Raw genomic sequence first — 59605 nt, 5'->3', positions numbered from 1 at the left:
GACAAAAACCAACTTGACTTCCAATTATGTTGATAATCACATCTACCTACTATATTCAATCTATAAACCAAAGATTTTACTAGTCTTTGTTCTTGGCATTAGGATAGAAATGAGCAAGAACATAACATCCAACTACTTTAGCATAGAGTGTACGTACGACTGAACATTAAGACAAATTAATTAATTAAGGACTAGGAGATTGACTACAATATCAATCATATATTATAATAAATTTCCATTCTGAAAGAAATCATGAGAGATACATGGCGTCAAAACATAAACGGCATTAAGGCTCTCGGTCCATTGGATCAGTGTGGTAAAAAATTTATATTAATTTATCCCTGCGGAATCATAATATCACTCACATTTAGCCTTAAAATTAATGTTTCTAATGTGTAGGATTAACATGATTAACATTTATAATTTATCGGATACGTACCGGCATAAATTTTTACTTTATAAAAATATACACTACCCGATTAGGCACTATAATGAATTCCCTTGGCCACGCTCAGTAGCAAAGATCCTCGTAGTTTAGGAAGGGATGGTTTTTGTCACTCTCATGTGTCTGTAGATTAAGAATTTTTTATTCTGTAGATTAAGGATTTTTTTTATTTAAATATCCTTTTATTACTAATTTGATTAATATAAAGAAAAAATATTCAAAAAAAAAATTCTTTAATAGGAGTGAGAATATCCGAGAAGAAAATATGGTTGCAGACTTTTTGCTTGTCATGCTCACATATATGGTGTATGCATTTCTAAATCTCCCTCCCCAGTGGAGACCTCTTATTGAGAAATAATGGAAGCATGTCTAACAAAATATCTATGTGGAAAAATCAGGGTTATATTTCTTTATTTTGAACAATTCTAAATTTTCTTAAACACCAGAGTTTTTTTTTTTCATCCCTCTTTAAGTATTTTTTTTTTTACACCACTTTGATGTAAATAATTTTAACAATCAATTAATGCTATTTTAGGGACGATGTTCAAAGCAATTGACTTGTCATAAAAATTAATAATTTTCTATAATAAAAAAGTTCATGATTGATTTACAAATTAAAAATCTTTTACGCTATGATTTTATTTCAATTAAACTTGTTTTCTTATTGATCCTACTAATATCTTACTATCAAATATATATTTTTTATATATTTTTAAGAGGTTAAATATATTTAACTATCCATTTAATGCTTTCTTCATAAAGGATTAAGATAATATTATTGAACGATATAATAGTATTCTTTTTATTTATAAAAACCCTTTAAACAGAGATAGTGTTTTAATTTCATCACGACCCAATATCTATCTAGCAAGCGTTTGTTTCATGCAAAAACTGTGGTGGAAATCTGCTTTAAACAAAAGACAAACTTTTGCTGAAGAAAGAATGGCACTGAAATGATAAATTGTTCTGATTAGTGACAAAACTTTTTCAAAGTTAAACAGAACCTTCAATGACTTTTTCGTGTTTAACTAAGTAAACACTGTATAAATTATAATACACGACTGCCTCAAAAAGGTATGAGATGAGGTTTTTGTATAAGAACTTTTCTTATATTCCTTCTGTTTTTTTTTAATAGTCATTTTGATATTATTTTTTAATATTTTTTTTTATCATTTTTTAAAAATCAATCACTAATTAATTTTTTTAATCTTTAATAATTAATATATATTTACTGAATAATATGTTTATTTATTTTTAATGTACCTATTTCTTTTCTAGTAACTTAAAAAGTATAATAGAAAAATAAGTAATAAATACTTTAAAAACTAAAATATCAATCACATTCTTAATTTTTGTAAATAAACTTTAAATGTTAAAAAAAAAATTAAGGGAGTACAAAAATCTAATATAAATGGTATGAGACGAGTTTTTCACACTTCCTATATTTACACACATTATACATTCACGTAAATGAAATATATTTGATTGTTATCGTGTGACATGATTATTTGAAAATGGATGTGAATTGAGTGGAAGAAAAAAAATAATGAAATACAAGTTCCGACTAACATTTATATCTATTTATCTTACATTGCTTCTTAGTTATTGTGGCACATACATTGCTTCTCTTTGTAATTTAAATGTTTAATTAGAAAAAATGTTATTATTTTTACAAATACTTATAAAACTAAAAAGCTGTTTTTATCTGGCCTATTTTAAAATATTTAAACATAAAAATATAAAAATAACAATTTTTAAAGGAAAAGTACAAAAGAAATCAACATTTTTACAATTATTTATAAAAACTAAATTTTCTCGTATCAAACATGAGTAAATGAAATCCACTTAAAAAACCACAACTTCAAGGCTTCGCGTAATTGATATCGAAGCCGAAAACAAATACATTGACATAAAGTAGCATTCCTGTTACAACATTTCCAAAAGCAAGTTTGTTTCCTCCATTTTGAGATTGAGAGATGTCCAAAATATATACACAAAATGAGATTAATTATTATACTACAGTAGAATTTATTCATCCTTCGTATCCTCAGGCGAAGCAGATACTTTGCAGATAGGACATAATTTCTTCATAGACAACCACTTTTTGATGCAGCTCACATGGTAGTCATGTCCACAAGTGTTAAGTTTTCCAACATCGTCCATGTTCTTGTACTCTTCCTGCAATTTTCAATAAAAACTCGTAATCACCGGGTTCATGTTATTATCCAAAGATATCTAAAATATTTACTATGAATGGAAGAATAAAAACATACCAGACATATTACACAGTTTCCTTCGTCTTGATTTTGTTCAGATGAACAATGTATTGTTTCCATCAAACATTTGGAAAGCACGTCCTCAGAGAGTCCTGTGTTCACATAGCCAATCCTCTCACCAAGTGCAAGTAGTTCCTGGTCAAACCAATCATCAAAATAATTAAAAAAAATAGTATAATATTAATTGTAACGCAAGAAACAGTTATAAACTAATAATCACCTCATAACTCATGTTATCTATGTCCATCCTCATTTCTCGGTGCTGATCAAGCATATTCCTGGAACCATACAGTGATGCACGCTCAACAACCATGAAACCCTGAAAGCCAAAATAAAAAAATACAAAATTTAAATGAGTCAGCCAGAGGTAGTAATGGTAGAAAGAATAATTTAGCTGCTCTTAATGAATACTGCAACTATTTCAAAGGAATATGTTGGGAGTAATTTGCTTAGATTTTGCAAATAAACCACGTATCCTTACGTAAGGTTTACTATGTCTATGGTGCACAAGCAAAAGCAGGTGTTCCAAATTCCCAACATTTCATAGTTATATCCTTCCATTAATACCGACACAAAAATAGAGTTCCTTGAGATACTGAAAGATACCTCAGAAGAAAATCGATCATGGAGACCACTTTCCTCAGTCAATGATCGATATCTTTCACTAGAAATTCTTGACCTCCCATTTCTATCACCATTCCGCCAGCCAATGGTGCTCAATGGCCTTGGATGTCTAGAAGGGTAACTTTCAGCTACCATAGGCAATCCATCATCAGATGTCCCATGTCCCAAGTGCAAGCTTGAAGAAGCCCTAAAAGTTGGAGTGGATCTCTGGGAATAGTTGCTTCGAATTCCCCTAGCAGTCTGAGATGGATTATTATGAAAACTTTGAGGAGCAGTAGGATTTCTGCTGGTACCAAATTCATGATGGAAACCCCCAATATCAACCGAAGGATTGCTAGTAGTAGCACCACTTCCAACAAGGAAATGACCAGTCTCAAGACCAAAAGCACTTGCATCTGCATTTTAAGTAAGATGTTTTTAGATATAAAGGCAAAGAGAAGGGAATGTGTATGTATTGATACTAATATTTATTATCATTACTAACCTGGTAACAACACCCTTCCATTAGCTGGAGGTATGTTCATTTGGCTCCAATCTCTTGTCAATGTAGTAGAAGTCTGACTAGAAAGATCCACCATGCCAGAATGGCCCACTGGTGGAACAGTAGGGTAGTTGTGCGAATGATTACCTGATAAATGGGTCCTAGCCAGGTCAGAATCCAAATCAAGTGCAGAACGACTCCTCACATTCCGCAGAGAACCCTCACCCTTTATTGAAAGGCCAGTACCCCTGAATGCGGGGGTCATATTAAAATGATCCCAGGGCATATATTGAGAATCAATATTTGGCTTCTCCTGCCATAACTCTGAAGATATAGGAAGATCAGATGAACTCCCAGCATTAAAGTATCTACTTGTACCACCTCTCTCATAGACTGAAGGAATTCCAGGACTCTTACGCTTGTGAGGCCCTTGTCCATTTCCAATTGTAAGATCAATAAAACCACCATCAACATGAAATGTTTGTCTGTCATAATTGGAAGAAGGCTGGTGTACATAATTTTCAGGCATGGCAAAGAATGCTCCAGCACTAGACGAATGCACAAAATGATCATTAGAAGAGCCTGATGCATCTGACTGGTGAGGAGGTAAATCAATGTTGAGACTTGAGGATGCATATCCATTTGATCTTGTGGAAGAGTTCCAATGAGAGGGGAAAGAAATGCCATCTACAGACATATTTTCTGCAGGATAAATAAAAGAACCATTCTCTGAAGTGCTAGTCCTACCTGCATTAGAGATCCGTCTAATATAAGTAATATGGTGCTGATGCAATCATCTAAGTTAAAATTGGGAAGAAAAAAACTAATGAACCAAAATATAAGCAGAAGTGAGTAATATATATTATTTAACATTACCAAGGTGCACATAATGTTGATCAGTATGCATATGATTCCAATTCTGGTCAGGCTCACCCTCAAACAACGAAGATGGGTTATATAAGTGCCTATGCCCCATAACTATCAATTGCAATCTCCGGGTGTCAAAATAGACAGTGTATATAAGTCAGATCTGCAAATAATTCACAACCTGCAAGGCAAAAGAGCATCTGAACTGAAGAAATTTAATATAAAAAGTGAAAATTAACAATCAAGCAAATCTGATTCCAATCAACAAGAACATTTTCAAGAGACAAATGGTTGATCATGATTGCAGTGTATGCAATAACATTAAAACAAAAAATATAACTGTTATTAAATACTCAATGGCATCTAAACTATCTTGGTTAAAACAAGTTCAATTGAGCATGCCAAGTCTTGCATTATCATATTAATATGTACCATACATATCACTCATACAAATCTATTCAAAATAATTATGTAAAGGAAAATCACAATGCATCACCTAAAGACATGCCCAGATGCTAAATTCAATGCAAACACTTCCACTGACAATCCAAATATTGCATGTAGAACCATATGCAAGTAACAGTTTCGTTGAGTCAAGCACAATTGAAAATGAACCTAATTTATCGGTGCATGTTTGGATTAGAGTTTGCAAATTTGATTTTGGTCAGAATTGTGTTTGGTGTAACATATTTATGTTTAGATACTTTTATCTAAAATGTGAATTTGTCAAAATGAATGTTGCTAGGATGATATAAATCAAAACAACTTTGGAATTTGTAATTAAAAAAAAAAGGAGTATTATAATAAAATATGAATGGGATGGTATACTTCTAGATGGTTAAGTTATTTTGTCAAAACATATACAAACATTTTTTCCCTAACGCAAAAGTAACAAAAATGTTGCTTCTGTATTTAAGGAGTCAAAACACGTTTGAGAACAAACTTAATTTTGCCTAAAATTGTGGCAAACATGATTGCACCATGTTTGAGGTCTTTTTTTTTTTTTTACACAAGCAAGGTTTTGGGTGGAATGTGAAACCAAACATGTTCTTAATCATTTGGAGATATTTGCACAGGGGAAGGGGTCAGGGAGAGAAGACATTAGAGATGCATAAGCATACAAATTTGTGGAAGAGAGTGAGGTCCGAAGTCAACTCTCACAATTTTTTCTTTAATATAAAAATTAATAGCTCTTGTTATTGTGAACTGTAAGCAGCATGTCAAGGGCAACATGGCTAGGAAGAGTAACTACTGACAAGCACAACAGGGGAACAATATCTAGAGATGCAGATGTGTTTGATCAGAATAAGTCTTCTACTACAATTACGTCCAACCAAACTTTTCTTTTCCACTTCCAGAATATACAATAATACAACCACCATTGCCACTTCACATCATTTAAAAATAAATCCATCAATTTCTCACATATTATTCATCAGGTTTCACCATTTCCATTCAATACTTTCTAGACCTACAAAATGACCCCCAGCTGGACTGTTTAATTTTTCTAGAGTAAACAAATAACTAATCTATATGCTTATTTGATATCAAGATTCAAGATGATGTGTTTAATCAACGAAGGGGACAATCCATTGACACTGCAAAAAATTGCATGAAATATGGTTATATACCTGGTGAGTGAAATTTGACCAAAGAGAATAAACACCACGAGCAATCATTTAAAGTGGGAAGGAATTCATAATCAATCTACAAAACTAGCCTGTAAACACTAAATACTTGACACTCATGGTCTCCTAAACCGTAATAAATTACCAACTTCCCCAAATAAGTCCACTCACTTGAAGCCATTTACCCATGCCTCAATCCACTGATACAGAAAGAGCACCTTCTAGTCTGAGGCAAGAAAACAGAGGATGGAAAAATATAAACACAAGGAAGATAAAAATGACATCACTGAGATTTAAATTAGATGATGGATCCTCACTCTAGCTTCTCATGAATGGCAGCAAGAGTTAGGATTGACTTAATAAATAGAGGAAGGATTGGAAAATAGGATGACTAACGTTTCAGATATTACCTGAGCAAGGTTTAGCAAGTGTTAGAAGGTGTTAGCATTTTCTAATCTTTTCCTGCACTCGAAAATAATGATCAACTATGCACAGACATTTCACACGTAGAGGGAAATACTCCTAACCCTCTAATCATTAATCACGACAAGGCCAAAGAAACATTAAACAATAAGTAAATCCAAGTAACAGCAAAAGAAACACAATATTTCACTCCACAACTTCTTTTGTTGGGAAAAATACAAAGCAATTTATAGTGAAATTTGCTTGAAGAACAGAGTTTAAATATTGTGTCTATGAGAGATGAAGAAGAGAGAGAAAGATGGAGAGGTATATCTAATAAATTAGCTGAAAAGGTAGAAAATTAGCAAAGGTATCGATATCATGGTTCTAAAAAAATAGCAGTAAAGGTAGAGGAAAGCATTGATAAAAGCACATAAAACAGACTGTAGAAAACTGTTTACTACTAGACAGTATTTTTAATACTAGAATTATCATAGTAGAGAATATTATATTGGCACAACTGTAAAGTCTAGCATTAATTTATATTATATTACATAGAAAACATAAAATCATTATTCTATAAGCAGGAATTTAAAAGAATCATAATCTAGCTTCCTTGGGGGAAGCAGAGAAGGCTTCACAAAATGTCACCTTTAACAAACCATGAAAAATCAAATAAACTTGTTTAAAAAATGCTGGCAGCTAACATCAGCACGTGTATTTGTAATTTTGATTATATTCCAGTGATCTGATATGTTCTGTTATACTTAATTTTTACACAAAAACAGTTCAGTGAGCATTTTTTATTTTAAGTTTTTGTTAACACAAAGTAAGATAATCCAAACACACTAACAAGATGATAAAAACTCAATGGTGAAGTATTATTAAACTATTACTTATTGAAGACATCAAACATCAGAAAATTATATTAAGCATGGCTTTCACTTAATATTAAACTTCAGTTTCAGATTTCTCTAAAATCCAAATACTAGATGATATCCAAATTCCAAACATCAAAACAGTCAATCAGTCATTATGCTTTCAAAGTGCAAAGATTTCACTGTTAAATAATTTTTCATGTGATATTTTATTTCTCCCAATCGCATTATTATTTATGTTCATCTATCAAGCTATAATCATGGGTATATTGGTTTTACATAAAAGTAGGGAAATTTCCAAATAAGTACAAAAGCATCAAAGACAGTTGTAGTAGTATGGCCATCTCCACATAGAAAGTTTCCTTTTACCAGAATACCAACAATTGAAACATGTTGCCATATCCAATTTGAATAAATTTTCTTCACAACCAAAGACAATTGTATGTCCTGTTAAGACTGTCCACTGCCCCCCAATAAGGCATGACAATTAAAAATTAGGATGTACAAGCTCGAACATGGAAGTAATATATTTTCCATCCCCCATAAACAGGTAAAGCAAAATGAATTGTGCCTGCAATCTGGCTAGGTTAACAACACCTTGACATTAGTTTCATTTCTTTCCTCAACATTTAGACCCATGAGTGAAGATGATATAACCAACTCATGCCTATCAATCAGCTTCCATGTCAACGAACTCATAAGCTCACATCAAAATAAAGAATCATCCTGCATTATACCAATCCCAACCATGAATTGTTGCATTATTGGACAAACCAACTTGCAGAATCAGAAGCTAAACTGACATAAAAGGAAGTCTATGTCATTTAAGCAAGGAAGCATAGCACTATAGCAGCCTCCTCCATCTATGATATGCCCTAATGGTTCAAAATTGCAGTCTGCATAGTGCATGTTAATGTGTTGTGAAAGCTCTATGAAACTTGTACTTCTAAACTCATCATACCAGCCCCTACTAAACAGTACCACTTCCACAGCAGATTCCATATTAAGAGAACAAGCACTCAACAAGAACATTTAAATGTTACATGTAGATTGTATCATAGTACTGAGGTTTACCAACATCCATATTTTAGCACTTCAGAGCACCACTTATAACTACAAGAATGGTATATGAAAAGTTCCATGACCATCCCTAAGTTTTCTGTAAACAGCCCAGAACGACATCTTGCATAACTAAACATTGGATGTGACCGGTCTATTGCCACAATATCCTCAGAACAATAGCTAGGCCATTTCAATTTCATGCTAAACAACCATCCAACCTCAGAAGAAGGATGACCATGATCTAAAGTATACACAATGCAGCTGAACAAGGCCTATACAATTCTTCCACTTAACAGATATTCTTTGGCACAAGATATCTTTCTTCCTATATGAAAGTTGGCTTACAACACTCCATAACTGCGGCATATCATGCTAATACGTCCTGAGAAAACAGAACATGCCAAAGCCGTCACTCATGAGCCCTATAGTCAGTCACCCCTTTAATCAAAGATTGGAAAGGATCTACAACACCATCTGCAATTCAGACAATGTAATGGAATAGAGAAGAAATCACACACTTCTGAAACCTGCACAATGCAAATGCAAAGGCAAAACCAATTTTTGCCAATAATAATAATAAATTTAAAGTTTAAACCCACAGCCACAGGTACAAGTGTGTATATAAATAAACCTTTTTTGTAAAGAACTATGAAGAGTAAATCATTATTAAGAAAAGGTAGGAAACAGGGAATGAAGGAGAATTTCCAATGAAAGCGCATCTCACCAGCACATGTAGAAATAATAATGTACAATACACCAACAGCACCAAGAAACCTGCATAATAAAAAAACATCTAAACCTAATTGATTCTAAGGAAATCTTATAAAAACCATACCAACAATATCTTCCAAAGCATCCAATATACAAAACTATAATTCTTGACAGACAATCAGTATTCAGCAAGTTAGTTAAGCTGCAAAGACACATCAAAGTATAAAGATGAACCAGTATACTGGAAAACAGGAACTGCAGCAACCCCGGTGATGCACATATATAGACAACAAAACATGAGCAAACACATTGCGCTAAGATTTTCCCTTACTTTCACAAGGCAAGGGAGGAAATTCTAACTTAAAAACAGGACATGAAAAACATGCAAAAGAAAATTATGTACATCATGTGGTAAAAAGAAACATATATTCACTTTTTTCCCCTCCGCTGCAAAGAGATGTTCAGTGAGAAATCTTTCTGCTCTGTCTATCCATCAAGCAGCACGAGCAGACAAAAAGGGGTGGTTAAGGCACTTCAAATCAGACCTACATAACTAAATGCAGCAGTGCCCGAAAACTTCAACAACTAAAGAATCTACTAAATCACAGTAAGATTCCTTTAGGAGAGAAAGCAGAAAACATACCAAAAAAGGTTGTCAGTGAGAAACAGAACTAAAAGCTTATGACTAAAGACTCACATGACGTCCTTAAACAAGGGAGTATGGATGGATTCACTTGCAAAATAATAGTAATCTTATGCCACCACATTCAACGATTTACAATATTTTTCCTTATTCTCACTTTTATACAACATAAGAAGTGGATACATCAATGTTAAGATGAAAACATATGTGGACTTACAATGTTTTCTACCATCCTAACCAGACACTTGATAAGTCTCTCTCTAGCAAACCAAGGAACGCGAAACGCAAACAAAACTAATTAAAAAAAAATCCGATTAATCATAGAAATTTGCCAAAGGAAATCGAAAAGTCTCAACGAAGCAAACAATATGAGGATCAGCGACATCGTAAAAGAGACATGTGACAACTTGTAAACTGGAAAATCGGGCTGAAGATGCATCGGAAACAAATCAACAACAAGCGAGAAAGATCAGAGAGAAAGGCGAAACTGATCGAGCGAGTGCATACCGAGAATCAAGGAAAGAGAAAGGGAAAGCGTATGATCGTGGACATAAAATTATCGCAGAAGCAGGGAAACTAATAAGCGTGAGAAAACGGAATTGAAAGAAGAGAATCAACCTGAATAACGTGGCTGAGGAATCGGAGCGGAGACGGCGTCGTTTGAGTGAGGATCTTAAACACGGAAGATGAGAGAGAGAGAGAGAAGAGAAGAGAAGAAGAAGAAGAAAGGTGTGAGGGGTTTGTTGTGAGAAGAAGACAACGAAATAAAGCGGCTGGTGGAGGAGGAGAAATTCCCTTTCTCTCGAGTCTCGACTGCCACGTTCTTACCGGTTACCGATGCAATCCGTATGCTACTATTAACTTCTTTCATTCATTGATGATAAAAAATCGTTTAGGATTTTCAATTTCTATTTATTGTAATTCATAATCCCACTTAATGCTTCCATGTTTCAATTGCTTTTCGGATTTTATTTTATTTTATTTCAACCACGATGGTCATGCTTTTTTAGTGGTGCCTTGCTCGCGTGGCGCAAAAATGCATCGTCATATGCTTCGCGCCCGCCCACCACACGCGTCTTTACTACAACCCAATGACTAAAAACCGCCGAAACAAAAACAAATACTTGTCATATTTCTAGTTTTATTTTAATTACCAACAGAACCATTTTTATTTATTTATATATTCTCGTTAATTTTAAAATATTTGTTAATTCAATATTTTGTATTTTATAAAAGTTTTATTCAGGTCATAGATATTCGCAATCTTTATTTTAAAATTAACACAAAAATAATAAAATATATTTCACAGAATTATCATCGTTATAGAAAGAATTTTATTATTTTATGTTTAAAATTGAAAAATATATATATAAATACATGTAAAAAGGTGTATTGTTTAAATCTTTTCACAATCATAGACAACTTAAAAAATTACTCTGCCAAATTTGTTCTTTTTTTTTTTTTTTTAAATTCTTCCATAAAATACTGAACTCGAATTTTCAACGAAGATCTTGTATAAAAGTGTCAAACCTATTGTTGTGACCTTGTATTTATACTTTCCTTCAATTCAAGGGTCCTTTACCTAATCTTTAAGAATAGGAAGTGGTGAAACTTCACCTATTTCTAAGGAGGACCTCAGAGTCATAAAGTATGCAAATTTTTTATATTTGATTTGTTAATTTAAATTGACAAATAATTATAAAAATATTTTATATATTAATTTAAGTTAAGAAAATAAAATATTAAATAATTTTAAAATATTTTAAATTATTAAAGACTTTATTTATTTATTAAAAAAAATTAATTTAATAATTAGATTGTTAGACTTTGATGTAAAACATGAATTATTGAGTGAAATAAATATAGGTAGATTCACTTCATTAGATAACTCATATTTTACATTTATGTTAAATTTAAAGTTCTTAATATATAGATTAAGCCTGAAATATTTTTTCTAAATTTTAAAATATTTAATACTTCATTTCATTGATTTATGTTGATTTGAATTAATGAAAAAAAATTAAATAATTTTCAATTTTTTAAAGATTTGTAAATTAAATTTATACATTAAAATTTTTTAATTCATAATTAGATCATTAATATTTAATGTATAATATGAGTTATTAAAAAAAATATATTTAATCATCATTACCATAATCGTCGTCATCATCACTATTTTCATTGTCACAATTAAATGGTGATGGTAGAAGTGATGATAATTATAATAATGATAGTAATAATGATGATAACAGTAATAATATTTTATAACCAATATTCTCACTTGAGTCATATATATATATATATATATATATATATATATATATATATATATAATTACGTCTATTTTTGGAATGTTATTTGCTTATATTTTATAGTAATGAATGTTAGACTTCAAAGAAACACGATAAAAAAAAATATATAAAAAAAAGGTGAAAGAAGCAAAAATAAAATTGTTAAAATGGGCGTGGGACATAAAAAAAGAATACAACATACAAATAATCTAACTTCCACCAAAATGAATATTAGAAGTTACAAGTTGTCTTGATCATGTAATAAATAAATTATTTGAAACTGACATCATCCAATTCATGTAGTTAACCTCACGTAGGAGATAAAAACTTTGTTGTTGTGTGTGTGTTTCTCTATACATCCACCCGTTATATGTTCTAACTCGTGTGGATACTTGAGAGAGTATTAAACAATTACACCAATATATTGTTTGATACTACGTATATTATGTGATCCAACTAATAACATACTGATATACTATCTTAACTAAATTGATTATTAATCCAATTTTACAACACTAATATCAAGTATAACATTATAATATTTTGTTTATATTTATTATAATATACACACACACACATATATATATATATATATATATATATATATATATATATTAACAATCATTATATATAAAGTCTGTGATTTTAAAAAAAATAATGCATGTTTTGTCAATTTAAGTTATTTAATCACAAATTCTTATGTATAGTATTTTGATAACTTTTATAATAACTATATTAAAAGTAATTTTTTAACTAATTGAATTTATTTAAAAAAAATTACTACCAATACATGCTCACTAAATTCATAAATAAAAAAATATTCATAGTAATTATTAAATAAAAATAGACTATACATTAATAGTGTAATTTTACTATGTATAATACTTTATTAAAATTTATATTAATTATCTTAAAACTTATATCAATAATAATTTTTAATTCATCAATAGTGTAAAATTTGTTATAATAACAATGTATAATCATTAAACTTCTTACTTAAACCACACATTTTCTTTAAAAACGTGACATTGTATAGTTGAATAATAATATAAAATTGTTTACACAATACTTAATTGTTTGCATCAAATATTTATTTTAATTTATAACCGATAGTTAGAGACTATTTTTATTTAAATGTAGAGATTATTGAAATAAATTTTTGTCTCCAACAAATATTCTCGGCACGTACAACCAAAAAACCAAACCATCTGTAAACATAATTAAGAAACTCAATTACTTAACTTTGTTGTTTCAATATGATATATGAGCACTTGTGTTGCGAACGAAAATAATATTTTGTTACAAAAGTATTTATATTATGAGAATGATGATAAAAGGGAAAAAAGATGAAACGCAAATTTTGACTTGAACGGCGATAGGAAAACAAAAATCAACTGTGGGGGCAAAAAGGTAACATGTGGTAGATGAATAATGTATAGTGCAATGGAAGGAAAAGAGAGATAAAGAAGGGGCCATATTGATATGTGTTGACAGTGGACCTAATTCACAAAGAACGAGAGCATATGCATTGGCTAATGCCTGGATCGACAATATTTATAAGCAGCATTAATTCACACTAGGTCCCCACTTACTTTTTTCATTTGCAACGTGCTTAGTGGTACACGAATTTAGCTGGAATGTATTTGAAAATGTAATTTCAACGAAGCATCTTAAAATCAAGAAAAGATGCATTGAAAAGCAAATGCATTCTAGTTGTGTCAGTCTTGTGATCATTATTTACCTCTATCAGTGGCTAGCGGATTTCGTTGACCCAATCTCCCCAAGTTATTTTAGCATTAACTCGAGTTTCGGAACGGTGCTTTATATAGAGTAATTGGCGCAGGATGAAAGGGTTATGGGACCCTGGTAGTGTTATGTTATACATTATTATGAGTTAGATAAATCTCTTTTTCTTCACTTGTGATTCACCTGTATTCTATGTTTTTCTTCCTTCTTGTGCCTTTTGTTACGGAATCTATTGCAATGCAATGGATGGTCACGCTACCTGTTCCGTCCTCAAATCACTTGGGTCTTCTGATTTGATGTCAGGAATACTAATGGCATATTTTTGTTAGGTTTCATTTTTATATTATTAAATCTCCTTTTTAATAAATGTTAATCAACAATAGAGTATATATATTAGAAAAATTATGTTAAAGAGTTGATTGCTAACCAGAAGGTGCATACTTGAATTGTGGTGCAAATTTGGTTCGACCATAACATTTATTCCTGCAAATTGTTAAGCCTCCTGTTCCTAGTCAAGTCATTTTCTACTATTTTGTTCAATGCACTTGCTTGACGGACAAACATCTCTTTAAAGACTTGTTTTTTAATGTCAGTTGTGTCATTAGATCTCTCGTGACAAATTTCTCTTTTATCACCCAGAAAATAAAATATTGTAAAATTTAAATAAAGGTACGTGTAGCATTTTATTTTTCTTCCATAAATAAATTAATGTTCCAAACTTGTTAAATTTGGAGATGTATATATATATTTTTTCCCTATATATTCTACTGGAGATAGTTCGAGCTGGGTAAGAATTTTAGAAATGTATAGTTTGTTGGGAAGAAAATAAATAAGTATATATATTTTAATTACTAAATTTTATATATACATTTTGATTTTATTTTATTTATCACATGTTTCTACTATATCTTATATTTCTAATTAACTTTTTTAGATAGTTATATCATATATTTAATTGAAATTAATTGATCAAAATGATATCATTATCTTATATTAGAGAAAAAAAGTGCAATAAAGTGAAATAATGAATAAACACAGATACTTGGAATTTGTGAGAAATTTATGCATTACTCACAAAAGACGATGATGGGCGGTGTAGAGGAAGCAAGAAAGAAAGGAGTTGGTAGTGTTGACAGTTGTTACAGGCTGGAGGGTGTAACAGTCTGTGACTGTGTGCGTTCAGTTTAACAAACGGATCAAGCTGTAACAGTGGACTCCACAACAACACAATGAGTGTCATCGACATTCTCACCAGAGTTGATTCCATTTGCCAAAAGTACGACAAATACGACGTCGCAAAGCAGAGGGATTCCAATATCTCCGCCGACGATGCATTCGCCAAACTCTACGCCTCCGTCGACGCCGATATCGAAGCCTTACTTCAGGTCACACTTGTTTCAATCTCATTACTAATTGGGGAATTTGTGCCCTAATTCGTGAAACATTTTGGAGGATTATTTTCCCAAACTTGTGTGATAGTGTGTAGAGTCTATTTTGTGCAGAAAGCGGAAACCGCTCCCAAGGAGAAAACTAAGGCATCTACGGTAGCGATCAATGCCGAGATTCGTCGAACCAAGGCTAGGTTGTTGGAGGAGGTTCCCAAGTTGCAGAGATTGGCTATGAAAAAGGTTGCTTCTCTGTTAGTTAGTAGTTTCGTTTCAAACAGTGCTTTTGTTTTGTTTCCTTTTATTTCTGTCCTTTTATTTTTTATTTTTTTATATTTGCGGGATTTTATTAACTTTCTGAACTTCGTTATTTGCATTTTTTTTTTTTGGATTTGTGTTGGGGCGATGGATTGCATTTAATATATATGATGTCTGACTTATCTTTGATTGATTGAATTTGTGAAGTATTGTAATTGTGAATTGTCAATAATGTTGTAGCTGGCACTTTCAACTGAAGTGAAGAGCAAATTGATGATTTGTGCGGCAATAGACATGTAGATGTTATCTGAAAAGATTATTTGTTTGATCTACTTGAAAAGTTCACAACAAAATTTGGCAATGAGTAGATAAATTAAAGGGGGGGAAAATACAGCTTCTAGTTTTACTAGTGCATCTATCCATCTAGGAATGAGGTGGACTTCTTGTTGATTTTGTATTTAGTTCAGACTTATTTTATTTGGCATGTATGTTCTCTCGATAGTGTGATTGGCCTATTTTAACACGTAGTTACTTTCTGTCACGCAAATGCTCAAAATTAATGGCTTATACAATTGTCTAACGCATGGTACAATGTATTCCCAGGTAAAGGGCCTTTCATCACAAGAATTTGCTGCTCGTAATGATTTGGTTCTTGCATTGCCGGATAGGATTCAAGATATCCCAGATGGGACCCCTGCACCACCCAAACGAACTGGAGGCTGGGCAGCTTCAGCCTCACGTCCTGGAATTAAATTTGATTCAGGTGATAGAGTTATCCATGTCTCATAGTGATACATTACAATCATAGTAGTTCATGAACGGGAGAATTTTTAATTGGTGGTTCTCTACTCATTTTTGTGTATCATGTCAACTTCAGATGGCCGATATGATGATGAATACTTCCAACAAACTGAAGAATCAAGTCGATTCAGGCAGGAGTATGAAATGCGTAAAATGAAACAGGCAAGTAACTTTTAGCAGTTATAATTGGAGAGACTGAGAGTCTTTGCTATTGTCTTTTGCATGATATTATATCTCTGTGCGTGTAGAATGTTGTTCCTGAAACGGTCTCAAATCTAATTATATGAACCATTATTAGGATCAAGGTTTGGATATGATCGCAGAAGGATTGGATACTTTGAAAAACATGGCACACGATATGAATGAGGTCAGATTCTTGTTGTGTTTGTTGTGCCTCCTTTGTGTGAGACTGTGAGTGTGTATGTTTTCGCATTTAAGTGCATTATTTATGTACCAAATACAGGAATTGGATAGACAAGTTCCACTGATGGATGAAATTGATACTAAGGTGAGAATCATTAATTTCTGCCTGTACCCTTAAGTCCAAAAACATGAAAATCGAAATTTTTGAAAATGGAATTAGGAAGTTGAAGTTAATAGGACACTGCTTTTTGTGGTCTTTACAGGTGGATAAGGCATCTTCTGACCTTAAAAATACCAATGTTAGACTTAGAGATACAGTGAACCAGGTTTTTTAACTACAACTCTTAGTCTTAGATTTTCATCAATTTCCAGTTATCCCAGTGATAGATTTTATATTATAACTTATATGATATTTGGTTTTCATCCAGCTTCGATCCAGTCGAAACTTTTGTATTGATATTGTTTTGTTGATTATAATTTTGGGAATTGCTGCCTATTTGTACAAGTAAGGCTCCTATCTCTTTTCTACAGCTCAAAATGTGCTAGTCCCTCCTCTTTTCTTGTGTGAATTTCAAGCTCAGTTCATATTCTAATACTGCGTTATTTGCATCCTTTTGACATGAATACTGGAAATTTGATTGTGTGCAAAATTTGAGGTTCATACCTATTGACTTAAAAACGTCAAATTTCTTTTCATGACCTTAAGCTGCATCATAGGTTAGAAATTGGTGTGTGGGTTCTTGATGAAAGCATTCATCCCATGCTCCTGTTAGGGGGACTTTGTTTCTGGCCTTCAGGCTCTGGGTATGAAAATTCATTCCCGAGAATATAATGATGGGAATGCTATTGTTGGGCATTCTAAATATCACTTGTGTGGTTAACAATTAAAATTCGTAAAATCTTTTTTAAAATTTATCGTAATAAATTGTTAGAAATTCTACATCAACCAATGATATGACTAAAAGTATAAAATATAAGTTATTGTTGCATTCCAGAAGAAAGAGTTACTGTATGAGTTATGAAACAAAATAACCACATTGATAATTATTCTGTAAATCACATCGATAAAATGTTACACATTAAGATCTTGCCATAAACAGTAGGCAAAGCGGTGCTAGCCTAGATGAGTCATAAACAGCATTTGCATATATGCACATGCTTGCCATAAAATATTAAAACATGGGAAACTGGAACGGAAACTGGAGAAATAAAGAGAATTAGAGAAATTTTACGTGGGAAATACGTGGGTATTTTAGGAGTTCTGATTCTGAACAAAAGTTTTATTCCCACTACACAACACATGGGTATGCATCTTTCCAGGCCTACCGTGTGGGAATGAAAATCCATTAGAACTTCGGAACTTTTTTCCCCTCCGTGAGAATGACTTGTTCTAGTGAATATTTTTTTCTAAACTGTGATCAAACAAAGGAATCTTTATTCTCTAACCTTTAGTCATGACAATGCAGCCTTTATTTACTTTATAAATTAATCTCATTATATTCCCTTGCTAGTACAGCTCCTTTGTTTAGTTTCTGAAATTCTATTCTCACTTATCTTTTCTTTTTTTTTTTTTTTTCCCTTTTGTGATCCATATCAAGATATCATTTATCTCTACTATAATAATAAAAAGAAATGTTTACCTAACTACTAGAATTCATTGCTTTAATTGGGGGGAAGTTTTGGTCTGCATTAAGTTCGATTAGGCATGCCTTTGAAATTAGAGGAGTATATGTTTATCCAAGGGTTTATTTTATACATTCGAGATGAGGAGCCCAAAGTTTTATGCAAGTGCATTGAGTATATGCTTTTTGTTGATAAATATTTCCCTAAACTTATTTGATGGTGATCTAATTAATAATAAATAGTGTACCGACTCTACCGAATACTTCTCGTGTTATTGATTCATCTTCCATGCTAGCTTACTGCATAAGAAATCATCTATTAAAGCTATAACTTTAATTTGAAATGGTTATTTGCTAGCTTCCGGCTAAATGAATGTCTGACTTCCGAGAAGTTAGTAATGATACCGACTGATAAATAAAGCTTAACTATATATGTTGGGATCATATTCATGTTATGAGAGGGAGTCTAAATCTTTTGATTTGTTATGTTATTTAGCCTTGGGGTAATGTCTTTGTATTTTCCATCTCTTCACTTATATCCTTTCTTTTAAATATAAAAATAGAAACTACAGTATGAATCAACTTTATTGTGTCTTGCCTAAAAATATATATTATTATCAATTTGAAGCATGAAATCGTCAAATTTCTGAGGTGTTTGCTTCTCGTTTCTTTCCTGATAGCATTGTTGAGATCTTAATATCATTGCATGTGTTTGAGATGGCTTTTACTTCCGTGTTTTCATTTGCTTCTTGAGATACCTTTTCTGAAAGTCTGACTTGTGCTTTTATTGCAGTGTGCTAAAGAAATGACACGGCATATAAGGCTATTGGATCAATTTGTATGGCTTATCTGTATTTCGTACATTTTCTTGGTAATATCGTGTCTAATTGTTTTTAAAAAATTATATTTTTGGACTCGTTCCTGCTTCTTGCGAGATGCACTTGTCCTTAATAAACAGACTGTATATTCCGTTTTGCTATGTGAAATCAGGATTTTGTATTGACACTAGTGTAACATACGAATTCAATGTTTGCCTTGAGGATATCTCAATTTATTTCTGTTTAATCATTTCACGTGTGTGTATATATATATATATATATATATATATATATATATATATATAGATAATGATAAAGATCAACTTACTCTTGAGAATAAATTTATTTATATTTATTTTACTTAATAATTTATATTTTATATTAAATTTAAACAATTTAATTGTTGAATTAAAAAATTTTAATATATAAATTAAACTTGTAATGTTTTAAATTTTTTTTGAAAATTATATAATATTTTATTTTATTATTTCAAATTGATAGATAATCATGAAAGTATTTTATACATTAATTTAAATTAATAAAATGAATTATCAAATAATTTTTAATTTTTTAAAAATTTTGTATAGACTTAATTTATGTACAAGAACTTTTAATTCAATAGTTAGATCATTAAAATTTGATGTAAAACATGAATTATCGAGTAAAGTAAATTTAAATTTATTCTTAAAATAAGTAAATTTTTTCTTTTATATATATATATATATATATATATATATATATATTATTGTTTCGAAACCTCAAAGGTTGATTAAAATGGGAGGAAGTATACAATATTCTATTTTTCAATTTTTTTTATTTCGACCGGAAAATAGAAGCGGATTCCGAGGTGAAACAAAATGTAGAAACTAGCACGCTAAAATAATCTTGAGGGGAAGAAATAATAGACTGCTTGGTATTAATTTTATGAAAAATGTTAGCAAAACACATTCTAATATATTTTCTATTATTTGTTGAAATTTACGGTTGCATGAGTTTTACCTATTTAATGAAGTTTACTTATGGTCGGTAGTTTTTAATAAATTTTAAATTTTAAATTGATATGGGAGAGAATGTCATCGACATTGGAAAGTGTTACTGACTTACTGTTGCTAGCACTCTTCTAATTTTATTGTCATTTTTTTGGCCTGCGGTCGTTGTTTTACGACTGTAAAATCATGCTGTCTGTGAAGAATTCCATTACACATTTTTATGTATTTTGCTTACATGTAACAACTATCATATCTTTTTTTATGAATTTAGTGGTGACGAAGAAACAGTTCAAGCTTTCACCAAAGAAAGAAGTAACAGTTGATAAATCTCCACTCTGGTCCTCCCTTGCACTTCAAAATCTAGAAGTGGCCCATTCCCTTTATGAGCTTAATATATAGCCCAATATCGAATAGGCAACATGCAGTTTAAATCTATTTTAAAATGGTTAAAATGTTTTTTTATTCCTAGTTTTATTTATTTTATTTTTTAATCTTTATAGTTTAAAATATTTTTTTAGGTTCTATATTTATTTTTTTCAATCTTAGTTTCTATAATTTAAGATAAATGTTTTTAATCCTTGTAATAGATGTCTTTAATTTCGTGAGAATAAAAAAATTAATATTATGAAATCTAAAGATTCATCTAAAATTATCACGATTCTCTGGTGGGCTTGGAAGTGGAGGAATAACAACATATTTGCTGCTGAAAAGGATAAATGGAATATCATTACTGTTATCCGTGGCATTTATAATTCACTTGCGGAGCTCCCTTACTTGAATAAAATGCTGCAACATGATTTTAATCACCTTCCCTGGACCCCTCCTAAGAATCAGTTTTTGAAATTGAATGTGGATGGCATTTTTAATGTATCTAATGGTAGGATGAGTATTGGTGGGGGTGTTCGTGACTGTGCTGGAAGATGACTTTATGGATTTTCTAAAATAGTTGGAAAGGGAGACCATATTTTAGCTGAGTTGCTTGCTATCAAGATCGGTCTCTCTAGATGTTGGGAGAAGGGTTGGAAGTATATTATTTGTGAATAAGACTGCTTGGAAGTTACTAAAGTGCTCCCCTTAGGGAAGGATGACCATACCGTCATAAACATTGTGAAATCATTGAAGATATTCGTATTCTCTTGAGGAAAAGCTGGTTCATCATCATAGTCCACATAAACAGAGATGCCAATAAGGTTGCAGATAGACTTGCTAGTTGGAATACAACAAAGGTTGACTGGGATGAGAACTGGGATACACCACCCAATAATGTACTTGATCTTCTGGTGCTAGACAATCTGTCCATCACGTAATCCTGCATGTTTGGGGTTTCGTGGTTTGTTTTTGTTTCTTTTATTTCTTTCCTTTATTTTGTTGTTTTCTTTCTTTAACTTCCTGATGTACCAAAAAAAAAAAAATCATATAAAAGATACAAAATTAGATTAATACGTTACAAAAAAAATTAAAGACAAAAATAAAAAATATTTATTTTAAACTGTTAAGGCTAACAATGATTAAAAAATAAAATAAGAACTAAAAATATCTATTTAAAATTATAAATATTAAAAGATAAAATAAATGAAATTACATATACTTAAAAAAAATATTTTAACTTTTTAAAATTAAGTAAATATTACCAGCTCCTACGAGTACGAGATCAAAAACTATTGCCAGCTCCTTTCCTAGTTTCATGGTTTGTTGATGATATTATATCAAATCATTCATTAAAGCTTCAGTTCAAAGGTGGCATCGCGATTAATCAATAATTTATTTAAGGGTTCGTATGTAAAGAGGAAAGAGTTTTCATTGCAAATAAATATTCTTTAATTTGATAATTTTTATAATAAAAGAAGTAAAATGATAAAAGTCAATATGAATTTAATGCCTTAATTTTTTTATTTCATACAGTAAAATTTAAAATTAAGGTATTTTCCTTCTAAAATTCACTAGTCTCGAACAGGACAATAAGTCGAAGAGGTATTTTAAAATGCCTCTTCTTTTTTCCCACTTAAAAACTAAAAAAATTCAGTTTAACATTAGACATAATTCTACGTACTCTAGAAAGTGTTGCATTGCTTAGTTTCTTTACTCCCAGGTCTTCGTCGGTCAATGATTCCTAACTTGTCCGCTTAAGATACATATTCATCCACAAAGTTTGCATTTAATTTGCAGGGATGCGTTGTTGCACCTTAACTCATCACTCCCCATATGTACGATACAGGCAAGTTCCTAGCTTTTAAACCACACACGGCAGAGACAAAAGTTCCAATTCCAAGGCTTTGATTGTACCATGTTAATTTACAAGTACCGATTATTCCCATTTCCTAGACTCGATCACTACGATGATATTCTCTTAAATTGAAATTTTTTATTTCTGAGGAATAATGCGTTGGCGTAGTTTTGCTTTTGCATACATTCCGCCAAAGACATTATTGTTGGGAAAGAAAGCAGAAACATGTTAATAAAACCAGCCATTTAGGCGGATCCAGCCATATAGGCGGCAACAAATAAATAAAACTAGCTAGATGATGATAGACAAAGAAAGAAAAGAAAGTAGACAACACAAGAATTTTACGTGGTTCACCCTTACACTAGGGCTACATCCACGGGACCAACTCCGAAAATATTTTATTACCACCTTCCACAAATTGTGGGAATACAGAACTCTTCACTCAACAAACACTCACTCTACAAGAGGAAACTTGTGTTTTTGAGTAATTTCTGAGTTGATTTACAAGTGAAATGGGGAGGCCTATTTATAGTTGAAGCTCCAAGGACAATCTCGTAAATATCCTAAAGCTTAGGGGCAAAATCGTAATTTTCCCTTTTGATTTTTTTCTTCTCCACCGAAAGATCTTTTGTCTTGTTTTGGTGGCTGGATTCTTCTACAAATCTCCCCCTCCAGCCATATTTTCCAAACATTCTAAACAGTCATTCCGACAAGCTCGATACATTGTCTGAGCTTTTCTCTGGTCACATTCTTTGTTAGCATATCAGCAGCATTTCTATCTGTATGAATCTTCTTTAACTGGAATAACTGTTTTTCAATGGCCAATCTAATCCAGTGATATCTTACATCAATATGTTTGGTCCGAGAATGATACATAGTGTTCTTGCTCAAGTCTAAAGCACTTTGACTATCGCAATAAACTATGTATTCCTCTTGCTTCAACCCTAATTCTTGAAGAAATTTCTTCATCCACAACATCTCCTTTCCAGCTTCAGTAGCCGCAACATATTCTGCTTCAGTTGTGGATAAGGAAATGCATTTTTGCAACTTAGATTGCCATGATATAGCTCCCCCTGAAAAAGTAAATATATATCCTGAAGTGGATTTTCTATCATCAAGGTCTCCAGCCATATCTGCATCTGTATAGCCTTCAAGAATTGGTTTGGCTCCTCCAAATCTTAAACACAGTTTGGATGTTCCTCTCAAGTATCTCAAGATCCATTTTACTGCTTCCCAATGTGTCTTCCCGGGATTTGATAAATACCTACTCACGACGCCAACAGCATGAGCGATATCTGGTCTTGTACACACCATAGCATACATTAAGCTTCCGACTGCTGAAGAGTATGGAATTGTTGACATTTTCTCCCTTATTATTGGACATGATCTCTTGCTGAGTTTGAAATGCCCAGCAAGTGGTGTAATAACAGGCTTAACATTTTTCATATTGAACCTCTCTAGAACCCGTTCAATATATCTTTCTTGTGATAACCACAATTTTCCTGCTTTCCTATCTCTGATGATGTCCATTCCTAAGATATGCTTTGCTGCGCCCATGTCCTTCATGTCAAATGCCTTTGACAATTCTACTTTCAGATTTTTGATCATTTGAACATCTTGGCCTACAATTAGCATATCATCCACATATAGGAGAAGGATAAGGAATTTACCATTTGGATATCTGTTGATATACACACAAGGATCTGCATCTGTTCTTTTGAAACCTTGACTCTTTATGAATGAGTCAAACTTCTTATACCATTGTCGTGGAGCTTGTTTTAATCCATACAAGCTCTTTTTCAACTTGCAAACCATATCCTCTTTTCCTTTGACCTCAAAGCCTTCAGGTTGCTTGTGACACCCTCTACCCCAACATCATTAATAAACATAAACTATATTTATAAAAGATTTTCATAGATTGATATAAAACAATAAGTATCATAAGGTAGAAGATGCACATTCATAAATCCATTAACATATATATATAACTTAAGAAGTCATAATAAAACAAAGATTATAAATCAATCCCAGTAAAGGTGGCAGTGCCTCCTAGTTAGGAATCAACTTATAATTTATTTAAATTACACAAGAAAAGAAAATGTTTTTAGAATAAGAAAAACATGAGATAAATCCTAGCTAAACCCGATGTCACATCCTATCAGAGCATGCCCCAAGAAACCTTTAGGCCTCATCACCAACATCCTCATGATGATGAACACCTGCAACATAAATTTAAACATATACAGAAAAAAAAACAACAAGGGAGTGAGAAACATCTCACTCAGTTGTAGATGAAGAAATAAAAGTTAAATAGCACACACACACGCAATATAATTCACATATATAATCAATCTCACATATATGCTTATGTATAATGATTTTCTTGACTTGACTCACTAATGTATGCATGTGGCGCCATACGGAAGTTTCAGAATTTATCACTGGTGACCCAAAGGTACACCTATCACTGGTGTTCATACACCTCGTTAGCATGTTACATCACTGGTGTCCCGAAGGCACACCTATCACTGGTGATCATACACCTTGTTAGCATCACTGGTATGCGGCCTCAGCGGCACACCTGGAATAATATATGCATATGATGCATGTCATACATTCATAGACTCAACATTTAGCATATTACACATATAAGATTCATATTTCATAATTATGATTTATTTTATTAATCCAACTTTAATAGTCCAATAGTCTAACAGTCCAATAGTCCAACGGTCCAATAGTCCAACGGTTCAACGGTCCATTCATGGATCGTAGGTCACAAGTCATGAGTACATATTTCATACAGTCATATCCTCATAGGTCCGCATAGGTCTCATATATACTTCATATACTCAAGTCATAATAAGATCTTCATAAGTTCGCATAGGTATTTTTATTCTAAAACTTATTCTTTTTTAACATCAATTACATATTTATTAATAATAATATATTAAGATCTTTTAAGTAAAGTAGGAAGCTTAAAAGGTAATATAAGATAATAAGGAGGCTCAGCCTTCCATTTAAATAACAGATTACAAATTTATAAATACTTAGGAGGCTTAGCCTTCCATTCAAATAATAGATTCTAATATGTAAATAAATAGGATATAAAACAAATCACATCAATAATACATATTCAAAGAAATAAATAGCAAGCAAGAGATCGGGAGCCAATCCAACAAACAAACTATTTAACAATTATTCCCACACCCCCAAGCAAGGTTTCCCACTCCCCCCCTTACCTGGATAAGTAGGAGTTGGAACTAGCGCAATAACTCTCTAAAAACTTGGGCAGAATCTCCTCTTCTCTTTCCTTAAAAAGGAATCGGAATTAGGGCAGAATCTCTTCCTCTTTCTCCTTAAACACGGCACTGGAGCAGAACCTCCTTTTCTTTCTCCTTCTCTCTCTTACTTTCTCTCTCTATTTCTCCAGAATTTCCTTCTCTCTAGAATTCTAAATTTTCAAAACCTTAGGCCCCTATTTATAGAAATTTTGAAGTTACTATGCACTATGCACTATTCATTAAAATAATATTATAAGTTACTATGCACTATTCATTAAAATATTAAAATTAATTAAAAAATTGAAACTTGCTTCCCTCGTGGTTTCCTTAGCAGCCATTTACTATTCACATATACGTATACGTGAATAGTAAAATACGTATATGTAAATAGTAAAAATACGTATACATAAATAGTAAAATACGTATACGTAAATAGTAAAATACGTATAAAAATATGATAATCCTTCTAATAATCCCAATACATAAGAATAAAATTTTTGGGATGTTACATTACTCCCCTCCTTTTAGAAATTTCGTCCTCGAAATTTTTGCAATGATAAACTCTTCGCTTCTTACTTCTAATTCTTATGCAACCTCACTACCTTACTTATACAACTCTATCAATTTCATCAAATGATTTCTAAGGGTAAGACAAATAACCTTGACAAGCCTATCCATATAAACAAAATCAATCTCTTAAGTGTCTCAGACAAATCTATCACTAAAGTCTTATCCATTCACCATTTTACTTCCAACATGGAGCGTCCAAGTGCTACAAAATTCTTAAAGACTTATAGTATGCTAATCACAAGTATACAATTGCTTCACTCCTCTCTTCATCATAGGTCACAATACTTCCGCTGCGCTCCTCTGATACATCGTAGTAGTTCTTAAATAAAAGAGTACTCTTATATTCTTCCTCTAAAATCATTTTTCTTAATTCAAAATTACTAAGCGCCCAAATTTATTCTTGCATCTCAAAACAACATCAATTTCTATTTAGAAAATGTTAATCATATTCCTACTAATATTTTCCACTTGGTTCACTAGGAAAGGCTCTAACCCCTGAGCTTCTATAATCTTATTCACTAATTCACTAGTTATTTTCAATCATACTCAATTCAATATTCCTAGAGGTAATCTCACACATCAATCATAAGTCTCTAAATTCTTCAATCAAATCCAATTCTTAAATAATCAAAAATAATATATTAGTGATCATCGTAATCAAGGGATCTATCACAATATTGATATTACTTCTATAATCATCTATAAAGATCAAACACCTAAGCATGTTAACTAGATACACATATCAAATCACTAATTTTACTATTCCATCTACAACCAAGTCAAACCTCTATCCATCACCTTATTCTATATCCTCATATCTTGTTACCAATATGAATCAACTAATTGTATTTCTCCAATTTCTCTCAATGATCCACTTGTTATTCGAATCATACCTAATTTTTCACCACTAGGAGTAATCTCACAAGTCAGACTTAAATTCTTAAAAAGATCCATCTTTCTAATCATAAGGAAAATATAAAGGTTTTCTAATCAAAACATTAATTACCACAATGGCTTTGGCCAAATAACTAATAAGATCAAAATCTTATTTCTTAAGAAGTTTCTAACTATCTCTTTTGGTCAATAGATATTTAAAACTGAATACCTCAAGCTTAGAATCATATAGGTAATGTCTCCAATTCAAGGTCATGGGTAAGGTAATTCCTCTCATGAATTCTCAATTTTCTAGAAGTATAAGCTATTATTTGATCCATTTTGCATTCACATTCTATCCAAACCTACCTTAGGAACATAAATATATACCACAAAAGACTTACTAAAATCTAGTAGTATTAACATTAGTCAATCTTGCCTTAAGAGTTGGAACTACTCTCATACCTACTATCCCACATAAAGACAATACCCCTCTTAGTGAATATAGTTAAGGGCAATGCTATCTTAAAAATTCCTTTAATAAATCTCCAATAATAATAAACTAATATCATAAAACTCTTATCTTCACTAACTGGATTAGATATCTCCCCACTTAAACACAACTTCTATATGAGTCATATCCATGTTTACCTCAACTGGAATTTATAGGGACAAGAAAACTTATCTCATACAATAAAAATAAATTAATCAATTAAACAAGCAATCACTCAATCAATAAAAATAAGATAAAATAAAATAATAATACTTTGATAACTCAACATACATCCGTCTTGAATATATCTCCACCCTTAACTGCAATATGATCATATCATACCCTAAGATCACTTTTACTAACCACACTACATTCACCAATTGATCCCTAAGGTCATCTATCCACATATCAACCTACCTGCATATTAAATCATATTCGAATTCCTACTTTAAACCTTCATATATACCATCCATATGAACAACCTTTACCACATAGCATCATACAACCTTAAACAACCTCTTAATCCATATGATAACGCACCGAAATATTTTAACAAAGTCAATTCTTATCCTTGCATTGCCTACTAACCCAAAAACATTATTATACAGCCTAACTTCTCTTTTAAACAACTACCAAAGAAAACAACACATCCCACGTGATCTCAACCTATCACCAAAGAAAGCTAAGTGATTAACTACAACTCTTATGAAGACATCAGAATTTAAAAGGATCATCTTCTTAGCTAAAAATTCAAAAATCACCACAGATATATTCAATGCTTACAACTAGACCTTTGCTCATCAAAGTAACTATAACGGGAGTGCAAACATCCCCTACACACTAATGCATCAACATCTAAGCCACAAAATACCTCAATCCTTCCAAACTTACTTCTTACCACCTCAAATTTAAATCAAATTTTCTCACCACAAATTTAAACCAAACGATTCACATATTCGTATAAAAAAGACTTAGAAAATATGCGGCTATCAAATTCTAGAAATCATCAATTCTTCAATTTCTCCTTAAAAAAAAATACCAAAACCCCATTTCTCGACATATGTCATCCTTGAATTCAATCGCTACAACTATAGCTTCCAAAAATTTCACTAATCGTAAACTCTTAGTACACTTAAAATAAATCCATGTCTTATTCAAATCTAAGGCCTCAATAATTCCTATAATATTAGCACAGTATCTCGTCTATTATTCACACATATGCTTTCAACACAAGCGATATCACTAAACCACTACCTCTTACGTAAGCAAGAAATATCAAACAAATAAGCGATTATCAAAGAAGCAATCAAAAATAGCATTCATCAAAATCTATCATACAAATCCTGAGAACACATTGCACACAAATAACAACATAATCAATCATCACATTAGCACATCAATCAACTCATCACATTATTAATCTACCAAATAAGCATAGTAGACTCATAACTCACGGCCGATTGGATCGGCCTGCTCTGATACCACTAAATGTGACACCCTCTACCCCAACATCATTAATAAACATAAACTATATTTATAAAAGATTTTCATAGATTGATATAAAACAATAAGTATCATAAGGTAGAAGATGCACATTCATAAATCCATTAACATATATATATAACTTAAGAAGTCATAATAAAACAAAGATTATAAATCAATCCCAGTAAAGGTGGCAGTGCCTCCTAGTTAGGAATCAACTTATAATTTATTTAAATTACACAAGAAAAGAAAATGTTTTTAGAATAAGAAAAACATGAGATAAATCCTAGCTAAACCCGATGTCACATCCTATCAGAGCATGCCCCAAGAAACCTTTAGGCCTCATCACCAACATCCTCATGATGATGAACACCTGCAACATAAATTTAAACATATACAGAAAAAAAAAACAACAAGGGAGTGAGAAACATCTCACTCAGTTGTAGATGAAGAAATAAAAGTTAAATAGCACACACACACGCAATATAATTCACATATATAATCAATCTCACATATATGCTTATGTATAATGATTTTCTTGACTTGACTCACTAATGTATGCATGTGGCGCCATACGGAAGTTTCAGAATTTATCACTGGTGACCCAAAGGTACACCTATCACTGGTGTTCATACACCTCGTTAGCATGTTACATCACTGGTGTCCCGAAGGCACACCTATCACTGGTGATCATACACCTTGTTAGCATCACTGGTATGCGGCCTCAGCGGCACACCTGGAATAATATATGCATATGATGCATGTCATACATTCATAGACTCAACATTTAGCATATTACACATATAAGATTCATATTTCATAATTATGATTTATTTTATTAATCCAACTTTAATAGTCCAATAGTCTAACAGTCCAATAGTCCAACGGTCCAATAGTCCAACGGTTCAACGGTCCATTCATGGATCGTAGGTCACAAGTCATGAGTACATATTTCATACAGTCATATCCTCATAGGTCCGCATAGGTCTCATATATACTTCATATACTCAAGTCATAATAAGATCTTCATAAGTTCGCATAGGTATTTTTATTCTAAAACTTATTCTTTTTTAACATCAATTACATATTTATTAATAATAATATATTAAGATCTTTTAAGTAAAGTAGGAAGCTTAAAAGGTAATATAAGATAATAAGGAGGCTCAGCCTTCCATTTAAATAACAGATTACAAATTTATAAATACTTAGGAGGCTTAGCCTTCCATTCAAATAATAGATTCTAATATGTAAATAAATAGGATATAAAACAAATCACATCAATAATACATATTCAAAGAAATAAATAGCAAGCAAGAGATCGGGAGCCAATCCAACAAACAAACTATTTAACAATTATTCCCACACCCCCAAGCAAGGTTTCCCACTCCCCCCCTTACCTGGATAAGTAGGAGTTGGAACTAGCGCAATAACTCTCTAAAAACTTGGGCAGAATCTCCTCTTCTCTTTCCTTAAAAAGGAATCGGAATTAGGGCAGAATCTCTTCCTCTTTCTCCTTAAACACGGCACTGGAGCAGAACCTCCTTTTCTTTCTCCTTCTCTCTCTTACTTTCTCTCTCTATTTCTCCAGAATTTCCTTCTCTCTAGAATTCTAAATTTTCAAAACCTTAGGCCCCTATTTATAGAAATTTTGAAGTTACTATGCACTATGCACTATTCATTAAAATAATATTATAAGTTACTATGCACTATTCATTAAAATATTAAAATTAATTAAAAAATTGAAACTTGCTTCCCTCGTGGTTTCCTTAGCAGCCATTTACTATTCACATATACGTATACGTGAATAGTAAAATACGTATATGTAAATAGTAAAAATACGTATACATAAATAGTAAAATACGTATACGTAAATAGTAAAATACGTATAAAAATATGATAATCCTTCTAATAATCCCAATACATAAGAATAAAATTTTTGGGATGTTACATTGCTCCATATAGATCTCTTCATCTAAATCACCATGCAAAAATGCTGTCTTTACATCAAGCTGCTCCAACTCCAGATCCATGCTTGCTACTAGTCCTAGTATGACTCTGATAGAACACATTTTAACAACTGGAGAAAAAATTTCTTCAAAGTCAATACCTTGCTTTTGGCTGAAACCCTTTACCACGAGTCTCGCTTTATGTCTGACTAGCTTATCACCATCTTTCTTTAGTTTGAATACCCATTTATTTTTGAGTACTCTTCTTCCTTTTGGCAGCTGTACTAATTCATATGTATTGTTCCTTTTTAAAGAATCCATCTCCTCTTGCATTGCCTTCACCCAGCAGCCTTTGTCTTTATGAGACTGTACTTCTTGGAAGCTTTCAGACTCTCCCTCATCAGCAATGAGGATGTATTCAGAACTGGGGTACTTTGTAGATGGTTGGCGTTCTCTGGTAGATCTTCTTATTTGTGGTTCTACTTGCCCAGAGGTATAGGATGGCTCCCCCTGCTCATTAGCCTCTGTATCAGGTACAACAACTTCTTCATCTACGCTTTCTTCATCCCCAAAAACTGGCTCTTCTGTCTCATGTTCTGGTTCTTGGGTTTGTCTTCCATCAGTGGCATATTCTGATGGAACATGAGATGTTGGATTAACACCATCTTTCATAGGTTTTGCAGCTTCCCCACCTTTTAGATCTTCTATCGTCTCGTGCTCATGGAATATTACGTCTCTGCTTCTGACAATTCTCTTCCTTTCTGGATCCCATAGCTTGTAACCAAATTCCTCATTTCCGTATCCAACAAAAACACAAGGAATGGCTTTATCATCCAGCTTTGATCTTTGTTCCTTTGGCACGTGCATAAATGCTTTGCAGCCAAAGACTTTCAGATGAGAGTAACTTACTTCTTTTCCTGCCCAAACTCTCTCTGGAATATCAAAACCCAATGGTACTGATGGTAATCTGTTGATGAGATAGACAGCAGTCTGTACAGCTTCTCCCCAAAATGGCTTTGGTAGTTTAGCCATTCTGAGCATACATCGTACCTTCTCCACAATTGTACGATTCATCCGTTCTGCAATGCCATTGTGTTGAGGTGTGCCAGGAACAGTTTTCTCGTGACGAATACCATACTTGGAGCAATAATCTTTAAACTCCTTTGAGATGTATTCTCCACCATTATCTGTTCGGATACACTTCAACTGTTTTCCTGTTTCCCTTTCTACCATGGCATGAAACTGCTGAAAACATTGGAATACCTGACTTTTTGCTTGTAGCAGGTATACCCATGTCTTTCGTGAAGCATCATCAATAAATGTGACAAAGTATTTATTGCCACCAAGTGATTCTACCTCCATGGGACCACATACATCAGAATGTACTAGCTCCAACTTATTCTTTTTCCGATTGGAGCTCTTTTTGAATGATACTCTATGATGCTTACCGAATACGCAATAATCACAAGGGTTCAAAAAATCTCCTTTGGCTTGAGGAATAAGGGACTGCTTGGCCAAAAGTTGTAATCCTTTCTCACTTATGTGCGCCAGTCGTCTGTGCCATAAATTAGGTGAAGCATCATTTTCCACTGCATTTAGTTGTCCTTTACACACCTTTACATATGTCTTGTAAAGCGTGCAACATAACTTCCCTTTTGCTACCACCAAGCTTCCCTTGGTGAGTTTCCATCTGCCACCTTTCATGGAATGTTCATATCCTTCCTTGTCCAGCACATTCACAGAAATCAGGTTCAAACGTATATCTGGAATATGCCGCACATCTTTTAGTATTAATGTGCACCCAACACCAGTTTGTAAGTGGATGTCACCAATTCCCACTATTTGTGAAGTACTTTTGTTCCCCATGTTCACGTGGCCAAAATCTCCTTTTCTGTAGGTGGTAAAGTATTCCCTCTTGGGAACACAATGGTATGAGGCAGCCGAGTCGATAATCCATTCCTCATCTGGTTCTGCAATATGACAACACTCTCCTTGATTACATAAGAGTGTTATTTCATCATCACTGGCTGATGTTGTTGCTGCAGTATTTCTGTCATTTGCCTGATTCTTGTCCTGGATCTCCTTCTTCAAGAATCTACAATTTTTCTTGAGATGGCCTGGCTTGCCACAGTTGTAGCAACTGCGTCTTTCCCTGGACTTGGAATGATCTCTATGGCCTCTTGGTGTTCTGCTTTTACTTCGACTCCTGCGTTCTGTGACAAGAGCATGAGTCTCATTTTTGACAACATCTCTTCTTCGGATCTCCTCATTGAGTATGCTATTTCTTACCATATTCAATGATACTTTGCCTTCTGGTGCAGAATTACTTAAGGATACCACTAAAGTATCCCAACTGTCTGGTAATGACCCCAAGAGTAGCAATGCTTGCATCTCATCTTCAAGCGTTAAGCCTGCTGAAATTAGTTGCATGACTAGGCCTTCGAAGTCATTCAGGTGCTCCGCTACGGCTCGTCCTTCTTGTAGTTTCAAATTCATGAGCTTTCGCATCATGAATATTTTTGATTGAGCATTCTTTGTCTCGTACATACTCTCTAGCTTCTTCCAAAGAACTTGGGGATCTGTTTCTTTGGACACTTGATTATAGAGAGTAATATCTACCCATTGACGAATGGTACTTAAAGTCTTCTTCTTTAATTTCTTCCAATCACCATCAGACATCTTTTCGGGTTTCGATCCATCGCCTTCAATTGGATCGTAAAGATCCAATAAATTAAGACGATCCTCCATCATTGACTTCCACAATGAATAATTTGTTGCCGTCAATTTCACCATGGTGCCTATATTGCTCTCCATGACTTATCTGCTTCTTGTTCTGCCTTCTCGGATCGCTTCTGCACACTTCCGCCAAATTGATGACGCAGACCAATTTGTACTATTCACTATTCACGTAAATAGTATTATTTTTTTTTTTCACACAAAATACTATTTACATGAACAGTACTCTCGCCAGCTGTTTAGCAGAAACAACCGGCTCTGATACCAGTTGTTGGGAAAGAAAGCAGAAACATGTTAATAAAACCAGCCATTTAGGCGGATCCAGCCATATAGGCGGCAACAAATAAATAAAACTAGCTAGATGATGATAGACAAAGAAAGAAAAGAAAGTAGACAACACAAGAATTTTACGTGGTTCACCCTTACACTAGGGCTACATCCACGGGACCAACTCCGAAAATATTTTATTACCACCTTCCACAAATTGTGGGAATACAGAACTCTTCACTCAACAAACACTCACTCTACAAGAGGAAACTTGTGTTTTTGAGTAATTTCTGAGTTGATTTACAAGTGAAATGGGGAGGCCTATTTATAGTTGAAGCTCCAAGGACAATCTCGTAAATATCCTAAAGCTTAGGGGCAAAATCGTAATTTTCCCTTTTGATTTTTTTCTTCTCCACCGAAAGATCTTTTGTCTTGTTTTGGTGGCTGGATTCTTCTACAATTATGTTGTTAGTTTGATTCCGTAACTAAGCGACACAAATCCAAAAAGCCTTCACAATATGATTTTTAAAAACGCTAGTTTTTTAGTGCAGGGGATTTTCACTATTTACAAGTAACATTTTTAGTCATGAAAATAGAAAGGATTTACAGTAAATACTTCAATTTCCATAATTAATTTCAAAGCATCATACAATCATGAATCACCAATTCAATTCCACTATGATGCCACTTTATTCTCTCTCTCATATATATATCCAGTACCTATACCCACAGCTGAAATAATATCCTATAACCCTACCTTTTCAGCTTTGTACATTTCTGCTTACTGAAAAGAATAGTCACACACTTCACTAACAGAATGCTTTCGTTCTTATTTACATATATAGAATTCACTATTCCCCCCATCCCATGCAGAAAGAGCTCCTAGGTTCTATATACGTATGCACACAAACAAGCACGTACATGCACCTAAACTACATATATATTCACGTATATTTCGTAAAGGCTAAGCTATTAAGCTCTTGAGGTTGTATGATGGAACTCCACTGGTCAAAGTTATTGAAATTGAACCCTTTGTTTTCATCTTTCTCAAGTCTTTGTTTCCCAACATCAACTTCTTCCCTTAGTTTTTTATCGAGAGGAGCATACAGGTCCAACTCATTTTCCTCAATGTTTTTTCTCTTCAGTGGATTGAACAAGCCCTCAGCTACAGGTGCCATGAACTGTGCTCCAATTATTATATTCAAATTGTCATCAAGCAATGAAGCATATGTTTTTAATTCATCATTACAACCAAAGCCCGAGCTTGAGGCCATGCCAATAGAATTAGGCGTAGCACTCTTAGAAGCCAGAATATAAGGTAACATTGGATGTTCATTCTGCAGAGTGTTTTTGTCTGGTTCAGGATTTGAGTTCTCACTCAGTTGTTGAAAGTGGCTTGTTGGTTCATAAACAACTTCATTTGAGTCTTCCCAAATGCTTCTTGGGTTGATAGTCTTTTGTCTAACCCGGCACAGCACCCACTCATCAAGCTGAAGCACAAGGAGAAAAACAAAAACAGAAACAAGAAATTGTCAAAACTTTATACTATCACTATGGCCTTAAAAAAAATCCACCAATTTGAAAAATTGAACTCATGCAATTGACCTACTCTCATGGACCCTCTTTGCTTTTTATTGGAGATCATGGAATCATGCAACCGATACTCATGCATGATCCAGTCTGTTTTAGATCCTTTTGGAGGACGACCCTTGTAGAAGACAAGGGCCTTCTTCACTCCAATGCTCTTCATCCCACAAGAAGTGAAAATGGGTTTGTCAGTTCCAGTAGCCTTCCAATAACCTGAAGCAGCTGCTCTATTAGGCCTCACTCCATTGGGATACTTCCTGTCCCTAGGAGTAAAGAAATACCATTCATCCTCCCCAAACAAAGCTTTGCCTGTTAAAAATGAAAAACCATCATTCCTTTAGTAACTAAGAGTCTATATAAACAATTTTTGAAAGTTTCTCCATAAAAAATAAAGAGCTTTTTCAAACAAAGAAACTCTCAAAAATTCTTCTGAATTTGTATTTAAACAAACCCAACTAGTCCTTCAAGATAATCAAAATAATAATAATAACAAAAGCCTTACTAGGCGAGTATTTTAAGAAAATAATGAAACAAACTAAATCAGTGCTATTGATTGCTAACACAGACTTGTGAGCTCCCATGGATTATACTTGTAAAGATCTATTTCTGCTATGAATGAAGCAGGAAGGGGTGATGATGTCACTTTGTTTCTCAGGTAGTGAACAATTAACTCCTCGTCAGAAGGGTGGAATCTAAATCCAGGAGGGAGTTGGATTTCTGAATTAGCATCTTTGCCCATGAACATGAAAGTGTATGATGCCACCGGAGGAACAACCTAGGAAATGTATCAATCAGGTACCGATATTATCGATCACAATAGCTGTAAGCTTGAAACCACTGTGCTTGGTGTCTATATATACATGCTGCTTGGTCATGCAGATAGGGACAAATCCTGTAATATAATAACACATAGGTGTGTGAAAAGAGAGACTTTGAAAGTAACTCGTTTGTCCCATGTTCTATGACCAACATTCTTCAAAGGGTATACCATATAATTTCATCAGCACGGTTACTTTGCAATTTAGACAAAAGATTGAGTTCTGGGGTCGCCACAAAGGTTGAATCACACATAGAATACAGCTTGGTTTGAGACTTCAACGGGAAAGTTTGTCAACTTTCTGCTTTAAATTATCCAATATTTCTCAATCAAAGGCAATGTAGCTACATTTCAAAATCACTAAAATATATGCTAGTGGTTCAGAATTCAGATGATTGCATATTCATAGGAGTGTCCGGGGAAGTCACATCCCTGGGATGGCGCAGAGTTCAACATTTTGGCTAGATTGCGTGGCTAACTAACCCATATCTAGTTATAATTTTTACAACTACTTTTGTTCATGAGTTAGTATTAAAATTAAGGAGCAACATCTACGGATGAAACTATAATAATTAATCGGGCTACTTGATTTTAATAAGAGGAGATAATCTCGATTAGCTGTGAATTTAATCAGAAAGTAGTTACATAATTAGTTGTGAAAGCAACATGTGAGAAATTGTAGCAACAGATCTTTGGTGAGATGGTACGTGTACTTAAATTTGAATTGGCTTATGCCAATTTTCACCCGAGGTCATAACACGTGTTGATCCCATCCAAAATTTCAGCAAAAAAAAAGCATCAACATTTAATAAATATATTAATTATGAGAGAGATTAAGAGAACTAAAGTAAAATATTTGAAAAATAAATGTCTCAATTATTGTAGCATTTTGTTGCAGCGAAGAGAAGGGAACCGGAGCTAACTTCTTCTTATAAGGGTCCGATAGAGCAACATAATTATATTATAGTAGCAGCTTCTTTCCCTTTGAAATATTTATTCATTACAATGGGATTCACATAGTTGATGTACTAGTTAGAGTGCTCTGCAGATTGTGAATACGACTCTTGCTTGAAATATTAAAATTGAGAATGAAATGGAATTTATTCAGAAAGCTAGATAAGTAGGAAAAGGATTATCATATCATATAATTACAAGGTTAGCTCAGGGAGGTGCACTTTAGAGGCGAATCACATTATAAGTATTAATTAAAATTTAATGGTTAATATTTTAACAACAATATAAAGTTATATATACATGTACATAGTACTACTATTTATCACAATCTCAACCTTTAGTTAGTAAATCATCAATCATAACTGCACTTTTATCTTGTTTGGGAAATACATGGAAGGACACTATACCGCACTACTTGTCATAAGCATTCCACCCAGATTTCAGGAATACATATGAAACCCATGTTAGTTCCATATTCAAAGTATTTTCCTTAAACATAATATTGATACAGTGTTTAATTTTTGCAATTTTCCTCTTTCTCCTTTCTATTAATCATTCCAATAGCAGACAAGCAGGTATGTTTATTAATTCGTAACACCACCAACAATAATGGCCTTATCCCACAAAAGTGAAGTTGGTTTATATGAATCATATATAATATCATTGGCTTTCGTTAGTAATTCCCCCTATATTTTTCTTAGCTTTACACTACCCTTTTTCGCAGGATTAAAACCCAGACAGTGTACTTTCCTCGCAATCAGTTTCAAACTTACATATTCTTTAATAGAGAGAAAGAAAATAGACGGAGAAAAAGTATGTAAAAAAGAGAAATAAATAAATAATAAAGTAAAATAGCGGTTAATAAATTAAATTTAGTTAAAGAGAAATAAGATAGAAGCAAACTTTTTGAGAAATTATTGGTTTAGACGAATAATGAATTACTTAAGATTAATTAAATAAAAAATAATCAATTATGTGAGAAAGGGAAGAGAGGCGTTAATCACTGGGTCATAAATAGTCTGAAAAAACACACAACATAACATAATCGATTATGTTGTTTTTAGATAGTGTAAAACCTTAAAAGAAAACATAATTGATTATGTGGCAGCGCAGCCTCTCATTTCTTCACATTTATGTATGGAAGTTTTTTAGTTTAGATGCCATACATTTGGTCACACCACCATTTCTTGCCCACTAAACCAGCTTTTGCGATTTCTTCTCTTCCATAAGCTTACCCCCATCAAAACAGCGTTGGATAAAGAGATAATTTAATACAACAAAATGTATTTTACTAACATTAGAAAAATATTACTAAATTATGAGTAAATATTATTAATATATTTTTGTGACATTTTATTAAATATAAGATAAAATTTATGTTATTAAATATTTTTAACAATATTTTACCTATTAATGATAACATTTTTAAAATGTTACCAAAATAGTATTTTGTAACATTTTAATAATATTTCTAAACTTTTGTCAAATTTATAAAATAATAATTAGATTGTATCATTACTTATATTTTATAATTTTTATCTACAAATTTTTTAGAATTTAAGATATTTTAAATTTTTTTTAACAAGAGAAAATATTTTAAGTTAGTCAATACCAAATTTAAATCATATATCAAATTAAGATTTTACTCTATAATTATATATACTATTTATGTCTCAATTTTTAAATCGATGTTTGACTTCAATTTTGAGAAACAATTAAAGATAAGATAAATATGTTTTTTATATATCATTGTAGGACTTAATTTTGAAAGACATTGATAAAAAAAATATTAGGCTAAAAAAATATTACTCTATTAATAATAACATTTTCTAAAAAAAATATTATAATAACTTATTAACTTAGGGGGTGTATTGGATTAGGATTTTAAAGGACTTTTTTAGTAAAAAAAAATCCTGCGGATTTTAAAAGACTTTGCAGGATTTTCATGACTTTTAAGATTTTGCAGGATTCTACAAGATTTAAAATCAGGATTTTAATGGATTCTATAAGACTTTTAAATCAAGATTTTAATGGATTTTGTGGGATTTTATGGAGTTTTGACATTTGATAAAATTTAAAAAAAAATTCATACATTCAAATTTAAAAAGAGTCAAAGATAAAAATAATTAAAAAAACAATAATCTCTAGATAAATAATAATAATAATTCTCCATAATATTCTATCATCTTTTTATAGCATCCACTATCAATTGTAACAATTCATTGAAATCCTCCTTGGTCCAAGCTTCATAGTTTTCTTTCTCTTTTCCTTTTTCTTTATTATTTCCATGTGAATCTCCCATTTGAATTACTAAAACAATATATGTTGAAAACTAGTTATATAAATAATTATGGATAAGTGACAAAATCAATAAAATTATATTATTATTTTTAGAAGCACACTAATTATACAAGATCGAATATATCTTGACTATCTAAATGGATCAAATATCTCAATCATTATAAAAAAAATATAAAAACGAAAATATAGAAACAAAAGATAATTTTTTATATAAAAAAATCAATATATTCGATACTGAGAAAATATTTAGATATATAATCTTTTTATATAAACGAAAGTATTTAGATATAGAAAATATATATATATATATATATATATATATATTAATTTTAGTTATATATTATATGATAATTTTTAACGATATTTATAAATGTAAATTATTCTAACAAATATTTTAACAATATTTTATTTTTTAAAAAATAAGCTAATGAAGACAAATCCTAAACCCTAAAAAATTAGATACTGCAATGTCTTATGTTAATTTTCTTTTTTAAAAATATAAAAAAAATCTTAATTTCACAATATAAAAATAAAAAGAAAAATTCATAGCAAAAAAAATAAAATAATTGTTGAGTCATAAAAGGAGGGATAAGAGTAACAAATTCAAGGGAATGAGAGAGTTCGCAGTTTTTATGCTGGGAGGGTTCTTCCCCCAACTAAGATCCATTTTCATCTCATTTTACTCACAGAAACCCTAACAAATTCATCTTATATATATATATATATATATATATTTAGAGATTATGATATCAATTTCATCTTTCACCTTTTTCTTTTCTTGACGTGTGTTATAAAAACATTACCACTTAAAACTTGAAATTTCAAGCATTTTTTTGTTATATAAAGAAACAAATTCAACTACATAGAATAAAATAAAGCAAGTCAATTAAAGAGAACGAACAGAAAAATAGAGCAAGTCAATGACACTATCATTTACATATCAGAGTTTCATAAAATAGGAGAATGGGATGAGAACAGTACTACAATATTATGTATGAGCAATGAACAATAGAAAAATCACTTCAAACAATCCTTCAAAATCCGTTGGGTTTGGATGGGATTGTTTTATGAATATGGTATTTATAGATAACACTAGAAAGTCCTTCAAAATCTCTCTCACACAACAATCCTTTAAAATCCTTATATTTTTGAATACCAATGGATTGTTTTTAAGTTGTAAAAAATCTCAAATGAATACCAGTGGATTTTAATGGATTCTTTAAAAAATCTTGAAAATCCTGATTGAATACCAATGGACTTTTTTACTCAAAAAAAGTCTTTTAAAATCCTACGAAATCCTAAACCAATACACTCCCCTTAATCTATAATAATATTTTAATAAATGTAAATATGCGAATGTTACTAAAGATGTCGAATGGAATTGTGATTATGTCGTTGCTCAATAATTAATGTTATTAACCTTATTGAAACCCCGAATGGAATGGTGATTATATCGTTGCTCAATAATTATTGTTATTAACCTTATTGAAACCCCACGCAGTCATAGGTAAAGTTAAATGTTGTCTGTCTGTCCATTAATTTTATGAAAATTGTCTCAGAAGAATTTGCTAATATGCTGACTGCAGATTTCGGCCTCAAAATGAGTTTCATCTATTGTAAACCAGCCTTAATTAGTAGTCAATAAGTTGATAAATTAAATTCTGTATTATCCACCAATTCTTCAAAATAGTTCCCAGCTGTAAAGATCAATTCAGCTAAATAAAAGTAGTAGAAATTAATAACTCAAAAACTTCATATATATATATATATAGCTTAGTAAATACTAAGGGGGTGTATTGGATTATGATTTTAAAGGACTTTTTTAGTGAAAAAGAATCCTGCGGATTTTAAAAGACTTTGCAGGATTTTCATGACTTTTAAGATTTTGCAGGATTCTACAAGATTTAAAATCAGGATTTTAATGGATTCCACAAGACTTTTAAATCAGGATTTTAATGGATTCTGTGGGATTTTGTGGAGTTTTGACATTTGATAAGATTTAAAAAAAAATTACATTCAAATTTAAAAAGAGTCAAAGATAAAAATAATTAAAAAAAACAATAATGTCTAGATAAATAATAATAATAATTCTCCATAATATTCTATCATCTTTTTATAGCATCCACTATCAATTGTAACAATTCATCGGAATCCTCCTTGGTCCAAGCTTCATAGTTTTCTTTCTCTTTTCCTTTTTCTTTATTATTTCCATGTGAATCTCGCATTTGAATTATTAAAATAATATATGTTGAAAACCAGTTATATAAATAATTATGGATAAGAGACAAAATCAATAAAATTATCTTATTATTTTTAGAAGCACACCAATTATACAAGATCGATTATATCTTGGCTATCCAAATGGATCAAATATCTCAATCATTATAATAAAATGTAAAACCGAAAATATAGAAACAAAAGATAATTTTTATATAAAAAAATTAGTATATTCGATACTGAGAAAATATTTAGATATATAATCTTTTTATATAAACGGAAGTATTTAGATATCGAGAATATATATATATATATATATATATATATTTATTTATTTATTTATTTACTTATTTATTTTAATTATATATTATATGATAATTTTTAACGATATTTATAAATGTAAATTATTCTAACAAATATTTTAATAATATTTTATTTTTTAAAAAATAAGCTAATGAAGGCATAAATAGTATAGTATTATTAGTAGAGAAAAAATGGAAAAGACAAAAACATAGAAAAAAAAAAGATGAAAAACTCACTTGAAAATTATTGAAACACTTGAAAAATCACTTCAAACAATCCTTCAAAATCCGTTGGGTTTGGATGAGATTGTTTTATGAATCTGGTATTTATAAATAACACTAGAAAGTCCTTCAAAATCCCTCTCACACAACAATCCTTTAAAATTCTTATATTTTTGAATACTAATAGATTGTTTTTAAGTTGTAAAAAATCTCAAATGAATACTAGTGGATTTTAATGGACTCTTTAAAAAATCTTGAAAATCTAGATTGAATACCACTGGATTGTTTTTAAGTGACATAAAATCATGATTGAATACCAATGAACTTTTTTACTCAAAAAAAAGTCTTTTAAAATCCTACGAAATCCTAAACCAATACATCCCCCTAAGTCTGTGTTTGGAAATGGATCACATATAGATGTGATTTTCACATTAAAATATTATTAGTCCTAACTTTTACATTTTTCACATAAATTAAATAATAATAATAAAAAACTTGATTTGTTGGTTATAGAACATGTTTAAAAAACTTTAAAATGTAGACTAGCCAAGATTTTCTCTTGCTAGGTTTCATCAGAAAATAATAATAAAGCTACTAGATTTCAAATAAAAAAAAAGGGAGGGGGAAGGATGCTTGCATTTGGCATCATTCCTACCGTACCAATTCCCTAACGCACAAAAGTCCAAGAAATAGAACATAAACGAAAAGTGAATAAACGTAATAAGACCAAGTTGATTCTGTAATTTGGTTTCTTGTTCTTATTGGAACTAGCCAATTCAATTCAGTGTCCCAATTCTTGTTCTCCCCTTAATAGACATCCTGTTTTGACTTTGCTCTACTGCCTCACAACTGTAAGTCACTATACTCTCAATCAATGAACCATTAGTCCGTCAACAAGCCCCACTCCTCACAGTTATATAACTTGGATATATTTGTTGAACTTGATCCACTGCAAACTTAATAATCAAATATTAAAATCTAAAATTGAAAAAGAAAAAATTGCAACATAATATTAACAATACAAATATATATAAGAAAATATACTCATGTATGTATCTCTACTCACAGTCTTTGATTTTTTTTCTTCCGAGAAATACTAGTACGTATCAGATATCTAAAATCCAGTGCTATATAGAAAATGTGATCTCGAATATTTAGGGAACAACGTTACAAAGCATGGTACATGTGGGAAATGGGATTATGAAAACATATTCCAACTACAAATAATGCATTTAATGAATGGCTTTTGAATTATTATGAATAGTAGTATTTAATATTTAAGAAAAATTGTAGAAAAATGTAATAAGACGATGTAGAATTATTGTTCCCATTTGTTTACATCAGCGGTATAAATGTTCAAACCGAGGCATCCGATTTGTCTTGTATATTATGAATGGCGTCTAAAACTACGCAAGAGTTTTAATTATAGACGTAACTTGTAGTACATAAAATATGTGTGTAGATGTTGCAATCTGTTTTGTGTTAAGTTGTGTATAACGTTTGCCATGGTCATGATAGATTGACATAACTTTTTTTCTTACCCACTAAAATAGACTTAATAGAGTTTGAATAATATATAAAGAGTTTTAAGTTTAAATTTTGCTGAAGTTATTGTATATACACATAGCTTTCGATGTGATTGTAATATTGTTTGTATAAAAGTTGAGTTTTCAATTTCAAAACGTAGTTGATAATATACGAAAATCATACAATAAAGTAATTAATTAAGGAGATCATTGAAAAATACATCAATATTTTGAACAATGTTAGAGAATTAAGTAACACACAAAAAATATGCGTCAACACTACTAATTCAATATCTTAAAACATTACATCTAATTCGAAATCTCAAAACATTATACATATGAGTATATCTCTGGGTAGGTATGAAGGTTGGCATGTGTATTGTGCTGGAATTATACCGAGTAGGTATAGTTTCACTTATGTATGAGGGTTGGGTACCATTTATATAATATAATTAATTCTTCCTTGGCTGACAAAAAATGGATTTTTGTAATTAAGTTCAAATTAAAGCATTTGGCGTTATTAATTATTTCTATACCATGGTTTCTTTTAAAGAAGAAAATTATTCTTATCAAATAATAGAATTGACTTTCACGATTCTGAAATATACATATACACAAGGAAGTTCACTTGTTAATACGTTCATATGCATGTATATGCATGCATATATGCTGCCTAATGTATACATGTATGTATAGTTTCCTATGCTAACGTTATATATAAAGGATTTCCACCATCAGAAAATATTTATAACAATGCAGAACATTAGGGTCTTTGAAAATGCCACATTAAAACGCGTTTCGGGAAAACAAGATCTTGTATTATTAATATAAAAATCATAATTTGCAAAGAAAGACCAAGCATAGATAGAAGGGAATTATAATATAAAAAGATGGATTCGATCGAATTGTGTAGTTTGCGGAGAAGATGGGGAATCCATAGAATAGATATGGGTGCTCCAAATGTCGTTATCTGGTCGGATATAACATAATTTTATATTGCACCTGTGATTTTCATTCCTTGTCCTGTCCCTACCTGCAAAACAAATAAAATAGAGTTCTTGTGCTTCAAAATATTTATTAATTATGCAATTATTTATTTGCACATGGGATTTTGAATGTGTATTATGTATGTGGGCTTGTGAATGTGTTGGGGAGGGATCAATTATGGAGATTATAGGAAAGATACAATATCCATTGGATTGCTAAGCTCCAAATGCGTAAAGCCAAAAGTTGTTGAATTGGCTAATAACATTATTATATACAGAAATTTTCCTCTGAATTAATTATGTTATCTACTCTTTCTTTTTCATTTTTCCCATTTAACTATGATGTAAGATGTAACTCCATCGCCGGCGCCAGGTCATTCCGTTTCTGTTTCTCAAATAAGTATATAATTATTCTTAATATTTGAATTTGAGACTTAAGTTTATGCAACTTCACGCTAGTTTATCTAAATATTACGTGGTTATTTCTGATTTTTTAAATAATAAATCACTAATTACACCTATAAATTAAAACATGTGCAAATTAAGAAATAATAAATCGTTAGTATGAATGAAATTAAACTTTATTTCTTTAAATAAAGTTTTTAGTTTAAGTATTATAGATGAAAAAAAAAACATAAGACTCATTAAAAATAGCTGATCAAATTCTCATGTTGAAATTAATTAGTTATCATCAATATAAAATTGTACTTTACCTCGGTAATATAGTTGAAAAAAAACATGCAAAGGGATTAAAATTCTAATGCCTTCCTACTTTTATTTCATTTTCTTGTATCCTTATTTTTTAAAATTTTAATTATTATAATGAGTATTTAAATATTAAACAATAATTTAAATACACATATTCATAAGGTCGACACCTCTTGTTCATCCCGGTACCATGTGTTCTCTAATAAGTTGTTTAAGGTTGATTCAACACATTGTTATATTTAAAGTAAATCTTAAAGTGGTATTTTTTAAAAATTAATAATAGTATCTTTTAATAAAAAAATAAAAATGTTTTAGGTATGGGACTTAAAAAAATAATTATATTTGTATATGTTTTAGAGATTGATCTTTTAGAATGAATTTTTAAAAATACAAAAAAAAAACTTTTGAATTATAAACCTTAAAAAAATTATATAAATATTAATGCAAAATAATTTTTTTAAGGGAAATCAAATCAAGAGGGCTTATGCTTGAATCCGTCCAGAAATTGTTATCACATAAGCAATTAACAATTTAGTTAACATCTATGAAAACCAATTGTTTTGTTCAAAATAAAAATAAAAATTAGAAGTGTTTGAAAAAATTATGAATTACGTGCAAATAAAACTCACTCCATGGATGAAAAATATATTTAAATTTTTAAATAACGTATAGAGTTGATAATATAGTATTATTTTACTTTTATAAGAGTTGAACTAGTATAGAAAAATATTCCTTCTGATTAGACAAAAAGGAAAAAAAAAAAAAAAAAAAGTTGACAATATTCTGTTCTATTTTTTGTGCAACACCATAATGCTCCATCATCGAAAACCCTCTTCTCTTCTTCAGTTTTCTCAAATCCTTCATCAAATCATCATTCATATTTGACTTTCAATTCCACCTACATTCTCTTCTCTGTTAAACTCTGAATATATTATGCTTTTAATTATACGAGCTTGATATCGAAAGAGATGGCTGGATAACGTTAACGGAGTTTGAACTGAAGTATTATGTGCTCTACCTATTCAAAACCAGCAATTGTCACATTTACACTAAAAATTATTATCTATAGTTCCTGATAATCTTTAAGTGATATATACATTTATGCTTTTCAACTTATATATAGATTCATTAGTGATTATGTAGTAATAATTTATCCATTTACACGCTTCAAATCAAAATAGATACATTCTTGTTTAGAAATTTAACTAACGTCACAAAATTCATCATCATCTATCTCTCTCTCTATCTCTCTCATAATATATATATATATGATTATGTCAAAAAAATTTGAGGTCTTAAACAAATTTTATGAATAATATTTTATTATATCTATTTAATTATTTTAACTATTTGAATTGAAAAAATTTAGTTAAATTTTAATAATTAATTAATTTTAAAATTTTACATAGTGATAATTTATTTGATTATCATCTCGTAATATATATAGTTTATATCAATTGAATCTAAACAAAATTAATTTTAAGAAAAAAATTTCAATAACAATGATTGCAAATATTTTAAGCTTTTCCAAAACATTACATCGATGTAATTCTTTTTAATATAGTTTGATATTTTTAATCAGACATTAATTTCTTTGGTTAATATTTCTTTTAATATTTTCAATTTAGAAAATTAATCAATACTACTAATATCAAATTAATATTTATTAACTGATATTAGTTAACACAAGTATTACTCATTTGCGTCTTCTAGCCAAAATATCTAAGAGAACATTCTTTGTATAGAATAGATTATATTGAGAAAATAATACACATCTTATGTATGTTTATTACTATTGAAATTGATTAAAAAAATTCAATTTCATTTCATATTTTAAAAATTGATAAAATATGATATGAGTACAAGGAAATAAAATTATTTAATATATGCATAAAATAATTAAAAAAACATTTTTAATGAGAACATAATACACACACGCAAACACACAAGTACTATGTAAATGATTATAAATACACACACATAAGTACCGTATAAATGATTGTATTTTTCAAGTAACATGTGAATTTAAATATTAAGAACCTATTTAAATAATATTTAAATAGGCCTTAGAAATATTCTTTAGGATTTCTCAACTAAAAAAAAATATATTAGGGAAGTTTTAAAATGTTGTTTTAAGTTTGTATCTATACAAGTTCTAGTGCCAATAAGTAAGTGTACCGGAAGGGTCCTATCGGCCACATGGATCGGCGCGTCATGACCTATCAGATATTGACACATCTCAGACATCGATTCGGCTCGGTGAACGGCCGAGACCGTGAAGAACCAAAGGGAAACCAATCCTTTTTACATCGGCTCGGCCAAAGGCCCAGACCGAAGGAGTCATATTTGTCGTATCCTTTCGGTTCCCTGTCGGCTCGGCCAAGAACCAACAAAGCCAGAATGGTTAAGACGATAATCATGATTGATAAGGGACAACACGTGATTAAGGCATAACCAGCCGATTAGCATCGTATTACCTAATTTGGTAAGTGTCAGAGAAGGCCCACCACGCTCAGGCCCATGATAGGTAGTATAAATAAGTCACACGTAACGAGGTATGTCACTGTTCAATTATTACTCTTGAGAATCGTGCTTGTCCTGACTTGAGCGTCGGAGTGCCTTTTGCAGGTACCTCCCCCCTCTGAAGATCCACCTGAAGCTCTCGTTCGACCCTCTACCCACTAGAAGATTACGAGTGTACCCTCAGACAGGTACATTTTGGCGCCCACCGTGGGGCCGAACCGATAGCTTTTCAAAGGCAGACTGAGCACTACGTTGAAGAGAATCATGGCAAAGACAAGGAGAACTAACGTTGAAGACCACCAGTCCGAAGATGAGCACCAGTCTGGGGCAGACAATGCCGAGACGGTAGACGAGACAAACCTGACCGAGATGGTACGCCAAATGAAAGAAGAAATGGCCGCCATGAAGCAACAACGGGAGAAAGATGCCCGCGAGATGGCTGCGTTACGAGAAGAGAATGTCGCCCTCAAAAATCAATACCGTGATCCCACATGGAAGCCCTCCGAGACGACGCACACTCAGGGGTCGTATCACTCTCTCTCCCATCACACCTCCATCCCACACACTTCTGTCGCTGCCCCAGGCAATCACACTTCGGTGCAGGCACCTGGCCGTCCCGTACATGCCGTCCCGGTCGGCACTCACCGACACCCGTTCACCCCAAACATCATGCAGTCCTCGCTCCTTGACCATTGGAAATCCCTGCCATTGGACAAGTATGACGGAATGACCGATCCAGATGAGCACGTGGACGTATTCCTAACCCAAGTCACTTTGAGCACCACAGACGACGCGACACTCTGCCGAATCTTCCCGACATCACTGAAAGGACGTGCGCTGAGTTGGTTTACTCGGCTTCCTACTAACTCGATCGACTCGTTCAACACGTTAGCCTCTCAGTTCATTATCCAATTCGCTACGAGCCGACCCCACCAGTTGACCTCTCTAGCATTAGTCAGTATTCGTCAAGAGAAGAAGGAATCCTTTCGGGCATTCATGAGCCGGTTCAACAAAGCAGCGCTCGAGATTCGGGACCTGAACCCTGCTGTAGCCTTACACCATCTCACCACTGCCTTAAAGCCAAGGTCCTTTGCCAACAACATTTGTAAGAAACCACCCATGGACATGAACGATTTGCGTCGGCGAGCCGACAAGTACATGCAAATGGAGGAACTAGCTGAGTTCCGTAACCAGGCTAGGGCGGAGGTGGCGGCTAAACCTGAAAAGCTAACCGAGAGTAGTTTTCAGAGCCTTCCGAAAGAACTTGTCCCCCGCGAGAAGCCCTCTTGCGGGCCGAGGTACTCGCAATATACGCCCCTCAATACTAGTAGATCGGCCATACTAGAGCAAGCGCTTGCCTCAGAAGTACTAGTCGTCCCGAAAAGAGCCTCGACCCCTCCAGGGCTGATACGACCAAATCTTGCAGGTATCATCGTAACCGAGGACACTCAACAGAGGAATGCTCGGCTTTGAAGGATAAAATTGAAGATTTAATCAAGCAGGGACAGCTGCAAGGTTTTGTGGACCGACAGGGCTCATCCCGGTATGCCGATCAGTTCTGCCGGCATGATCAGCCTGAACAAAGGACAGAAACGCGCTCGTACAGAGAGCGCAGTCGGTCAAGGGATCGAAGGGAAGCGGAACCTTTGACACAACCTCGGCGAGTCATCAACACCATAGCTGGCGGATTCGCTGGCGGTGGCTCCTCTTCGTCAGCACAACGAAGGCACTTGCGTGCCGTTCGGCATGTACACACGGTCGAAAAAGTCCATCGTTGTTTACCAAGCATTACCTTCACCGAGGTCGACTTTAAAGGTATCGACCCGGACCAAGACGATCCGATGGTAATTAGTGTGGAAATTCACAATTGTATAGTACGTAAGACTTTAGTCGATCAGGGGAGTTCCGCCGACATCCTCTATTGGAACACGTTCAAACAGTTGGGCATCCCAGAGATTGAACTGGTTCCTTACAATGAGCCTTTGGTGGGATTCTCGGGCGAGAGAGTCAAGACGAAGGGTTACATCAAGCTGTCAACCCAGTTTGGGTTCGGAGGGGCTGAGTACCGAGACGTTTCAGTTAAGTATGTGGTGGTCCACGCCAACACGTCCTACAACATTTTGCTCGGCCGACCATCCTTGAATCGCCTCGGTGCAATGGTCTCCACTCCACACTTAGCTATGAAGTTCCCCGCCGAGTCAGGGCGAGTAATCACTGTCCATGCTGACCAAAAGACCGCGCGAGAATGCTCTTTTGCTAGCTTGCGGTTACCAAGAATGAACAATCAAGCACCCAAAGAACCGAGAGGTGTGCACTCGGTATCACAGCAATCGGCAATGGACCTTGATCCCCGGATAGATCAGGATGAGAGGGTCGAGCCCATCGAAGACAAGCAACCAATTCAAGTAGGAGTATTGGACTCCCAAGTCACTTACCTAGGAACAAACTTGTCCGAACAAGAACAGCGGGCTATTAAGCAGGTGGTCCTTGACAACAATGACCTATTTGCTTGGCATCCGTCCGATATGCCTGGCATCGACCCCAATTTTATTTGCCATAAGCTTTCAATAAGCAGGGAGGCAAGGCCGATTGCTCAACGGCGCCGGAAAGCCGGAGAAGAAAGGAAGGCAGCAATCGAAGTTGAAGTAAGCAAGTTGTTGGACGCTCGGTTCATCCTAGAAGAGCATTATACAACCTGGCTGGCCAACGTGGTCATGGTTAAAAAACCGAATGGAAAGTGGCGCATGTGTACTGACTACACTAATTTGAACAAAGCCTGTCCGAAGGACGCTTACCCGTTACCCAACATTGACCGGCTCGTTGATGGGGCATCCGACCACAAGTTCTTGTCTTTCCTCGACGCATACTCTGGATACAACCAGATCCGAATGCACCCTCAAGATGAAGAGAAGACTGCATTCATCACCGAAACGGCCAACTACTGCTACCGGGTGATGTCGTTCGTGTTAAAGAACGTCGGAGCCACCTATCAGCATCTAATGAACAAAATCTTCAGTGACCAGATCGGCCAGAGCATGGAGGTGTACGTTGATGATATGGTTGTAAAGTCGAGTGATGTATCGGCACATACGCGCGACTTGAATGATGTGTTCCAGGCGCTTCGGCAACACCAAATGAGGCTCAACCCCGAGAAATGTGTGTTCGGAGTCTCAGGCAGCAAGTTTTTGGGGTTCATGTTATCCAGCCCAGGTATCGAGGCAAACCCAAACAAGTGCCAAGCCATGCTGGATATGAAAAGCCCAACCACCTTGAAGGAGGTTCAGAAACTAGCCGGACGGCTTACCTCGCTATCCTGGTTCCTCCCTCGCTTAGCCAAGATAGCCAAGCCCATCCTACTTCTGCTCAAGAAAACGGAACGGTTCAAGTGGACCCAGGAATGCGAACAATCTTTTCAGCAGTTTAAAGAACGGCTTAGCACGCCTCCGATACTGTCTAAACCGGCCGGTGACCTAGACATGATTGTCTACTTGGCGGTATCAAGCAATTCTATAAGTGTCGTCATGGTACAGGAGGACCAAGGCAATCAACATCCAATATATTTTATTAGTCGGACGCTGCAAGAAGCCGAACGACGTTACCAGCTATTGGAAAATGTGGCCTTAGGGCTCATCTATGCCACCCGATGGTTAAGACAATATTTCCAAAGCCACAAGATAATTGTCCGAACCGACTGCCGATTGCAAAAGTCCTCCGGAAACCAGAGATTGCCGGCCGGATGATGGCGTGGTCGGTCGAGCTCTTAGAGTTCGATGTGTCTTTCGAGCCGAGAGGCCCCATCAAGTCGCAACACTTGGCCGACTTTGCCAACGAACTCACTCCTCCGGGACGTTTTGAAGACGAGCCGTGGACCATGCATGTCGATGGGTCCTCCAATGCCCAAGGCAGTGGGGCAGGGATAATTTTTGTTAGTCCTTCAGGTATCACAGTTGAGCAGTCCCTTCGTTTTGGCTTCCGAGCATCCAACAATCAAGCGGAATACGAAGCCTTACTAGCCGGGATGCGGTTAGCAACCGAAATGGGTGTGAAAAAAGTCATATGTTGGACCGACTCGAAGATCGTGGCCGAACAGGTCAACGATAATTTCCAAGTCAAGGACTCAAACCTGTTGCAATACTATCACTTATTTCAGGGACTCAAGGATGGCTTCAGTGAAGTTCAAGTACGGCACGTCCTGCGAAACAACAATGAGCGAGCCGACCAGCTAGCTCGGCTCGCCAGCAGCCGAAAGCCAAGGCAATTACGGACCACCATTCATCTTGAGATTCCCTCCCCAAGTGTAACCACCGAATGCATGGCAATAAATGAAGCACCCTCATGGATCGCCCCCATTCGGAACTATATAATTAACGGCGAACCGCCGGCCGACCCGTTGGAAGCCAAGAAACTACGAATGCAAGCGGCTCGGTACTCCATCGTACCCGATGAGCTCTACAGGCAAGGATTCTCCACCCCGCTGCTCAAATGCATTGATGACCTACAAGCCGACTATGTGATGCGGGAAATCAACGAAGGTATTTGTGGTTCTCACTCGGGGGGGCGAACCTTGGCAACCAAAGTTTTGCGAGCCGACTATTATTGGCCGACTCTGAAAGGAGATTGCGCTGACTTCGTCAAAAAATACGTGCAATGTCAAAAGCACGGGAACCTCATCCACGCCTCGACCGCCGAGTTACACAGCATCAGCTCCCCATGGCCGTTCGCCTTGTGGGGCATCGACGTACTTGGACCATTCCTTGTGGCAAAGGGGCAAGTCAAGTTTCTCCTCGTCGCAGTGGACTACTTCACGAAGTGGATAGAGGCCGAACTGCTCGCCTGCATCTCCGCCACCAACGTCTAGAAGTTCGTTTGGAAGAACATGGTTACCCATTTCAGCATACCATACGCCATCGTCTCGGACAACGGCCTTCAGTTCACGGATAAAAAGTTCAATTCTTTCCTTGAAAACCTTGGCATTCGGCACCGGTTCACATCAGTTGAGCATCCTCAGTCAAACAGGTAGGCCGAGGCGGCCAACAATGTCATTCTGACAGAACTGAAGAAGAGGCTAGGTTAGGCAAAAGGAGCATGGGCTGCTACCGAAAGTCCTTTGGGTGTACCGCTACACACCACAATCAACCACCAGGGAGACGCCTTTTCGCCTGACATACAGTGCAGATGCGATGATCCCGGTCGAGGTGGGAGAACCATCATTCTGACGACAGCATTTCCATGAAGAGTCTAACGACAATTCACTCCGAGCCGAGCTTGACGTTCTGGACGAAGTGCGAGAAAAGACACAGGTCGTGGCCGAAGCATGTAAACAACGAATGAGCCGACGCTTTAATTCCAACTTAAAGCCAATGACGTTTCATGAAGGTGATCTTGTATGGAGAGCAACCGGGTCGGCAAGGCGCAACTCCTCTAAAGGAAAGCTCTCAGCCAACTGGGACGGCCCGTTCCGGGTACGGCATGCACTCCACAATGGAGCATACAAGTTGGAGGAACTGTCCGGCAAGGTCATTCCGAGAACTTGGAACTCTACCCATCTGAAGACATACTATAGTTAAATTCAATTTTGTAATGCCTAAACAATGTATATGTATCATGATGCACTCTTTTCCTTGACTGATCTTTTTCCCCCTTATAAGAACGTGAAAAGGGGTTTTTGATCGGCAAGGTTTTTAACGAGGCATCAATTCATTAATGAATACCCATTCCACATACTTCAAGTGTCAATTTTTCAGAATTTTTAAGTCTTCCCTTTCGAGACCTCTCTCGGCCAATGATGCGACTTACATTAATTTTTACAAGTTTTCCCTCCCGAGCTCTCTCTCGGCCAAGGATGTGGCTTGTATTTATTTAAGTTTTCCCTCCCGAGATGTCTCTCGGCCAAGGATGTGGCTTGTATTTATTATTTAAGTCTTCCCTCCCGAAATGTCTCTCGATCAAGGATGTGGCTTATATTTATTTATTAAGTCTTCCCTCCCGAGATGTCTCTCGGCCAAGGATGTGGCTTGTATTTATTATTTAAGTCTTCCCTCCCGAGATGTCTCTCGGTCAAGGATGTGGCTTGTATTTATTTATTAAGTCTTCCCTCCTGAGATGTCTCTCGGCCAAGGATGTGGCTTGTATTTATTTAAGTCTTCCCTCCCGAGATGTCTCTCGGCCAAGGATGTGGCTTGTATTTATTATTTAAGTCTTCCCTCCCGAGATGTCTCTCGGTCAAGGATGTGGCTTGTATTTATTTATTAAGTCTTCCCTCCCGAGATGTCTCTCGGTCAAGGATGTGACTTGTATTTATTTATTAAGTCTTCCCTCCCGATATGTCTCTCGGTCAAGGATGTGGCTTGTATTTATTATTTAAGTCTTCCCTCCCGAGATGTCTCTCGGCCAAGGATGTGGCTTGTATTTATTATTTTTTCCCTCCCGAGATGTCTCTCGGCCAAGGACGCGACTTTAATTCTACTCAACACGACTCGATTCGTTCATGCTATATCAAGTAATCGTATTTGACAAAAGTAGCTTGCATTAGAGCATTATCGGCCAAGGATAACAAGAAATTTTCATTAAAAGGGGCTCTATCGACCCCAACATACAGAAAACAAAAAGATAAAACAAATCCCTAAGCCTGTGCTGCGGGTTCCTCGTGGGTCGGCGCCTCCTCCTCGACAACTTCCTCCACGATCGTTTCACCTCCAGCCGGCCCGGCCTGGCGTCGAACAGGCGCTTCGGCGTCAGGCTGTTCATTCGAGAGGATTTGGGTCAGATTTACATACTCCCCCCGATAGAAGTCCATGGACATGTTGAACTGAAAGTCCGAAGGAAGGTTCCCGAAATGCCGGGCTTGGCGTGCCGCTTGCGCGAAGCCAGCCTCATGCTGAGAGAGAACCTTGCTCCTGGCCCTCTCTCTATACGCGCCGAAAGCCTTCTTCTCGGCCTCCAGTTCCCCAGCCAGCTTGGCTGACTGCTCAACCTCGGCCTTCAGAAGATTTTCCAGCCGTTGCACCTTCAAAATCAGGTCATCATTCTGACGGCCCCGACAGTCCAACTCGGCCTCACACTTCTTGTCGTGCCCCTGCGCCGCAGATAAAGCAACCAAGGTTTCCTGCACGGACTTTTCAGACTCAGCAAGCTGTCGACGCAGCGCCTCGGCCTCGGCACTCGGCTGCATCATAATGCTTTGAGCCAAAGCCAAGGACCGAGCCTGGAACTCGCAGAAAAAAGTCCACTTATGGGTCGGCGTCATCTGGCCCAGTATTGACTGCCCCATCTCCGAAGTCAGATCCTGACTCAAGTAGTCTTGGGCACTGACATTAGAGGCCAGGAAGTTTGGGCTCACAAGCCCTTGAGGAGCCACAAGCACGGGCAACCTCTGTTGTTTTTGTCGACGTGCTTCCTCCTCGGCTTTCCTCTTGGCCACCCTTGCCTTGTGGGCATCCTGGGTGTTCTTCTCTTTCGGCTGTGATTGAGGCCGAGCCGTCTCACGGGCCGGGGCCCGGTTATCTCCATGAGTAGTCGTCACTGGCGTGGCAGCTCGGCCTTGTATCAGGTTGCGGATGTCTAAGTCATCGTCTCCATAACTCGTCATGATCCCTGCACAAACATTAGTCAAAATCAATGGCAACGTAGGAATTCAAACAAAAGACGGATGCTATACTAATTAAATCGTCAAGAGGTTGTGCTGATTTCATAAGCCGAACGAAATCTCGGCACGGTAATGGCCGAGGCAGCTTCTCCAACACCGCCAAGTCAGCTCTCTCCTCAGAAGACATCTTGGACTTCGACACCACGTCGTATTTCCTCGGCGCCCGAGTCCAATACAAAGGAAAAAATGCCTTTCCCTTGTCATCAAAGAAGTACTTGTTGTCGTTATTGGGCCAAATCATAACCTTGAAAAACCCTACTTTGAATCCTTTGTAGGAGGTCGTGAACGGCTGAAGCAAGCAATGCTCTGTCCGAACCAACGACAGCCATTTTGCCTTCTTCGTCGACCGAGACGAGTAGAAATATAAGAACAGATGGGGAGTTGGCTCGATACCAAGTGTTAGGCACAACTACCGAAACCCTTGCATCGCGGCCTAGCTGTTCGGATGCAATTGTGTCGGCGCCACGTTGAGCAAACGGAACACACCCATAAAGAACTTATTGAAAGGGAGGGTCACTCCCAAATCCCGAAACAAGCAGTCATACACAAAAAAAGAAGTTATATTTACACTTCTCTCGGCCAAGAAAAACAAAATCAGATTCCCATGACCCGTCATTCCGGCATGGCTCGAAAATGAAGCCGGATGGCACCTCACTCTCTGAAAGAGTAACAAAGTTCTCCGCGTCGAACAACAATGCAATCGAGCCCTTATCAGTATATCGAGAAAATACATTGCCTACCTCTCCATGTACTCATCTATACCCAGGAACTTCTATAGGGCCAAATTGACGCGAAGCCGGGCCGACGCGACGAGCACTCGGTCGGCCCTCAATCATCTCGAGAGAAGAAGCCTCTTCCACACTTTGTGAATGCTCGAACCCCTCGATAATCTGTACACTAGTCGACTTCTGCGATGCCGAGTCTGAAGCACCCCCTTGGTGAGACGGCTCACGCGAACTCGCTTCAGCGGAACCCGCCCCAGTATTCCCAACGGAGCTAGTCTGGGAAACCCTATCCTCTACATCTATATCAAGATCAGCAATTGAAACGTACCTTAATATGCAGTCGGCCTCGGTTGGTAACTAGCACTCAAGGTAGATCTCTACGTCGGCTCGGAGCAACTGCACGCAACAATTAAGTAAACACATTAGGACTTGGTCCCCACCACCCCTATTTATAGTGTTTTCAAAAAACGAGTAGTAACTGCTACTCCCCTAGGAACCGTTGGATCAATTTGATCCAACGATCCACGAGCTTCAACTTTTCAAATCCTTCTCATTATTACTCAACTGTTACCAACCCAACGGTTATAACCTTTCAAATTCCCACGTTCGTTACCCAACGATTATAACCTTTCAAACTCCCACGTTCGTTACCTAACGGTTACAACCCTTCCCATTCTCACAATTAATACTTTAACAGTTACAACTGCCCATTTTAAACCAACCGCCACAAACTGAAATGCCACGTCTACCCTTTGTGTCATTACATTCCTTAAGGCTGGGGGGCTTGTGTACCGGAAGGGTTCTATCGGCCACGTGGATCGGCACATCATGACCTATCAGATATTGACGCATCTCGGACATCGATTCGGCTCGGTGAACGGACGAGACCGTGAAGAACCAAAGGGAAACCAATCCTTTTTACATCGGCTCGGCCAAAGGCCCAGACCGAAGGAGTCATATCTGCCGTATCCTTTCGGTTCCCTGTCGGCTCGGCCAAGAACCAACAGAGCCAGAATGGTTAAGACGATAATCATGATTGATAAGGGACAACACGTGATTAAGGCATAACCAACCAATTAGCATCGTATTACCTAATTTGGTAAGTGTCAGAGAAGGCCCACCACGCTCAGGCTCATGATAGGTAGTATAAATAAGTCACACGTAACGAGGTATGTCACTGTTCAATTATTATTCTTGAGAATCGTGTTTGTCCTGACTTGAGCATCGGAGTGACTTTTGGAGGTACCTCCCCCCTCTGAAGATCTACCTGAAGCTCTCGTTCAGCCCTTTATCCACCAGAAAATTACGAGTGTACCCTCAGACAGATACAGTAAAGATATAGTCTTTGTATATTTGTATAATAACTATATATATATATATATATATATATATATATATATATATATATATAAGGGTGTAAAGGCTCCCCTCCCCATCTACCCCATTGCAGTGAAAGTCAACTAGTCTAATAATATATACACGTAAGGAAGGACCAAAGTCGACGAGGATAGGCGTAAAAAAATCTACAAAATAATCATTTATAGAAGAAAATATAATTAAACGTCTTTTTGAGACACTTGGTGCTATAGTCCTCATATTAACATTTGTGGCAGTTGTTGGTTGAGGTGGAAAATAAAAGGTCAATGCTGTTACTTGTGATCGCAAAAGTTGTTCATATATGAGGCATGTAGCTAGCTAGCTAGGGTTGTTGAAGATTGAGAGAGAAAAGTTCTTATGACAAATCACATATCACAAAATAAATAAATAAATAAATACGTAAAGTGAAAAATATATAATATAAAAAGCATGAGACGATTTCAAAAACGGTATATTTAAAATGGATAACTAAGATTAAAATTAAATACAATGCATTGTATGATATAGTCGTATGATTAAAATTATTTTTTTCTTATCTCTCTATCTGAATATTGCATTGTTTAATTCTTATGACATTTAAAGAAATTATTATGTGAGTTTACAAAAAAATTGTTAAGTCAGTAAAATGCTCGGTTCCGAATCTTCCGATAGACTTTAAATTATTTTCTTCTCAAAAAAGGCGTAATAATTATTAGAAATATAGTAACGAGATTCACAATATCTATGAATTGTAATCAATTGCACATGATCATATAAATTTAGCGGAAAAAAATTCGAAGAGAAAAAAATAAAAGAAAATATGAATCCACAAAATCACATGGGGTCAATGATTATCAAGTAATTTCTTGGCTTGGTGGCCATCAACTTATATCATCAACAATGAGAGTGTGACTGTAAGGTAAGATGTCTTATCACTCTTGTAATCCTCTCAACTCTCTTCTTTGTTAAGATCATCTTCAGTATGGAAGACATTGTTCCCTATCTGATAGCAAGTATTTCTCATTTCTCAACTTCTGAAAGAAAAAAAAATTGAATCAACAAGATTTTCATAAATAAAATAAAAATAAATAAATATTCGGTTTATACTGTCTTAATCGGTGACAATACAAATTTGTTATTAAAAATCTATCGTATATATGATGCATTAAAAAGTATGGTGCAATACATTAATAATATTGTTTAAATTTTTTCACTATTTATTAAAAATGTTAGCATTTTGCTTATACGTACACATCATATGAGTTGAGAATCTGATGTCCCTTATGGGAACAACAACTAGCCGGAAGCAGGGTAGCTGAGTGAACTTTATAATGTAACGTCGTCGTCTTGGTGACCAAATAATGAGAGCATATTCCCAGACATGTTTTGTGCCGCTGTAACTTAAATGTACGTAACTGTAGACACGTACGTACGTATGTTCGTACTTACGTTAGTAAAAAGTAACAGCAACGTAACTAACAGCATGTTATGGTTATGCGACATTAGAAAAAAATATTGTTGATTAAAATGAATATGAAAAATACATTAAAAAAAGTTTATAGAGATATTTT

General features: G+C 34.3%; 5 protein-coding genes across 14 annotated transcripts; 3 read left to right on the top strand and 2 right to left on the bottom strand.

The window, feature by feature from the left end:
• Nucleotides 1-2305: 2305 nt before the first annotated feature.
• Nucleotides 2306-10870, bottom strand: LOC109796592 (RING/U-box superfamily protein). Of its 10 annotated transcripts, none has more exons than XM_029271005.2 (10): nucleotides 10636-10870; nucleotides 9388-9437; nucleotides 6639-9190; nucleotides 6493-6547; nucleotides 4703-4874; nucleotides 3830-4573; nucleotides 3328-3740; nucleotides 2942-3040; nucleotides 2719-2856; nucleotides 2306-2623 (listed from the first exon to the last, which is right to left on the bottom strand). In XM_029271005.2, exons 5-10 carry the CDS (start codon nucleotides 4800-4802, stop codon nucleotides 2474-2476), a joined length of 1644 nt encoding a protein of 547 aa, XP_029126838.1. In that variant the 5' UTR covers nucleotides 4803-4874; nucleotides 6493-6547; nucleotides 6639-9190; nucleotides 9388-9437; nucleotides 10636-10870; the 3' UTR covers nucleotides 2306-2473. The 10 variants fall into 10 exon arrangements, with proteins under 10 accessions (XP_029126838.1, XP_020211870.1, XP_082915357.1 ...); XM_020356281.3 differs by having other exon boundaries at nucleotides 6732-9190; XM_083059231.1 differs by having other exon boundaries at nucleotides 6467-9190.
• A 4122-nt stretch (nucleotides 10871-14992) lies between these two features.
• On the top strand, nucleotides 14993-19548 carry LOC109797594 (syntaxin-71). Its single transcript, XM_020357683.3, has 9 exons — nucleotides 14993-15439; nucleotides 15557-15682; nucleotides 16301-16460; nucleotides 16575-16660; nucleotides 16797-16865; nucleotides 16962-17006; nucleotides 17125-17187; nucleotides 17290-17366; nucleotides 19277-19548. Exons 1-9 carry the CDS (start codon nucleotides 15284-15286, stop codon nucleotides 19290-19292), a joined length of 798 nt encoding a protein of 265 aa, XP_020213272.1. The 5' UTR covers nucleotides 14993-15283; the 3' UTR covers nucleotides 19293-19548.
• Nucleotides 19549-34767: 15219 nt separating this feature from the next.
• LOC109797418 (NAC domain-containing protein 68) lies at nucleotides 34768-37016 on the bottom strand. The gene is made up of 3 exons (XM_020357449.3): nucleotides 36320-37016; nucleotides 35775-36061; nucleotides 34768-35655 (listed from the first exon to the last, which is right to left on the bottom strand). The coding sequence occupies exons 1-3, from the start codon at nucleotides 36495-36497 to the stop codon at nucleotides 35110-35112; spliced, it is 1011 nt and encodes a 336-aa protein (XP_020213038.1). The 5' UTR covers nucleotides 36498-37016; the 3' UTR covers nucleotides 34768-35109.
• An 11556-nt stretch (nucleotides 37017-48572) lies between these two features.
• On the top strand, nucleotides 48573-52048 carry LOC145958803 (uncharacterized). Its single transcript, XM_083076349.1, has 2 exons — nucleotides 48573-49606; nucleotides 49735-52048. The coding sequence occupies exons 1-2, from the start codon at nucleotides 48573-48575 to the stop codon at nucleotides 52046-52048; spliced, it is 3348 nt and encodes a 1115-aa protein (XP_082932475.1).
• LOC145958802 (uncharacterized) lies at nucleotides 52048-53166 on the top strand. The gene has a single exon (XM_083076348.1). The coding sequence runs from the start codon at nucleotides 52048-52050 to the stop codon at nucleotides 53164-53166; it is 1119 nt and encodes a 372-aa protein (XP_082932474.1).
• The last annotated feature ends 6439 nt before the right edge of the window (nucleotides 53167-59605 follow it).

This window comes from Cajanus cajan, chromosome 6 (genome assembly GCF_000230855.2).
Source record: "Cajanus cajan strain Asha chromosome 6, NIPB_CcT2T_4, whole genome shotgun sequence".
NCBI lineage: Eukaryota > Viridiplantae > Streptophyta > Magnoliopsida > Fabales > Fabaceae > Cajanus > Cajanus cajan.
Note: the sequence above shows the minus strand (reverse complement) of the source record. Positions and strands in the feature narration are given on the sequence as shown.

Coding starts and splice junctions, on each gene's coding strand:
- LOC109797418 (XM_020357449.3), bottom strand. CDS start 36,497: ATGTTCATGGGCAAAGATGCTAATTCAGAAATCCAACTCCCTCCTGGA. Junction 36,062..36,319: donor TAATCCATGGGAGCTCACAA/GTCTGTGTTAGC, acceptor CATTTTTAACAG/GCAAAGCTTTGTTTGGGGAG. Junction 35,656..35,774: donor AGCAAAGAGGGTCCATGAGA/GTAGGTCAATTG, acceptor CTTGTGCTTCAG/CTTGATGAGTGGGTGCTGTG.
- LOC145958802 (XM_083076348.1), top strand. CDS start 52,048: ATGGCGTGGTCGGTCGAGCTCTTAGAGTTCGATGTGTCTTTCGAGCCG.
- LOC109796592 (XM_083059231.1), bottom strand. CDS start 4,802: ATGGGGCATAGGCACTTATATAACCCATCTTCGTTGTTTGAGGGTGAG. Junction 4,574..4,702: donor TCAACATTATGTGCACCTTG/GTAATGTTAAAT, acceptor TCTCTAATGCAG/GTAGGACTAGCACTTCAGAG. Junction 3,041..3,327: donor ATGATCGATTTTCTTCTGAG/GTATCTTTCAGT, acceptor TTTGGCTTTCAG/GGTTTCATGGTTGTTGAGCG.
- LOC109797594 (XM_020357683.3), top strand. CDS start 15,284: ATGAGTGTCATCGACATTCTCACCAGAGTTGATTCCATTTGCCAAAAG. Junction 15,683..16,300: donor AGAGATTGGCTATGAAAAAG/GTTGCTTCTCTG, acceptor ATGTATTCCCAG/GTAAAGGGCCTTTCATCACA. Junction 16,866..16,961: donor TGGCACACGATATGAATGAG/GTCAGATTCTTG, acceptor TACCAAATACAG/GAATTGGATAGACAAGTTCC.
- LOC145958803 (XM_083076349.1), top strand. CDS start 48,573: ATGGCAAAGACAAGGAGAACTAACGTTGAAGACCACCAGTCCGAAGAT. Junction 49,607..49,734: donor AAGCCCTCTTGCGGGCCGAG/GTACTCGCAATA, acceptor CAAATCTTGCAG/GTATCATCGTAACCGAGGAC.